Below are 72,089 nucleotides of genomic sequence, written 5' to 3'. Positions count from 1 at the left end.
CCTTGTAAAATAAAACACATTTAATTTTTGATGGTTATACACTGGAAAGATACTAATATATTATTTATTATTGCACTATTCAGAGTTCCGAGTCTCTAGACCACACCAGCTCCATGAATAAGACTCTTCTGCATCACTAACCTGAGTTTGAAGTGCTAAAGGTTTGTATGTGGTGATCATTATAGGTTTTAATAGTATAGTGCCTGTAGAAAAGTAGGATCTGCGTCTTATGGTTACCACCACTTTTTTGCTGATGTATCAATGTTTTTGACTAGTCTGACTGGGATCCTGCTAATCAGGACCCCAGTCTATCTGCTTTCTCCCTTAAATTGTTGTATGTGTACTTTAGGTATGCTACAGATTGGATACTGAGGTACCCTTATCAGTCCCTAGTATATGGTACACCATGTACCCAGGACAAAGGTACCCAAGAGGCCTCCCATGGTCTGCAGCATGTATTATGCCACCCCTGAGAGACCATTCAAAATGACACAACAGGCCTGCTACAGCAGACTGTGTAAGATGGTGCTTGCACCACTTACTGAAATATAGGTTCACTCTATCTATCGAAATCACTGCACTTAAAAACCTATAAGTCTCTCCTATGGCAGGCCTTATCAATCCTGAAGGCAGGGTGCTGGGTTTTACGAGAGAGGGTGCCCCTGCATGAGCAGAGCCCCTATGCAGCCTTCAGAGATGATTCTTCGGGGTTGTCTGTGATGCAGGCAGACATGTATGTTTAAGTGCATTATAACCTCACGATAAATGCTAACTTTAAAACAGCTGCTTAGAAACATGTCATGTTTGGTGTCAAACACCTTGGAATCATACCTCCACACCAGTAACTGGTATGGGAGGTATGATTCCACCCTTCTAGAACCACTACTGTGGGTCACCGGTCTACCCGGTACCAGCTTTCTAGACCTGGGCAGCACAAAAGGATGCTGCCAGCCACAGACACGATTCTGCTCTGCTGCTGCTGAGCCAAGCTCGAGCAGAGGAAGGCATGACAATAGGCATCCTGTCATAGGGAGGCGTGACCACCTCCCAGGCAGTATTTAGTGTCTTGGGGCTGGGTGGGCGCACTCTGATAGTGCCAGAAAGTCTGCACTGGGGGCCCTTTTGGTGTCCCTGTGCATAGCCCAGCACAAACCAGTTCTGGAAACCATTGGCTCCTGCTCTGGCATGAAACTGGACAAAGGACATGGGTTGATCCTGCCCCTGCCCTAGGAGGGTCCACAGAATCTATCCAACCCCTTCCCATGGGTATAAAGTGGGTTACTTGACCACTGGACTGTAGAGTTTACCTGGACAAGATTCTGCTAAGAAGAAACCAAGTACTTTGGCTGCCTGTACTATGATTGAACAACTGAAGAATCTCCCATGGAGTAAAGGAGTCATTCCACTGCAGCAGCAGGCACCTAAATGTATCTGACCAGTTTGCTTCTCCAGAGCTCCTGTGGTGTACAACCTGAACCCCTGTGCACCACATACATTTGCAAGTGCATATGTTTTTTGGCGATCCCTGAGCCTGTGCATTGGACACCATGTAGCCCTGACCCCAAGCAGCATTTGCACCTAAGATATCCGGCCTCCACTCACCGAGTGCTCTGTGGGCTGGTATCTTGCACACTCACTTGAGGTCTCCTCGTGATCCCTGGTCCGTTGGCCTGAGGGTCCTGGCGAAGGTCACCTTGTTTGTTCTTGGGCTTTCCTGGTTGCTCCAGATGTGCCCTGACTCTCCATTGCATGGAGAGTCCCCTGGACCTTGCTGGTCCACACCGTAACCAATTTCTTCTGCCCAAGTGGTTTGCAGCTGCCAAGGCTTGTTGGTGCTCCAGCCAGACATCGATCCCTCAGCACTCGAAATCCTTCGCGGGACAGCTCACCTCCAGATCCTGGTTGTCCTAAACATCTCCTGGTCCCCGTGGCTGCAGAGTCAAGCATCCCTTCTTCGCGCCTGAGGCACCCGACATCGGTGGGCATTCAACTACTGAGCCCCTGTTCTCTTGCCATGACCTAGACTCTGTCCCCTCTGCTTTCAGGCTCCTCTCACCTGGAATCCAGGCTTGGATTCCACTGGACACTCTTCGCCTTCCTGGCAGCAGTACTTCTTTGCAGCTCTCCTTTGAAAACAACAAAGGTTACCGACACCAATTGACCCCTATACACCCGGCTCTTCTGGGATAGGTAATACGGATAATTCGGTACTCACTTTTGGGTTGGCTCTAGAACCTCTTATCTTCCAAAGGGTTTGCTTGATGTCCTCATAGAAGTGTTCTTAATCTCTAACTTTCCAACCGCGATGTTCCCATAGAGTTGTATGGAGCACGAGGTCGTGTTTCCTCAGTGCACCCGTCCTCCGTGGGCTCCCTGTGTCACTCCTCTGGGTGGTCCTTAGGGTCCCAACGATTCTATATGCTCTAGACACTCTGTCTATTGAAGTCATGATTGTTATAACATTTTTTAAGTATAGGGTTCAGTCTCTCCCTAGAGCCTGCTGTGTATTTTGCTACATACGAATGTTCTATTGTTACAGTATTGTGTGCTTTATGTTCTAATCTCGTGTAGAGATTAGTAGAGATAGTTATATTAATAAATACATATTTTTATATAACTACTGTGTGGTTCTCCTTTCATTTAGTCAGTCAGGCACACAGCTCAAGTTATCAAAAAATTCCAACACAATATATACACATATATGCACATTTAAAATAAACAGTTCCCATGATCCAGGTAAATTCATATAAAATGTTTATGAAAAAAGCAGTTCAGAATTTAAAATTAATTAATTAGTTGGTGCAACTAAAATATCGTCCCACCTTTTTCCTCTTCCTTAGACAAGCCCACAAAAATGAGGCAACAGAACAGCACATAAATGGGTCCCGTAGAGCTTTTAAAAAGTACATGGCCACCCGACACTGCCTAAAATTGTGGTTCCTCTGGATTGGGAGTATGAAGGTTTTCCTTTCCTCTGTATAGGTCTTGCAAAATAATACAATGTGTAGATCTAACTGTACTGCGTATTTGTGAGACCAAATACGTTTTATACGTCACAAAAAATACGTCACAAAAAAAATTTGTGACCAGGGTGAGAGGTCTGCTAATTTATATTTATTTTGGGGGTATATCAGGAGTAGCGGGATCATGTTCATGCAAAAATGCAATAAGATAAATCTGTGTTGTACATTATTTATGCGGGATAAATACTGAAAACCTTCCCCCGATCTTGGTGGTACCAAATCACAAAGAATCACAAAGAATGGAGGAATGATGAATACTTTTCTTTTCTCTTCAGGCATACATTGACCTCTTAATGAATAAATCAGTTATTCTTTCCATTGAAACCCTTTTGCAGGACTCAGGGTCCTGAAATAATTCTCACATCCCTAACACTTTCAGATGGACCTCTATGTAATTTAACCATCCACTTCTTTTATAATAATCTAATTTACAACAGTCCTTGATAATGGTTTATGTCAAATCCACTGTAGACCTCTGCCATACTGATAGCCACAACAAGACTGGAGCCAGTCTTATGTTGTCGCTCAAATAAGGAAGCCCCAATTCACAGTGTAAAATAGTCATTCATGAGGTGATATTCTGGTTAAAACAAGCTGCTTTACATTGCTTCAAGATTAAGCCTGAAGGCTGCTCTCCATAGCTACCACTAGGATAGCTTTCAATAAGGTTATCTTTTACCTCATACATCATAAGGGTTGTATGGCATGGTACAAGGTGCCCACTTTCATTAGTGGACAGCGTATACCAACCCACCTTCTCACAGTGGCTTAAGGACACAAGTAGTAAAATACGTAGATTGACTAAATCATAGATAAGCGTTCTCGTTTTTTCTAAGAAGCTCCCCCCAACCAGGTCCCATATTGCGCTTCATTGTCAGGTTTCTGACTACCAAATCCTTCATTTTTCATTGGAAGTATCGGAACAAAGTGGAAATCATAGAATTATAAATGTTTGGGAATCCACCTATGCGGTAATCCTCATGGAACGTGGGACTCTTGTTAATGTGTCTGCGAAATACGCTGGTGAAACTAATGAAACATGAGAAAAAGTTGCTTGGTATATCACAAGAGGCAGGAGTTCTACCTGTTCAACAGTTCCCATTTCACAAACGTGCAGCACAAGAAGCACCTTTGTTATCAGCGACATTGCAGTCTAGGCAGGGATGCATGCGCCCTTCTCACCCTACATGCACCAGAGGCATTAGGGGATGGTGGGCATGCTAAAGAAGTGTGGGGCATATTACCAACAACTAGCGATAATTGTTGTCTCTAACTTGTTTAGAGACAAAAATTATCGCCTCACATCGGCGATTTTTATCGCAGATAAACCTTGCTATTAGCAAGGTTTATCGCAAATGCGATAAAAAACGGCCGCAATGCATGAATATCGCTGAAAAGTCAGCGATATTCATGCATTATCGAGCAAATGCTCTTAGCCATGTTATCCACCTCCCATTGGATAACATGGCTAAGAACTGCTCAGGGCAGGTGTTAGCTTTTGGAGATATTCCCGCTTAGCGCGAATATCTCCAAAAGTTGGTAATAGGAGATAGCGATGTTAGCGACTGTTTCCAGTCTCTAACATCTTGGCACGCCCACTTTGCATCTCATTAGTGATAAATATCACTGACATGCAAAGCGGGGCCCAAGATGGTCGCTATCTCCTTTTAGCTGTCACTAACTGGTGTTAGCGACAGCTTGGTAATAGGGAGATAATTTTATCTCCGCTTTCTTGGCTTTTAAAGCCAAAAAAGCGGAGATAAACCCCCTTGATAATATGCCCCTGTGTGTTGAATATCTGGTCTTTCCTTTATGTCCAGGCGCTTGAATTTAGTGGTCATGCTCTCAGCATCTCTCCTTCTCTTGCTGGGTCTCCTTCGTTTACCCTCTTCCTCTTCTTCATGCACATTCTTTCTGTAGTCCAGAAGTAAAAGGTAGAGCTAAGAGGGAGTGTGCTGTTCTTCCATGTTGAGATATACCAGGAGTATTTGTACAATGATTTTTTAGGACCTGTGGTTGTATCTGTCCATTCATGAGGAGGTAATTGTAATGGTACATTTGATCTAAAGTCTCTTCATTTACCATATTGTGCGGTAAGTATTTACAGCACCTTTTTCACCATATTAGTGGTGCAAGGAACCATCTCACTATTGTGTGCACTGAAGTGACATCACACCATGTGAGAACCCCTTCTACTTTTGGGCACCGCTTTTTACGTACATTGTTTATGTTAGTTCTACTTTCCCACGAGACCACTGCTCCCTAAATGCAATCGTCTGTATCATTGGTACTCATTTACACACCGTGTCATTATGTTTACTACTATGTGGAAGACTTAAGCCTTTTTCCAAATAAAAGGATTTACTTGAAACCCTCCTGAATCAAAGTTAAAAATAATAATAATAATATTTTAAATAGAACAAATATGACCTTGCTCTTTGGGTCACCAGGAATAATCTTTCGTGCACTCCAGTCTCTGCACTTAGCTTGATAGAATGTGTTTTGTCTGATTTTGGACCAAGCTGACCGACAGGTCCATAAGAAACTATTGCAAAATATTTATTTTTTATATTTGCCAATGCCCACGCTCACAGAAATGTTTGATCAAAAATGGAAAGAAAAATAATGGCTTCAGACACTGCATGATGGTATGAAAGGAAAACAAATAACATGTCAGCCTTTGCAGTGACAGTTTCTGTTTTTATAACAGTATCAAGTAACCTTCTATTTGAAAATGAGTTTTTTAAGTGCCTCGTGTTTAATTTCTTTAAGAAACGCTTAGAATTGTCAACATTCCGGAGTAATTTCATTTTGACCCATTTGTTGGTTTACACGTATGAATGCTCACAGTAACATGAGACTTGAAGGGAGCTCTTACAGTTTGAACAAAAACCCATTTCCACCCATTTAAAAAAATAAAAATAAACTGGTCTATGACCAGCATGTAAATGACGTTTTCTTAAAACAATGAAACGTTGGGCACCTTTCGACCAATTTGCTATGTGTGCTTGAAAGCAATAACGTTAAGAATATTTTAATGGCGCCACAATTATTTTAGCGCTATGTCACCATGACTATATGTCTGAGCTTTCGACTCTAATGACTATTGTAAAAGGAAACACGCTGACGCTACTTTACACATGGCAAATTGCCACCTGTCGAGCCTGGTAGAACTGTGTATTTTACATTTGTTTAAAACGTTTAAGAATGAATATGATTATAAAAAAAATGGCTTCCCATTGTAGCAGCCGTTTCGCCAAACCTTTTTTCATGCCTACAGATATTTTGCGATTTCAACCACTAATACTTTGTGCATGCCTGCACATGTGATTCACAGAGGTAAATTGTAGTGATGTATGTGTGGAAATGTGAATGTGACATCATATGCATGCTAGAGGGATGATTTACAAAGGCATTTGTTTGTGTAGGTTCAACATGCACATGCAATTAATTGGATTTATGAGTGCAAATTCTCTTTTGCAAGTCACAAAAGGTCAAACGTTCTCGGAAATGAATTTACTCCAAGTATATTACCGCAATATTGTACCCTTACGTGGGAGTAAATCAGCTCCAATGGATAGGGAGAGATAATTCTAGTGTAAAGTTGTTGTTCATACTCACTCTCTTGCAGCTATTCACAATTTTTTTTCTAGGCTCATGTGTACCTTGGAAACGGATAAAGATTGAAACACAAATGAGTTGTATTGAAATTTAGGGTATTGTACCTCTTTAATATTTGTTTCTGTAAGCTATATTGGTAAGGCTTCATCTAGATTGGTCAGAATGTTATCGTCATTTTTTATTTCAATTTCAGTACTGAACACATTGAAGGGAGATTCACTTCTTGCCCTGAATTCTTAATTTTTATCCTAGGTTCTAGTTGTAAATATATTTTAACTCTGGTCCACATTTTTCCCAAAGAGGTAGAGTGGTGATTCATCAAAAGACCTAACTTAGAAAAGATTGTGACATTTTTAAGAACTTTTTTTACAGAAAAGGTTTTGCTTTTTAAAATTAATATAGATATGAGACTTTTTTGCATGGTAACACCCGCCCTGCATACATTATGACTGACGCAGGTATAATGTAGCGTAGGGCTTTACAAAGTGATGCATTTACCTTGATGCTTTGCTTCGTAAATAGGGCACAGTGAGGAGCATTTTCTACACCGCACAACCGCGGCACAGGGATTCATAAATAAGGGCCAGGGTTTTCACCTGTTGAAATGTTGAAGAAACCTTCCACAATTTGATTTACTTCCCAAATGATTGAGGGAATTACATTCAAATTGCATTGATCCTAGAATATATGAAAAACCTAGTAGCAAGGTATTTGGTGATCAGATGTACAGTAAAAAGTGCTGCATGACTCATTAGGAAATCTAACTGTGTTAAAGGTGATTGGGTCAAAATCAAAAGCCCAATTGACATGCTACCAAAAAGTTATCAATGTGCTCTTCTGCTTGCAGAGTGATTTATGGAGGCACGACAGACGAAAAATTGTCCATTTGGCAACATGGCATAGTTTATAGAAAGGAAAGACGCAAATGATTTGGATTTTTCAACCAACTCTTCAGATTTAAGCAGCACCTCAGAGACTGATGTCTTCTCTATTTATTTTTATTTATTTTGAAGGTTTTATATAGCCCGAACAAGACTCTTGCAAGTATCAGAGAGATCTGTGTGAGTATGTTATACATGGATCATAAAAGAAAACAGTACTAAGCTAACGCAAAAAACACAGAAGGACGAATATGAAGCGCAGGAACACATCAAATATTAAAATACGGAAAATAGTCATAGAGTTCACGTGAATTTAGCCATGAGGATCGCTTTCACTTCTCTTTGTTAGAAGTATTAAATAGTTCTAACAAGATGAATCCTAAGGCAAGAGGATTGTTGTTGTAATACATTCCTAAGGCTAGGTGAGGGGTATATCCTGAAGAATAGTGTGAGACTGGACTAAAAAGTACCTGAACACATTTCATTCCTACTGAAACTTTTTCAAACCTTAAGGAATGGCATTTGGAAATCTTGATGATGTTGAGTAAAATGTGGGAAGTAGCATTCTGAGATTGAAAATTGAAAGGATAATTATACAACTTCAAAATGGTTGTGGCATATGATCTGACAGTGGGAAATGAAGAAAGTTATGAGAGGTATAAAGAAGTATGTTGCAGTTCGAAGAAAACTAAGCCTCCCAAACGTTTTGATAAGTGTATGTTGTAAAGGAGGTGATCTGTTGTAATTTATGGGGTCCAGATAATGTTTTAATATTGGAACAATAATCTGTGTATGGTTTGCTTAAGATATGATTTAAAAAACTAAGGAGTACACTAATTTGGCCAACTGTACCATATAAATGTTAAAAACAGTGGGACAATGAGGAGTCTGAGAGATTCCATAAGCAGATGACTGATAAGATGAGTGAACACAAGGCAAATATACCAATTACACTCTCCTGGTCAGAATGAAACAGAGACAATTTAATGGCAGTGTTGGGATGTAAAGGTTCTCTACATGGCAAAGATGTTTACCCCTGCACTGAGTGCCCAACTGTACTGTCGCCTGGATTCCTGATGCTGAATTTTTCCTCTCATAGGTGAACATGGATCATGCATGTGCGCCATGACATAGGCCTGTCTCATGGCCTGCAGGCCTGTTGGACTTAGAGGGGTGCATAAAAGGCCACCCACATAGTGGGGGAAGTCTACTGCCGTGCCTTCACCAGGAGTTAAACAGCACAGGCACAGTGTTGGCAGCATACCATGAAGTGATCAGTAGTAGTGAAAAGGACATTTTTAGGTCATGCCTAGGCAGCGCATACGCTGCTGTGAGGCATGGTGTATTGGAGCATGGACTTGACGCCCCACCCACTCTCTGCCCATATTTTTTAATTGGCTTGGGTCATTGCCCTTAGTAAATGCTGGCTTCGATTCGTTATTAGGCCACTGCGTCGTAGCACGCCACCCTCCACCCGCTTTTATTTTATTTATTAATGGCGGTCCGCTTTAACTATAGCGGCCACGTTTATTTATTTACTTTAGCAGCACGGTCTGCTTTAAGTATAGCGGCCACGCTTTCTTATTTATAAACATTTTTTTGTTTGTTTACTAGCGCCCATGCGGAAATTTCAAGGTGCACGGCCGCTTTTAAAGTGAAAGGGTGGCATGGGCACTTTTACAGTAAAAAACATCTGATTGTCAACTTGAAAAACAGATTTCTTTTCTGTCACAGCGCCCTATGACACTGTTTCACTTTAATATCAGCCACGCCCCTTTCTTTAGATGCAGCTTATTTAAAGAAAGCGGCCCAGTCTCCATGAATGTGAAAGCACTGCATGGGCACTAGTAAACAAACAAATAGTTGCAATGCAATAGGTCTTGCATTTGCGAGAGTTGAAGCTATTGCATTGCCAATAGATCAAACGCTCGTAAAAGTGAGACGTATTGTATTGAAAATGCTTGTTACCCTGTGTCATTGGAGTAAGGTCTACAGGCTCACTCTCCTTTTAAAAAGTTATGCTTCTGTGTGCTTAATTCAACCTTGCTAGTAATTCTGCGCTGGTTGTATGTGTGCATCAAAAGAGTATCATACAGGGATGGAGCAATACTGTGTAGTACATGTGAGATTAGTGCATGTGCTGAATGCATGTATGCCTGTGAGGAATGCATGAAGTGAAAGATGTAGTGCTGCACAGTGCGTATGTGTGTGCAATGAAAGCATGTGCAAGCATGTGTGAAGTACAATACATAAAGGGTTAAGTGTTGTGCACCATGCATATGGTGAGTGTGTTTGCTGGCATTGTGTGTGCGTTTGTAAATAACACACCCTAGGTAAAGATAGAAAAAGCTTCAGTGCAGAACATTGTGTGCAGACTGAGTGTGTTTACTGTATGCATGTGTACATGTAATGGTACAATGCATGGGGTTGCTAGCACTGGACAGTAAGAGTGTTTTGAATGTACACTAAGTAAGTATACCTGCAAATTAACATTATGTAGAGGACCCTGGGTTCCATTTTGGGAAGGCCAGGTCTGTCTGGTGAAAATATGAGGAGGAAAGGAATATCCCCAGACAGATTTGTGGATTGCTGCGTTCGTGTGAGCTGGAATGGACATCCACTAAGGAAAGGGAGAGACTACTTTGCACTTCAAGAGTTTGATTTTTTATTCAGTGATAGATCACAAGGAAGAAGCCTGAACACATCTCAGGAATTGCAAATGGTTGCTGTTAACGACCTTCAGCAAATGTTAGGCAGTCAACTTTATTTATGATAATACAAGTAAAACAAACACACATACAAAATTAAGTAGATAATTTGACAGACTTTGACATAAAAGATTTTTAAAAGCAATGACTTTTAAAAAGAGCTTACTGCAAAGCAGACATCATCTCCCTTTATTTGTGAAAATCACAAATCTTTTCTAAACCATGTAAAATTATATATTTTCAATAAGGGATTAAAAAACGTTTTAATATAGACAAACCGATTTACAAAAGAGTGCAAAGTGCAAATGTGACTGGATTGAGTGCCCATCGCAGGGGCAAACACCAATTTCAGAATGATAATATTGGGTCAATGGAAACAGATTTGGGAAGAAATAATCCCTGTCCGAAAGCAGTTAAGGAGTGATCTACCCCAGTTCCCAACCATTTTTAATTAGGCCCTGGTGGAAGTATATTTCCACTGGCAGAATTGGCAGAATTTGTTAACTCTGTATTACACTTGTAATGGGGAGTTCCAGCCAAATCTCACCAATCTGTGCCTGGTGGAATTATTCTGCCATTCGAGCTTCACATTGTTCACGGGAACAACACGAGGCTCCACAATGCATGCTTGCTAGCCCGAGTAACACTTGACAGCACCTGGCTTGATTTCCGGCCATCACAGGGCCATATGGCACCATTTTGTATAGCCGTAGTCACGAGCGGTCCATCGATGGGTCAACGCATGCTTGAGAGTGCAAGCGAGATTTGCTGCCCCTGGCATCACAATGACTAAGTTAAACAAACTTTTGGAGAAGGTTGTTGTTTGATAGAGGGGATACACCAGCATATATCATACCTTTTATTCAATTTTTAATTTTGATTAAGGTTGTGGTGGGTGACCTGGAGTTGCAGTAGGGGCTTATATTTTGCATTACCTTTTTTAGGTATTATAAGAAAAACATTTGCACACTCTCTACGCGCGAGTCAACAAATCTCTGCTCTGCAAGCTCCAGACAATACAGAACACTGCAGCCAGATTCGTCCTCGGCATTCCAGACATGAACATATCACCCCACACCTGCTAGACCTCCACTGGCTCCCTGTTGAGAAGAGAGCAACTGTCAAGATACTCCCCCATGCATATAGGTGCCTCCACAACATTGGACCCCAATATCTCAATGAAAGAGTCGCCTTCCACGTACCCAAGAGAAACCTCCTATCCACGACCTTGCCCATGCTGAAACCTTTTGCAACCACAGAACTAGAACAGGTGGAAGAGCCTTCTTCTACATCTCAGCAAAGACCTGGAACAAGCTCCTGATCAACATCAGGCACGCACCTACTCTGCACATCTACAGGAAGACCCTCAAGACCTGGCCCTTCAACTGACTGGAGCTGCTTCCCCCTCCAGTGCCTTGAGACCCTCACGGGTGAGTAGCATGCTTCACAATTCCCTGATTGATTGATTGAGTTAAGTAGCTTTACCCCATGTTTCTGCTCACGGGCCATTCAGCATGTACTAGTAGGCATTGGGTATTGAAACAGCTGTTTCTGAGGTTTATTTTGTTTTAAAACATTTATCATTTAGGGATTGCATTTAAATGCAAAATGTTTTTTTTGTATTTAGAGTTTTTTTCTGAAAAAAAGTGTATTTTGTTAGGGTAATATTTTGATGACTTAGGAGGATGTTGTGTTGTTAGAAAATGTTTATGACTGACTTAATTTTTGTTTTTGGCTTACTGAAGTAACAGTAGTGTTTTCATCTTTGTTTACCATGCCTCCTTTGTTTGCTTATCAATTGGCCATATTATTTGGCTAGTGTGTGTATGTGTTTGCCATTTGTCTTTGTTCTCCATGCCATGAGACCAGAAGCCATTTTGTGTGGTCAGTGTCCATAGGCCTGCATATGTTCATCATTCTGTTCCAGGCCTTCTTGCTTGTTGTTGTTTGGACATGTGGCCGGCAGTCATTTTATGTAGGCAGCCGGTGTGCTTTTTCCACAGGCCTGCTGTGTTCTTTGTTGTTCATGCCTTCCTGCTTGTTATTGTTTGAACCTGTGGTTGGATCACCCTTTGTGTAGTCAGCTTGTGTGCTTTAGCCAGAGGGCTGCATGTTTTTATTTCATTTTTTATTTTATTTTATTTAATGCGATTATACAAGATGTAAAGTCACACAAAGAAGAGACTGGTGATTATAGTTATCTCTATATACATAGGGAAGGGATAAGAATGGATATACTCTAAGAGTCACATAGGAATGGTAGCGAGTACAAAGGTCTACTGCATATACTAGTGATTAGAGTTATCTCTATATACATAGGGAAGGGATACGAATGGATCTACTCTAAGAGTCACATAGGAATGGTAGAGAGTACAAAGGTCTACTGCATATACTAGTGATTAGAGTTATCTCTATATACATAGGGAAGGGATACAAATGGATCTACTCTAAGAGTCACATAGGAATGGTAGAGAGTACAAAGGTCTACTGCATATTCTAGTCATTAGAGTTATCTCTATATACATAGGGAAGGGATATGCATGGATATACTCTAAGAGTCACATAGGAATGGTAGATAGTACAAAGGTCTACTGCCTATTCTAGGCATTAGAGTTATCTTTATATACATAGGGAAGGGATATGCATGGATATACTCTAAGAGTCACATAGGAATGGTAGAGCGTACAAAGGTCTACTGCATATACTTGTGATTAGAGTTATCTCTATATACATAAGAAAGGGATATGAATGGATATACTCTAAGAGTCACATAGGAATAGTAGAGTACAAAGGTCTACTGCATTTACTAGTGATTAGAGTTATCTCTATATACATAGGGAAGGGATATGAATGGATATACTCTAAGAGTCACATAGGAATGGTAGAGCGTACAAAGGTCTACTGCATATACTAGTGATTAGAGTTATCTCTATATACAGAAAAGCAGAGTTCCATTAAGTGGGGTCGGAGGGGGGATGCAGTCACAGCACCAAGGGAGGGACAGAGAAGGGCAGGAAAGTGAGACAAACGAGAGAGGGAAGCAGATAGTAATGAGTAAGACAGTGAGGAGTGTGTCAGAGGCAACAGGAGAGACAATAGAAAGGTCGCTAGGACAGAGGGGGAGGTCAGAGATTGCCAAAATGGCGGAGAAGAAAGGTGGAAGAAGCGAGTCATAAAAGAAAATGGCGGGGAGCATAAAGGTCCAAATCCGAAAGTCCAGGAAGAGGGCTGCCATAGCCAGCAAGTCCGGGGGGACAAAGGAAGTCATTAGCAAAGTAAAAGCCTCATCGTCCATGAGGAGCTGGGGCAGAGGAGTTCAATCCGGAGACCAGGGGTCAGGGAAGAAAGACCACAGGCGCCAAGGCAGCTGATCGCAGAACGGGAGGCAGCAAAGTCTAAAACAAAGTTTAAAGGGAAGGAGGAGGGGGCCGCTCACCAGAGCCCAGTTAAACACGCTGGGGGGGGTGGCGTTGTGTGTGGGGGGGCTCAGCGGCAGCTAAAAGCAGGCTCTTGGTGGTCTGATAGTCCCATAGTCTGCCCCCAAACTGACCTGGTGAGCTCCGGAGCTTCCGTACAGAAAATTGCACCCGCCCGAGCGCTAAGCTGTTGGTGGAGGAGGAGCACAGAGCCTGGAGAGGTACAGGAGTTCTGGGCTCTCCGTGGCGGGCCGTTGGCTCGACTGCATCATGGACACGGTGAGGCTCTGGTGCGCGCGTATATTTGATCTCCGGAGGCTCTGACGGGCGCTCGCGCTGCTATGGGGCTCCTTGAAGCTCGGCTCACACACGCGGCTGAAGGCACTCGGGGTGCCTCGCCACCATGGTGCTGCAGAAGGCGGTGATTGCCGGCAGGACTCTCAGGCTCCTCTTCAAAATCCCCTACGGTTCGCTGCACCCCGGCCTCCGGCTCCCCCCTTGGAGTTGTGGCGTTTGGCAGTGACTCTATGTGGGGCGTCTAAGTGCACCAAGCAAGTCTTTGGGGAGTGCGTGAACCTACTAAGGCACACGCCCTCAGTGTGCATGCCAGGACTGATCAGGGGAGTCGGCAGGAGCGGACACACATGTTCGCATTCTGCGGAAAGGACAACAAACCGCAGAGCACACGCTCACCTTCCGCACAACAGAAAGAGGGGTTCTGAGCAGCCGCACAGGCAAGTCGCATGAAACAATAAATGTACTATGCCATGAACTTTAAACAGGGGCGTCGGCAGGAGTGGACACACACATTCGCATTCTGTGAAAAGGACAACAAACCGTAGAGCGCACACTCACCTTCCGCACAACAGAAAGAGGGGTTCTGAGCATCCGCACAGGCAAGTCGCATGAAACAATAAATGTACTATGCCATGAACTTTTAAAAAAACTTTGCCTTGCCTATTCTAACCATTTAAGACGTTCTTTTTCGTACCCGGACAACGTCGGGACGGGCTGCTAGTCTATTATACAAGAGTTGTATACACTTTGTCAGTACCAGTGCCTACTGTGTTTTCGGGGTATTAGAAATGTTGTCTATCTGGTTATGCTTTAGCTCACAGGCCTCCCTGCGCAGGGCAGCACTTTCAGCTGCCCCCATTTTATCAGTTTGCTGTGCCATGTGTATATTGCAGGGGGTTTAGCTGATTTCCAGTGCATGGTGATAGATCTCTTGGCCACTATAAGTGCCAAATCCAGGAAGCAGAGCTGGACTTTCTGTGGCTTCCTACGCTTACGGAGCCGCAGCAAGCACTCCAGTACAGAGCCATCTATTGAAAGGTGTGTACTCTCTTCTATTATTCATTTAAACCCTTCCCAGAACTCTCCAAGATGCGGGCATGCCCATGGCATATGTATTAAATCCGCCTCTGTCATTTTTCATCCTGGACATTTAAGTTTCGTGCTTGGGTACATCCTCTGTAAATGATCTGGTGTGAGACAAGCTCTGCGTAGGACCATATATTGTATGACCTTAAACTTGGATTTACTGGACACATTCCTTGGGTGTTCCAAAATATCCGTCCATTCCCTACCTGAGAGGGTCCTTCCCACATCTGCCACCCATTGAGCCCTAAGGGCATCCAGGGGCAGTTTAACGTGCGCCTGGATGCCCAAATATAGCCATTTGATAAGGTGGCTTCCCTGCCCCATATATCATAGCAATTTAACTAATTCATGCGTCTTGGGTTCGTCCCAATGAGGAGACCAGTGTTAACATATTGTTGTAAAGCAGAGTTAACCATATATAAAGTTCTTGGTGCCCCCCTTTTCTGCACAAAATTATCATGATCCATTAGAACCTACCCGCTGAAGAGTGCCCCAATTGTCCCCACTCCTGCATCCAGCCATGGTCTAAGTTTGTGTTTTGTGAGTCTAACGCTCAAAAGTGGGATCCCTACCAACGAGATGTTACCTGCATAGGGGCTGCAGTTAGACGTGCATTTCAGAGCTTTCTTCCAGGATGTCAGTGCAGTTTGCCATAAAGGTGGTACTATCAAAGGGATTTTACATTGCGGCAATAACAGTGTGAGCAGACATCCCTGTTCGATATTTCTGGTAGTGAAACCGATCTCTAGTAAGTTACGTCCTCCATCCAATAGGACAGCCACTGTAATTGGCTTGCATAATAGTATGCTCGGAAATCCGGTGCGCCCATGCCCCTCCCTTTGTGTCTATTTGTAATTTCTTAAAGCTTACTTTACGACGGCCCGTTCCCTAGATAAGATCCAATAGTATAGTGTCTAGTGTGCTAAATTAGTAAAATAATAAAGGAGCCGTGGGAGCACCACCATCTTAGACACTGCCACTCGACCCATCGCTGTGAGAGGCAACGTGTTCCAAAAAGCTACTTGTGAACGTATTCCTCTGATGGCCTTATTGAGGTTACCCTCCAACATGTCCTCATGGGCGCGATATATGTTGATACCCCAATATTTAAATTTGTGGTGCGCAATACGTAAGGAGAGCAACCCAAGATCAGTTCTGTCAGGGCATGGTTGGTCTTGGTAAAATAAGGCATTAGATTTTGATTTGTTTATGGCTGAACAATAGATCTGCTTGAAGCTGGCGAAAATTCCTGGTATCAGGTCTAGTCCTCCCAGAAGGTCCCTTGCATAGATAATTATGTCATCCACGTACACGGAGAGCAAATGCATGGATGTGCCAATTGGTATTCCACATTGAATAGCTTCCTGTCTTAGTCAAAGGGCCAGCATCTCTAGCGGCAGTACGAACAATAACGGGGACAGGGGGAAGCCTTGTGTCATGCCCCTATGTACCCGGTATTCCCGTGAGAAGTGTTTACCAGACCTAACCCTTGTCTTTGGGGCTTCGTATAGCAAGCCTATCCTTTGTATGTAGTCGGCGGCAAATCCACATTTTCTGATTGCTTTAAACATATAATCCCAGGATAACTTGTCAAATGCCTGTCTCAAGTCCAGTGCAATACAACCAGCATGTTGGAATCGTTCTAGGAGTGTTGCCATTATAAGATCTAACCTCCTTATATTTAATGATGTGCTGCGTGCCGGTATAAATCCACATTGGTCATTGTGTATTAACCTGTTTAAATAGGGTTGTAGTCTATTTGTCAAAGTTTTGCTCAATATTTTGTACTCCGGTCCCAATAACGATAATGGGCGGTAACCCGACATATCAGTCATATCCGTTCCTGGTTTTGGCAGTGATACTACTAACGCTTGTGTAGTAGTGCAGCGGAGGTTGCCTAGTTTAAGCGACTTGTTGTCTTGTTCCTCCAGTTGAGGCAGTAATATCTCTGAGTACGTTTCAAAGAATTCCACTAGTAAGCCATCCAGACCCAGGGCTTTATTACGCAGGAGCCCGTTGATAGCTGCCTTTAATTCTGCCATGGTGATGGGGCCTGCCAAGGCATCCTCCATGTCCGCCTGGACTTGTGGGTAAGGTAATTTTGTGAGGAATGTGTCTATTAGGACAGCGTCAAGTGTCGGTGGCTTACCATACAGCATTTCATAATATGAGCTGAAGGCCTCATTAATATAATTATGCATACGTACCACGTTACCCCCAGGTCTGTTAATTTGGCTGATGACAGTGGCCGGTAGATTTTCTCTAGCTAACAGGGTCCCCGATTTGTCTGCTTCAGAGTGTTTTATTTGGGTGAAGGCCCTTTAATCAATTATTCTAACCTACCAGTATTGTGTTAAGCCCCAAGAAATATTTATTTTGATGACCAGTACAAGTACAAGAGGTACTCCATCCAGTGTGCCACGTAAAAATATGTACCTACCCTGCACATCTATCCTCTTATCTAGCGCTACAAACAGAACACCGTATCTAACACAGATTGTCACACCCCTAGCGAATGCCGAGCTATTAGTAGTAAATATCTGACCACTCCATTTCTTTTGCATCTTTGCGGTTTCCGTTTCCATCAAGTGTAACTCCTGTATGAAGACAATTTGCGCCTGCCGCAGCAGCAATTGCGCATGCACTCTGTTTTGTTCTTGTACTGAGCCCAGGCCCGAACATTCCATGTAATTAAGTTATACGTGTCTGGCTTGTCCATTGCATGTTAACTGCGGTTTGTGCATCCATGTCTGTGGATAAGGAACACAAACAGGAAATATCAGCTGTTGCTTGCCACAACCCTTAAACCCCTACTGTAACGTTAATACAGGGCCCTGCTTGGGAACGAAACAAAGCCAAACCAAAAACAGAACACATTGGACTTTGTTATAGTAAACTGTGGCATTCACAAATAGGGGACTGGCTTTCACACCAACCATGTACAAGCAATAACATCCAATAGCTCATCTGAGTCCGAGCTAATACATTTGTCATTATCATGTCATATTTTCATATACTAAAGAGGATGTACGTGCCCATGAGTTCTCATGCCAGAGCCATCGTGCTTCTGTGCCATTGGTACGTGCTGGATAGTCTATTGCTTGTTTATAGGCCCAGAAGATCATCTGAAGTTTGTGGGGTCACCATGGGGAATAATGCCAGGCTGTTCTCCGAGTCGGATTGCACTGTGTTGCCCTCCGAGGATTCCGAGTCCCGTCGGGTCTCTTTGTATCTGTACATGGTCGCAGCCGCCAGTGCTATGTCCTTGCTTCTTTGTAACTGTTCCTCGGCTGGGCCAGGGAGTGATGGATTACTGGTAGTCCTTGCATTGTGATACACTTTCGAACAGATGGCTGGGTGACAATTGCGCTGAGTTGCAGTTAGTAAATTAAGCCACAATCACAAAGCTCAAAGGATAAGGTGATGGCCATCCGCCATCAACCAAATAGTATGGAATGATCCACTACTATAAACACCAATACTTGAGTATATCCTGAGCTAAATTTCACAAGAGTAATTGTCCTTAGTAAATCAAAGTCGGGACGATCTTCTTTTATTCTCTATTTATTTTTCACTGTTGTTCTTCACACATGATCCTAGCCAACACGTGTTTCGTCTTTCGTGGTGTAAACCAGGGACTTCATCAGGGCTAGAATGTTATAAAACACATAATTAATATACCACAACATGAACCCAAATGGGTTTTAACATAAATTAAACTATTTACCAAGTCCAAATCAAAAAAACAAAGTGCTTTAAGAAAAACCACAGCAAACCACCAACGATAATCTCTAAAAAACCAACGGTGAGGCAAATAAGTTCAGGCAGATTCGAAACCAAGTTATTGTTCCATGCGTCATAGCCATGCGTGAGAGACTTAGAAAACAGATTTTTATCAAGAGGATATGGACCTGATATTGTCACTAGAGCCAGAGAAAGAGTACTGAAACTGGACAGAAAGGTCACTTTACAGTCAAATAAAAGAACCAGCAAAGAATGTAGAAACCCAGTTAGGATGGTTACCAACTATCATCCATGGTCAGCCAAGATATATTATATCTTGAAGAAATATTGGTTCATGCTTACATCAGATCCCATGTTGCGAACGACTGTGGAAAATCACCCTTCGATTACATACCGAAGGGGTCTAACAATCATAAACATGATTAGCCCTAGCTACCCGAGAGAGCAGAAACAAATGCCAACATGGTTACACACACTCAATAAGGGCTCTTTTAAGTGTGGTGAATGTAGCTTGTGCAAGCTAATACAACACGGTATACGGAATTTTAGCTATATTGGGTCCAGTAATTTTCAAATTAAGACACACATAGATTGCTATACAACTTATGTGGTGTATGCATTGATCTGTAAATGTAATAAAATTTTCATAGGGAGCACAATTAGGAAATTAAAAGAGCGCGTTGCTGAACACTTTAGGGCCCTGAAGAACTGGGACATGAGATATCCGATAGCGGTACATGCATCAGAATGCGAATCACAGGGGACACATTTGTCTTTCTCTTTCCATGGGATCGAAACTGTCTTACCAGATGCCAGAGGCTGAAGCCGGGAATTGAGATTAAGACAGAAAGAAGCACGATGGATCATGCAAGTCATTGCGGTTGACAGGGGCCTCAACATTGATAATGAACTTCAATACTTTTTAGGTAATTGATTTTCTAATGAATGGATCCCCTTTTTGATTTCTTATAACTTGTTGCTGAACTGACTATTGATACATTGATATGATGATATAACAGCTTTTTGGATGCTCAAAATGATTTTATGATGATCAGTGACAGATGTCATTGGTCAGAGTGATGCCCATATACACTTTAGATATCAATAGGGTTGAAGTATATATTGAAATTATGTCATTGATCAAATTTCTCTGTATGGACACAACTAGGTATCAATCTATAATAGGACACACAGTTACTGTTTTGTCCCTTCTGCTTACAGCTCATGCAAAGCCAGCCCCTTGGTTTCAAATGAGATTGCATTCTCTTATACTCTTGATGACCGATGAAAATTGGTATTCTTGAAGGCATCACAACCTATAACATATTTGTTGTGTTTATGAATGTACGCAACAGACTGATGTTGTTATATGTACTCTGATCTCTTTTGGAACATTATTGTACTTTTAATGATGTCGGTTCTTAATGACACTTTTAGAGTGATAATTGTGCAATTGTAATTTCTTGACACGTGGTATTATCGATATTATGTAAACCAAATCCAAATGGCATAGGTCAGTGGTTCCCAAACTTTTGACTCCTGAGGACCCCCATTGAGTCACCACTAGAAGCCGGGGACCCCCAAGCAATTTGTATGAAATTTCAAAATTAAAACAGTAATTCGAAAAAAATACACACGTGCACACAAAACAAATACTCAAAGTACTAAGGATTTTGGGGCCAGATGTACGACCATTTAATTTAGCGGCTCACAAATGGCGACACATTGCGAGTCGCAAATTAGTCGCTAAATGAAGTGTAGAACAGTGTGTTTAACACTGTTTGGGATTCCCAATGGGGTCGCAAATTGCGAGGTTCATTAATATTAATGAGCCTCTCGCAATTTTCAAGCACATTGGGAATGCCAGCTCTCCCAGGGATGGTGGCCGGCTGGGCCCAGCAGGCCACCATGACTCGGACTGCTTTTAAATAAAGCAGTTTAAAAAAAAAATGCACCCTGTTTACCATGCATTTAAAAAAAAAAAGAAAATGAAACGTTTTCGTTTCATTTTCTAAGGGCAGGCAGAGGTCCCTGGAACCACAGCCTGCCCTTAAAAAATAATTTTGCATGCATTTGCAAAGGGGAAATGGTCCCCTGGGGACCCCTTTCCATTTGCGAGTGCATTACCATCTACTTGAAGTAGATGGTAATTGCGACTGGTTTGCAACCGCAAAACATTTGTACATGATTTTGAGACTCCCTATTTGGAAGGGAATGCCCCTTCCAAATATCAAGTTGCAAAACCTATTTAGCGAGTCTCAAACAAATTGTGACTCGTGAAATAGGCTGTGTACATGGCTCAATAGGTTTTTGCATGTATAAACGGGTTCGCGAACCCGTTCGCGCATATATAAAAACAGATTGTACATCTGGCGCTAAGTATTTTATATTGAAGTAATAGCCCCTCTGTCACATGTATTTCATTTGTTTTATAGCATCTCTCATACCATTGTAGGACGCCAGAGCACTTTACATCACACACATATAGAGACATTGAATCATACATATAAATCAGTGTGTATATAAAATGTTTAAAGAGTGCCCGGTCTGGAAAAGCACAAACTCAGGATTCAGAACATAACACAGTGGCTAGTACTGACTTTAACATTAAAAATGTATTTCCACCCAAATAAATCTTTTTTTTTTTTTTTTGTCCTCATTACGCAACAGTTAAAGTCAGGAGTTTTCAGGGACCTTTCTCAACTTCGTGGCGCCCCTAGAGAAAGAGACCCCTTACGTCCATATACTTATAAGGGGGAGGCTTGATTAAGTATGGTAGGTTGAGCTAGCCATCATTGCTACTCTTACAAGCCTTCCTCGACGTTGTTGCGATAGCGTAATCATTGGACAGTTCAAAGAGGAAGTAAAGGGAAAACCAGGAATGTTACCATCATGTTACATGCACTTTTTATCTATACCACTTCACTTAATTCACCTCTTATGGTGTTCTTCCCACAAGTCCCAGAATTTATATTTTTTTAGAGGCATATTTCTTATTTTTATCTAGATTAAACACTCTCAAGACTGAGGCCAACCATTCGTTATGAGTAGGGGGAACAGGAGTTATCCATTTTACACAAATCTCCCTCCTTGCCAGAAGGATCAGAAGGATCAGAATGAAAAGTAAGTTCTCTTGAGCTTTAGAAAAAGGTCTTCCTACATTAGTTCTTGAAATTTAGACCCCAAAAATAACTAGGTCCATACTAGAATTGCATGGCGTAAATTAAGAAGATCTAAAGAGCAAGGGGGAATAGCAAGCCCAGACCTATTAGAATACTGCAGGGCCTTCCAATTTAAAAGTAGTAGAGTGTTGTTGGGTCCTTATGAAAATTATCCACTATTCTTACGCATTTTAACAAACAATACCAGTCACTTTCTCTACAAATTTGGTCATCCGAAGTTCTTTAAAAAAATTAAACTAAAGGTCCTCAAATCAGCCGCTAGAATATGGTACTGTATTAGATCTACAATGGATATTCCCTTTTATAGTGATAAGGCCCCGATCTGGGATTCTCAGACCACACCAGACTGCCTTAAGGACAGATTAGCAACACCGCTAAGATCAGCAGGAATAACGGAATGGGGTCAGCTTCTGTTTCAAAATAAACTGCTCGATTGGGATATATTATCTCAATGCACGAACTCCACTCTTTTGAAATTTAAATATTATCAACTACTGAGTTGGAGTAAATCCCTCAAAGAAACTAGAAAAGGAAACACCGCCCTGGAGATAAAGATGCAGACGCCTAAACCATTCCGGAAAGAAACTTCCTTCTGGTACTGGGCCTTAATCTCAGCTGGGGAGGACGACTTCCGAATTCCAGAAAGTATCTGGGGAAAAGACCTGCCGACGCTGGATACAAGCAACGCATGGCAAGTATCTATGAGCAAATGCTGGTCAATTGTAACTTCTGCTGCTCTTAAAAGAAATCATTTGCTCACTTTACACAGAGCCTACTGGACACCGAAAAGATTATCCAAATTTAACGGGGCCACAGTGAAGAGCTGCCCAAAGTGTCATTTACAGATGGCTGATGACCTACAGATGTTCTGGCATTGTCCCAGCCTGGACGCCTTCTGGAAAGAAGTGGGTACTACTTTAGAAGGGGTATTTGGAAGACAACTTTCTGTAAGTATGGACCAAATAAATCTTTTTAGCAGCATCAGGATAATGAATACCTGGGAAAAAATATAAGTTACTAACTGGCACCATGCAGTTTGCAAGCAGCTCTTTGATGACAGTTTATAGGTCCCTCTGCTAGATTACGATTGTCACTTATGAAGCACACAGTAACGAAAGAATCTCTGACAAAAGCAGTAACCACGAACCTATGCACAAAAAGTACGGCTTTTTAAGATGCATGATACACGTTCTTTGCAGTAGGCACATTAACCCTCTGTGCTACAGTAGTTCAATCAAAGCTGCAACTGAACAAAACTCTCCTCAGCTCCAGCAGGTACATTAAACACTGGCATTCTCTTGACACTTTTATTGTTGCTGGAAAGCTGCTAATTATACAAGAAATGTTTCTGTGCTTTTAAAACTGTTGCCTACGGACCCCCTGGGAATGTGTCACGGACCCCTGGGGGTCCGAGGACCACAGTTTGGGAAACACTGGCATAGGCTACTAACACTATGGAAACTTTATCATTCTAACAGACGGCGCTTCGGTGATCTTTTCCTTTGATACTTCCACCTCGCTTTTTTCTTAAATATTCTTTTCATTTCCTGTGAATGAGAGATATAACCTTAGCTCATAAACACATCTCTCACTCTCCAATTGTGATAAATATATAACTATCACAAGTCTGCTATGTTTTAATGTAATTGTTGTTGATAGCCTGTTCCAAGATGGCGGCTGTTTTTGATGAAAGCGTGAGTCCTCTTTCTAAGTGGTAAAGATTCACTAGTATAAATACTTCATGTGTAAGATGGCGCGGTTGCTAGATGCCAACTAACACGGACATGCGGAGCACATTGCTGATATTGGTAAGCGTGTGACTTAGTTTTATGTTAAATGGGCGATCCTCTTTTTGAATATGACGGTAGTTCTTAGGACTCCAATCCGATATCACGGGGCAATAATGTTTTGCACAGTTAGTGGATGTTATAGTGGCGACACCATTTGTGTAAAAAACAACGGGATTCCATATGACTCCAACCCGATTACGAGGGGAAATAATGTGAAGTAAAGATAGTGGATGTTATAGTGGTGATTCCGCTAAAGAATGTTGATACTAATTTTTTTGACTTATTTCTAATGTCACGTTACGAAATGTAGTGACATTGACTGCTACGCATTTACAGGACTATAGTCCCTATTTTACGATGATCTCCCTGCTCTGCTTTTAATTTATGTAAGGATTGATGCTTGGCTCGATACTCATTTGTATGTACTTTATTGCGAAGTGCGGATTGGGCACCAGGTACAAGACATTATGTATTAAACCTGTAGATAGGGATATTGAGATTTTGGTTTTATATTTACTAGGTCCTATGTTGATAAAGTGATTGGGACAAGTCCACTAGGAGAGGTCACACACCTTACCTTATAGTACATCGTAGCACAAGTGAGTTTTACTGTTATTATTATTTTTATCTGTATAAAAGAGGGCACGCTTTGGTTTTTGTTACTTTTTGATACAAATGTGATTTGTTCCACAGATACGTGATAACTTGGAGTTCCCCCTTTTAACAATTACAACGATTGATTACGGGCCAAAACTACATTCTTTTGTTAGAATTAGGTGAGTCTGCAGGAATGACAACCTTTCTCTTTTTACTGTGTATGCTCGCAGCACACACTTTGCTCATTTCTTCCACTATCGCTACAACCCAGTTAATAATGTGTGGTAGGTTGTGATATTTATCTCTTCACTTTTTTCATTTACAGGATTCTTTCTTCATTTTAACCATGAGAAAACTATCTGGTGGCGTTTTTTTTCTATTATGATGCATGGAATAATAACTTGCTTTCGAATCTGCCTGACCTTATTTGCCTCACCGTTGGTGTTTTAGAGATTATCATTGGTGGTTTGCTGTGGTTTTTCTTAAAGCACTTTGGTTTTTTTATTTGGACTTGGTGAATAGATTAATTTATGTTAAAACCCATTTGGGTTCATGTTGTGTATATTAATTATGTGTATTATAACATTCTAGCCCTGATGAAGTCTTTGGTGTACACCACAAAAGACGAAACACGTGTTGGCTAGGATCATGTGTGAAGAACAACAGTGAAAAATAAATGGAGAATAAAAGAAGATCGTCCCGACTTTGATTTACTAAGTACAATTACTCTTGTGAAATTTAGCTCAGGATATACTCAAGTATTGGTCCTTGCGTTGTGACGTGATCGTCACATTGTGACTGTTTGGAACTGTTCAGCAGCTTCCAGGGGGTCTGTCCAGACAATGCAGCCGGGTCCATGACTTCGATTCACTCCTCCGCATCTTCCGGACTTTCAAAGAAGTATGTTTTTTGGTCATAAATTATTTTCAGGCATGCAGGGAACAGCAGTGCATATTTTAGGTTCAAGACTCATAACTTCCTTTCAACCGCCTGATAGGAGGATCTACGGCGTTGGACCATCAGTGTGTAGTCAGGATACAGTGATACCTGACTATTTTCTAATTGGATTTGGGACTGCTCTCGTGCCTTCTGAAGGAGGGTAACGATCCCTGTAATTTAGGATCTTGACTATGAGGGGTCCTGGCGGCGGTCCCACCTTCGGTCATCCAGTAGGAATTCTGTGGGCTCTTTCAAAACAGAAGAAGTCCGATAGTCTATCAGGGGCCACATGTGTCCGGAACCACTGTTCCATAAAGGTGGTGACGTCTGACCCCTCGCTTCATTTTGGGAGCCCAATCACGCATATATTATTCTGTCTAGCTCTACCCTCTGCATCTTCAACCCTATCTAGAAGGCCTGTGACTTACCTGTAGCGCCTGGATTTGCAACGCATGTTTTTTGTGTTGAGGCAGTATTTTTTTCCAGGGCTAAGCTGTAATCTTTCACTGTAGTTGCTAGTTTAGCGTGATCTGCCTTGAGCAAGGTGAAGCCAGTTTTGTGGGTACCAATCGCCCATCTGGATTCCCTAACCTCACTCACTATCAAGTCCAATTTGACCTGGGCTTCCATTTCATTTGTGGGTGGTACACATGTAAGTGACTGTTGATTTGTATTGAGTTCCTGGTCATCTGTGGTTTGTAAGTTTCTGGCCGCCACCTCCTGCAGCTTGCCTTTTGGGCGTCCATGACATCAAGCGAATATCCGCAATGGTCTACTGTCACCCAATGCAGTGAATTCCTCGTATCTTAGGTGGAGTTCGCACAGCAGCAGTTTTTGTACTGGAATGGTATATATGATAAGGCCACCACTTAGTTAATTGCCCAAGTATTAATCTTACAGTTCCTCAGGTGAGTGTGTTGCTAGGAGTCGCACCAGGTACATGCGCCATAAAAAATGGACTCTGATCGACGACCAGTAAGACTCGGGCACTCCCAGGTCTGTTAAAATGGCAGTAAGGTTTCACGCAGCATGAGCCAAGCACTGTCAATAGTTGTTTTGGGGGATTTTCCCCATGCCTCCAATGTTTAGTAGGCATGCCCCCACCAGGCCGCCAGGGGGGGGGGGGAAGAAAAGGGAAGAAGAATCTGTCTGTTGGTCCTGTCGTGTCTGGGGTAGCTCACACAGATGGGCACAATTATCCCCACACTCTGAGAAGACCGTTCGAGCTTAGGGCCTACATCGCAACCTGTGTACACCCTGTGAAGGATCTAGGGACAGCAGGGGTTTACACACGGTTTAGGTACCTCTTCTTTATGTGTCCCCGGTGCGCAGCTTGGGACTCATGGGGCAATCACGATGCTGTGTGTTCACGGCCTCAATTCACTCCTCCTTCTTCTGCTGCCGTCGCTCAGGCTGCAGCTTGATCACCACTGTGCACACTGTCAGGTGTAGCCTCACTCATGTGCCACCGGATTTGTTGGAGTTCTTGGCTCAGGCGCGCCCCCACCAGCCCATCAGGGGAAACAGGGCGGAAAGAGGAATCGGCCTCCTGATCCCTCTGTGATTACAGAGGTTCACAGGAATGTTCACCGGTACTCCCGCTCTTGAAGGGGTTCGTCTGGGCTCGGGGTCTACAGTGCGCTCCTCACCCCCTCTGCAGTGTAACTGGGGACAGTAGGGGCTTTAGCAGGGGGCAAGCACTACATCCTCTCATCACCTTGGAGCGCAGTTCGTGACTGGTCACAGTGCTTCGTAGGGCCTGCCGCATGCACTCCGTCCGCGGAGGTTGTTGCCCAGGTCGCAGCTCCGCTTCCTCTGCTCGTGTTGGTAGATGCGGTCTCTCCCACACACTACCGGAATCCACAGCACCCAGGGCCCCCGGCACCTCCCCGAACACACCTCCGGCTAGTGCAGGGATTACAGGGGCCTATGCACGAGAGAGATACAGCTTCCAGATGGCTACTCAGATCACAGCGCAGGCAGGAATGGGCAGCTGCAGCACTGCGTAGGTCTTGGTCTTGCCTTCCCTGCAGCAGGCAGCCGGCTTGAAGGCCGCATTACAATTTTTGCTGTGTGCTGTGGGCGCCACCGCCTCTAGGCGCCGGGAGGAGTTGCTCACTATCCGTCCTCTGCCCTTTGCGTTCGGCAGGGCACGATGCACTCGGCACGCGACCATTTGCCAGGATAACTGTGCACGGGCTCAGGAGCTCCTCTAATCTGCAGCCGGCATGATCGACGGCTAGCCACGACCCAGCCAGCCAGTGAGTTAAATGCTTTTTTTCCAGTTTTCAAAACCATTTTCTACGGACATTGATAGCAGAGGGCAATTCCTTTTTGTTTTTTGGCAATTATTTTAACTTTCTTCTTTGATATCAGTTTAAAGTGCTTGAGGATGATTGTAGTATGTACAGTGTTTACATAAGATTATATGTATTATTTTTTATTTTCCCCTACACCTCCTTGCCTCACAAAGGATTTCTCATAGTCCCTAGTGAGACACTAGCAATTATATTTTTTACATTTTCGATTTTTACTTGCATCTCCAGCCTGGCATAGGTCTCTTAGGCCATAGAGGCAAACCAGCATTAATTTTTTAAGGATCATTCCATTTTCCCCTGCAACTCCTGCCTGCCATTGGTGCACACCAGCATAATTTTAAGGATGATTAAATTTTTCCCTGCACCCCTGCCTGGCATAGGTCTCTTCGGCCATGCCACACCAGCATACATTTTTGAAGGTTTTTTTTAATATTCCCCTGCACCCCCTGTCTGTCATAGGTGCATACCAGCATTCATGTTTTTATAAGAAATATTCCATTATCCCCTGCACCTCCTGCCTGCCATCGGCGCTCATCACCAACATTAATTGTTTTGAAGAATTATTCCATCTTCCCCTATACCCCTGCCTGCCATAGGCACACACCAGCATTCATGTTTTAATGAATTTTGCATTTTCACCTGTGCCCCCTCCTGCCTGCCACAGGTTTCTCATAGGCCTTTGATGCACACAAAGTACACTGTATGTTGTTATTGAAATATTATGTTATGGTTTGAAATAGATACAGTATTGCACATTATTTGGGATATCCTCACTAAATTATATTGTCTCTATAAATAATTCAAACTAAAAAAATGCTATATTTCACTGAATGTTGTTTATGCTTGTTTGCTTTAAGATGCACATTACCCCCACTACTACCAGACAGAAGGCCAGCACAAAGTGACACCACACCATCCGAGTCTTCACCTGCTTCTGCAGCTAAATGCCAACTGACACAGCTTGAAGATGGCCTCAAACAAAGGTGTTCCTGCCAAGAAAGTGACCAATGAGGAGGAGAAGAAGCAGATTGCCCCCACTGACATGTCGCTATCCATCTTTTTTTAGGAAACAGGGTGTGTCTGTTCCTCTGAGCAGTAAGCTGGAAGCAGCACTCCTGCATCAACAACAGAACCATCCCAACCTAAGCACAGGCATATGTCTCTCAGCAAGGCCGTCACTGAAGTCATGGTGATGAGCAGCGAGTCTGAATTGGATTTGTCTCAGTCTCAAAATACCTAATCGTCACAGGAAACTGAGCAAGTTGGACAACAGGAGGCACAGTCAGCAGCAATTCTTCCTGAAGTAGGAGCAGAGATGTATCTCTTGAACCATTGGCTTCATGAACTCCAGCAAGAAAAAAAGTTACTCCACATTCTTCTCTAAGTACCCCTTCTGATGATCTGGACATGCACTGGATCCCAGCTGAGTCTGAGACCTGCCACAAGAGGCAAGGGAAAAGAAAAGTTCATGAAATCCTTAGAATTATGGAAAGTGACAGTGATGAGGACAAGCCAGTGATTGTCAGTATGGAGGGCAGCTCAGAGGACATTGAGATGACTTCTCCTATTCAATTTGCTCAGAGGGATGTGACATTGACTCCACCACCACCACTACTGCCAGCTTTCACATTGTAAGGCCCCCGCTCAGACCTGCATCCCCCACTATGTCAGTCAAAGTGCGCACTGCAGAGATGCAAATGGCACATCCACCTACCTCCAGTTTATTCAGGCATTTGCAGTGGCACACTAAAAAGTTCCCCTCCTCAGTTTGGGACTTCTTAAGGATAGCAAGCAGGAGGATAACATTGCAGTAATCTCCATTTGGCATTTGAGTGTTTGTTGAGGTAAGTCAGGTTCACACTATGGTATTGGGGGCCAAACGTTGAATATGAAAAATATCATGCAGTTCAGAGGAAGGAGCTCTCTAACCAGATGGTGGTAGTGATGAAAGAGGCGAAGCAACTCTGATCCCAGTGACAGAAAGAGGTGATGAGGAAGAAGAGGATGGCAGCTTTACACAAACCAGCCCTGTCCCAGCAGTGTGCCAGATGAATGAGACTCAGATACAGACACCACCACATAAAGTGATTCCCCAAGGCATACAGTAAGTCTATCACTTTCTGGTTTTCTCTGGAAGTTGCCTGTGTCAGTGGCACCACAAAAAGAAATCCAAGCTACTAATATGGACATGCTTAGGCGGGAGGGGCCCTACAAACACATCAACTCAATGGCACATTGGTACAATGGAAAGCTGGCTAAAATGTAAGCGCTGGACCTTCTCCCTATTTCTTTTGTGAAAAGAGTGGGATTTTTTGCATTTGTGGCAGCCATTTGCCCCAAAATGGAAGTTTCCGAGCCAGACTTATTTTGCCGGTGTTGCTGTTTCAGAGCTCCATCATCATGTGCTAAAGTTGGTTTGTCTAGCTATGCAGAAGAGTGCTGTGTTGACACTATCCACCTAACCACAGACAGGTGGACTAGTTGTCAAGCAACTGATTACATTTGTACACTGTATCTATTTTGTGGGGGTTAAGTAACAGCTATCTGCAGGTCTCAGTGCTGAAGAAAGTTTTAAGGGCATTTGTCGGCATGCAATAGTAGCAATGTTCACCATGGAGAAATTTCATGCAGCTGCAAACATCTTGGAAGACTTTAACAGCAAGGTATTTGAATGGTTTTGACTTTGAAATTTCAGAACTGGATTTTTTTGCCACGAAAAATGGCAGAAATATAGTCAAGGCGATGGCAAATGGTGGGTAGTTTAGGGCCCTGTGTTTGCCCCATTGCATCAACATGATTGTGCAGGACTTTAAAAAAAATAGAAGACAGTAGCACACTGGCTACATGCAAAGGAATCTGCACTCATTTCAGTCATTCCTTTAAAGCCCAGAAGCAATTGAGGATCATTCTGCATGCTAATAGAGTACCAGTTAAAGCCCTCATACAGGAGGTGCCAACATATTGGAACTCGACCCACTACATGTTGCAACATCTTTACGCAGTACAGACCAATGACCGACTATGTCCTTCAAAGAGGAGGGAATGCAAGTGGGAAAAGCTTGACCATGGAGATGGACAAATATGGGCTAGTCAAATGCCTTACACAAATGCTACCTCCTTTTGACATTTTCATACAGGAAGTCATCAAGAAGGAGAATACGATGAGCCAAGCAATCCCATTGTTTAATTTGCTACAGGGCCAGTTAAAAATTTTTGTTGCAAATGTTTACTGATGTGAACGAAGAAGCATATGAGTTGGTACAGAGCTTAATCCTTTCCTTGTCTATTAATACAAGGCTGGAAAAAGAGATTGTTCCTCCATAGAGTACATCTGTGCCACAATACATGATCAACAGTGAAAAAAGATACTACTCACTGTCATTCCTTTTTCGGAAGGGGGTGTTTCACAACACAAGACGTGGATTGTTGGCCAAGTGACAGACCTGAAAGAAGAACAGCTGGAAGATAGAGGCCCAGGCGGAAGTTCTTCATTACAGCCCTAAACCACCATAGACTTCTGTACTGTTGTCTCACAGCAGTCAAAACCAACAACACTAGCAACAACACCAACAACAGAAGAATAGGACAAAGAGGGGAAATCTTTATATTCTAAAGGGGGCAGAGTGAGATAGGGCTTGGGCGAGACACTGGAGTTGGGCAAGAAGAAATGGGTAATGCGGGGTAGACCCTGGGAGACAGGATCCCTCCATAAGTGTGTTGCTTACTACCCTCACTTTAGACATTTGAAACAGATTTGTGACTACAGAGTTAAACCAGAAAGAAATCAGGACTGCATGTGAAGTTTTAGAGAAAAATATTGATTATTTGAGTGGGAGAACACAGGCAGTAGAATCTGAAGTTAGAGACCTCAAGGAGGATGTGCAGGTTAACAGGAAAGAGAGTGAAGGGAGAGGGAGCAATATGAAAGAGTGGAATGGTTGGTGAATTTCCAAAGGAGGAACAATTTAAAGATTCTAAAAGCCCTGAGGGCAAGGAAGGAGGAGATAATAAAAGTTATGCTGTTCAGATGTTTAAAAGAGAGCTAACTTCCTCACTAATACCCTGAAGGAGAAGATTTTAGCTAAGGCCCTGAAGAATAAAACATTAGAACTGGATGGAGCAAGAATTGACATAGGATCGGACTTATCAGCAGTAATATCCAACAGGTAATGGGAGTTAGGGAAAAGAATGGAGCTGCTAAGGAAGTTAGGTGCGTCGGTCCAGCTAAAATTCCCAGGTCTACTCAAAGTGATGGTAAATAACAAAATGCACTCTTTTCGCTTTGTCGAGGATGTGAATACGTTTATTGAGGAGCTAGAATCTGGGGCTCACTAAAAGCTTGCCTTTGGATGAAGGTGGAATGGTTTATGCTTTAGTGTTAGCCTAACAGCAAAGCTAATTATTGTTTTGTTTATTGATTAATTTGCACTGGTTGTATTTGGGTTTTTTCTGTTGCACGTTAAGGGGTCACTCACAGGGCTTTTGCCATGGGAAGTTGGTCAGGGTTTTCCAAGGATGGGGTCTGGGGTGTAGGGAGCACAGGGTGGGGAGCTTAATTGAGAAAAATATAAAAAATACCTCAAAATGTCTTGTTGTTTACCAAGCTAATGAGTAATGTGAGATTTTTTAGGGGATGACTGGGAATAGAGCAAATGAGATAAAAGTCTTACCATGGAATGTGATTGGTCTCCAGGTGAAGGGAAGGAGAGATAAGATAATGCAGTATTTAAAGGACTGTCCTGCACAAATTATTATTCTACAAGAGACACATCTTACGCAGGAGGAAAGTAGGAAGATATTTATAGCACAGAGATGGGTTTTGCATGTAATAAATAGGAGGCATACAGTAGTCACAAAGGGGGTAGCATTACTCGTTAAACAGGGCACAAATATTTCAGTAGAAGGCAGTGTTGCAAATATTGAAGGAAGATGGCTTCAAGCAAAATGGACAATTTTTGGACAGAATTTTACATTGGTGGGCTATTATGGTCCAAACCAGAACGATAGAGGTCCTCTGGATGAATTAGTTAACAAGCTTTTGGGTTTCTCGGATCAGATTATTATGGCAGGAGACTTTAATACAGTTTTGGACCATAAACTGGATAGATCCCTGAACAGCAGAGCAGCAGTAAATCCCAAGATGTCAGATAGGGTGTGACTGTTGATGGTTCAGTGTGGACTCTGTGCTATATGGAGATGTAAGGCTGGGTCCCAAACAGGTTTTACATAGTATAACAAAAAACATAAACATAAGTCACAGATTGACTATTTTCTGGTAGACAGGGTTCTAAAAGATTCTGTTTTGGAGGTTGAACACATAGGTGTACACCTGTCAGATCACTCAGCTATCTTCCTTCATATGAGGTTAGGAGAGGGACTTTTAAGTTCAAGATTGATGTTAGATCATACAATTTTATTGGAAACTGAGATTGTTGAGATCTTAAGAGAGGAAACCAAGGAATTGTTTGACAGGAACTAGGCCTTATCTATGATTGGGACCATCTGGGATGCATACAAGTCCTATTTAAGTGGGAGACTAGGTGCTTTAGAGGCAGAGAAAAGGCAAGCATATTATAGAAAGGTTTTGGATATAGAAGAGCAGATTCGGAAGTTGGAAGGGGTTTTGAGTAAATCAGGAAGCCTTGAAGGTTGTGAAAAGGAGCTGGCTGAACTAATAAACTTAAAGGTGAGTCTGTCAGGAATTTTAAGTGATAGAGTTAAGGAGAAGTGGGAGTCTAGCCAGTTGGCCCATTTTGAATATGGTGAAGGCTGTAGTAAATTACTAGTGTAGAAGGCGAAGAGTGATCAAGCCAGAAATCTGATTAAAGAGATTTGTTGTGAAGACTCAGGTGCGGTTCTCAGTGACAGTCGGGGGATCGGACTAGCGTTTCATAGACATTTTGGGAAAGTCTATAAGGAAGATTTGGCCATTACAGAGGATGATGTGTTGACCTGGTTGGACCATATGGAGCCTTTACCAGATGAGGTAATGGTGGTATTGAACAAGGAGATCACTGTTGAGGAGTTAAAGGAAGTTATTGGAGGAGGTAAAAGGGGGCAAGCCACCAGGGCCAGATGGCCTACTGCATGAGGTTTATGAAGCTCTGGCTAGTACTATAACACCTATTTTGAGGCAGCTCTTTAATGCACTATTTACGTCAGATTTTGCTCTGGTGAAATCTTGGAAAGAGGACATCTAACTTTAATTCCTAAGCCTGGGAAATCTCCAAAAAATGTTGACCCTTACAGGTCTATTCATCATTTAAATGATGATTATAAGCTCTTTGCAAAGGGTATGGCAGGGAGGCTAAATGGGCTCATGTTGGTGCATGAAGAACAAAAGGGGTTTATTAGGGGAAGAGCTTTGAAATAGCTAATGTATTTGCTTATAGATATGGCCACTGCTTACGACCTTCCTTTGGCAATAATAGCGGTAGACGCTGCCAAAGCTGTTGATCGCGTAAACTGAGTTTATTTGCAGACAGTGGCCAAATATCTTAATCTGGGTACAAATTTCTGTAGAATATTGAGAAGTATTTACTCTTCACCAGAAGCCAGAGTGCTAATCAATGGAATTTTGACACAGCCAGTACAGATAATGCAGAGTACTAGACTGAACTGCCCCCTGTCCCCACTTTTGTTTGACCTTTATATTGAGCCACTAGCCAGAAAAATAAGGAGCAGTATTGATATATCGCCTTTTGAATTTAATGGCTGGATTAAGAAAATTGGGCTCTAAGCGGACAATATCTTAATTTTTACAACTAATTTACCACAGACTTTGAGATGTGTCCTGGAAATAACAGCTGATTTTGGGAAAGTCTCAGGCTATGATATCAATAAGGAAAAAACAGAAGTCATGGCTGGAATATGGGGACAGAGGGGATAGAGTGCAAGAAAGAAATGAGATACCTCGGAGTCAGGATCACCCAGAATATTGCAGACCTCACTAAGGCAAGAAGGAAATAAGTGCCAGTTACTAACATTATTTGGCAGAGTAAACTTAGTAAAGATGATTGTTCTTCCAAAGTTAATGTTCCTGTTTGAAACAATCCCTTTAACGTTTATGAAAGAATGGTTCATAAAATTGCAGAGTGAAATTATCGTTTATTTGGGCATCTAAAGGGCCGCGGATTGCGTGGAAAAAACTTAGGAGTAGGTTGGTGAAGGGGGGGTTTATCTCTGCCTGATATGTTGCTGTATTCCTGGGCGTTTTTATTAAAAAAAGAAAGAATGCTATTGGACACCTCCACAAATTCAGAGATAGGTAGGATGTTTAAAGAAATGTTGAGAAAAGAAAAGGGAGAAGAATGGGGGTTTATGTATAAATACGGTGATCCAAAATATTTTAAGAAATTTAGGTTAAAGATTTTAAAGGACATGGCGGAAATGTGGTACAAAATTAGAAAGGCCCAAAAATTCCTTACTTTAGCCATTTGGCCCTGATATGGGATGCACCAGGCTCTCCGGAATGGACTAAGGACATATTGGCTTTACCTTAAAAAAAGAGGAGGGTATATTAAAGTGGAAGCAGTTATTGCCAGATGGTCAGTTGAATTCGTGGGGTTGGTGCGAGCAGGTGATAGGTTCTACGTTTTCGAGATTTAAACTCCTCCAGATCGAAAGTTAGCACTTGGCGTTGGGCAAAAAAATAGGAGATCCTAACGAACTTGAGGAAAAAATTCTGTCCAGCGTGGTGTTCAAAAAGAAAATTGCAATGTGGTATTGGCTGATGCTTGAGACGAAAGACAGCTCTTTTACGTAGTCGGAGGATCTGTAGGGAGGATGCTTGGCAAGGACCACGCTGGAAGACCAATGGCAAGTATCAATGTCTATGCTTTATAAAGCAGTTAAACCTGCATATCTGAGGAGGAACCATCTGTTTACCATGCATAGGGCTTACTTGACTCCACAAAGGCTATCCAAATTTGGGTCAGGAGGAGTGGTGGCTTGTCTTAAGTAGGACAGTGCGAATGCAGATGATCTACATATGTTTATATACTGCCCGAGGATTCAGACCTTTTGGGAGGCCATGAGTAGTTGCCTGTCCAGTGTACTAAATCTGTAGATCAAGGTAAGCGCTGCACTGGCTATATTTGGAGGATTGAAATTGCAACGTACTGTGATAAGCGTGGCTCAAAGCCACCTGAGCAAACTTACCTCACTCAGATATCATTCCCATAAAATAAACCATCCAGACAGTGGAGAAGAATTAGAAAACATTTATTAGGCCATTAGTATCTCTATAGAGATGCCCCGGCAGGACTGCACCCCAAGAAGTGCACCGAGAGGACTGCCGTTTCTCAAAACGACAATACATTATAACACGTTAAAGCAACATTAGCCAAGCCCCTAATGGAACAGTACAGGACTGGACATATGGTGAACAATGGGCGCACACATGAAGCGGCATGAGAACATTACTGATAGCAAAGAAACATATTTCGTTGTTAGTTTTCTGCAAATACCAACTCAAGGCGAGAAATGCTGAGACCAGGGATTTTCTGCTCATAAGGGAGGGGGCATTGCAGTCTGGCCACAGAAACATGTTCCCAAGATGGCGGCACAGGAGCTAAGCTAAGAAATTGCTAACTGGAACACGAAAATAACCAATCAGTCCTAAATACATATGCAACACATCATTCGGTTAGACACACTATGCTAACTTATACATCATCATGTTAAGTGAATTGAGGGGCGGGAAATGCAAAACCTAGCATAATGTCACCAAGGGCAGCGCTAAGTAGCTTTTCCCCTGCTGTGCTCTTGGAGCGCAGGGAGATCTGTAAACTATGGGTATCTCCGGCTCCCCCCAACGTAGGATGGTTGGTTGAAATCTATGAGATATATTGCTAAGTTGGATATTTTGGATCAGGGGCAAAAGAGGTATGAATTTTGGACTCCCTTTCTGTCCCGGTGTAGTTAATGATCAGGGAAATGTAACAATGGTCCATTAATTAAGCCTTCACCTGCCTCAGCTGGATTTAGTCTTCTCTGTGAGAGCAGAAAGACATGGGAAAATGGTCTGGGGTCGAATGAAGGAGGAGGTTTATCAGTATAATACAAGGGAGCGGTTTTGGGAGCCTTCACCTTGTTTCCCTTTTTCCAGCTTATGAGGTTTTAAAACCCAGGGTTGGCATCTTTAGAAGAAGGGTAGAAATTAGGCAAATGAGGACAAAAATAAAAAAAGAAGAATTGGTCCCAACTGTTATATGGCCGGCCATATTACACAACCCCTGCAATGGTTTGGTTTCAAGTGACAGGGCTTAAGTCAAGTTTAGAGGGGAAGGCAACAGATGTCAAGCAAGTTGTAGCACCAATGACGATTTAGAGGATGGTCCAAGACTATCTGGATAACCCAAAAGAGGTCAACCTGGATTGAAGCCCATTTCTCTATTGATGTTTGAAGATGCACTAATGGCCAGAGCACAGCAGGCTGGCAATAAAGTAGGGGTGAGCAGAATTTGCGAAATTTACTTTTGCAAATTATTGCAAAATTGCTCAAAATCTCTGCGAGCATGCAGAACTTTCGCTAAGATGCGGAGATTGCTTTTCCTGCCCGTTTGCGATGTTTTTTTGCGTGCTCGCTGGGATATGTATCTCTAACTTGCCCATGCGGTCGCTAATGGGCGTGGCAATCTTGCTCTCGATCCTTATTTCCTTTTCTAGGTCGAATGACGTGTTCAGGATCGCAGACTCGTGCGGGATAGCATGACCGGCTACCAACAATCGAACACCTCGTGGCGCACGCGAACGGATAGGAAAACTCGTTGGCGAACGCAGGGACCTGGTAAGTCGCTGCAGCGCGCAAGAGAATGCATTTTTAAAGGGGGAACAAGAGAATACTTCCGTTTCGCGGCCGATTGCGAAAGTTTTGACATTTTCTCGCTCTCCGCGGAATGTAAAAATGTCAAAATACCGCAAATTCCGCGAGCGGAATGAAATTTACGCCCAGGCCTACAATAACGTACCTGGCTTGTCCGGTTATCCAGTGCATCTTCTGAGTGTGTGTTCAGTGCAGCTGGTGCTGTATGCTCAGGCAGAAGGACCAGTCTCTCACCTCAAAAGGTGTAGAGATTGGCCATGATTAAAATGAACCAACACTTCATACTACAATATTATATTGTCCCTGAAACAGCACAGGAGGAGGAAGAGGGCCATTGGTCAGACTCTAGTTTGTTAGATGATGAACTTGTGGGCGAGCCATTTGAGTTTGAACTACCCTGACTGAGTAGGCTGCAATAGAATTTTCATTGTTGAACTGCTTGCAAAAAAAGGTTATGGGAGAACATTTATATGTTTGGTGTCTGGCTTATGCAGCCCGCATTTATTTACATGTATGGCCTAGAGTGGAGTTAGACAAGTGTGCACAGAAGAAGCCTCCCCATTCACTTAAAGGACATGAAGACAATGCCTCACATTCCTATCCTTCTTTTCTTCTTTCCCCCTACTTGGGCTGCCAGAAAAGTTCATTAATTGACAACACTGTCATTGTTTGTTGCTTCCATGGGAAAAGAGGAGATACACTAGACAAATGTGTACCACCATGCTTGTTGAAACAGATGACTAACTATTGAACATCAATAACTGAAATATTGAGTGAGTGATGGAGATTTGTGTGGTGGCAGTGAGGGTGCTGTTCGACTAATTTGCAAACTTGATTTGCAATGTATGCAGCCTGATGGATCATTCAGCCTGATTGAATGCCCCTTTCACACTTTGCTAGAATTACTTACATGACCGACACCTTGCTCTCCTTTTTTCTGAGTTATTTAGAGACCAGTTCAGTCACTTTAGTTAACAAAACTGCACAAAAATGTTCAAATTATGTATTTCTTTTGCTCTTTTTGTTCATCAATAGCCCTACAGGTCTATCTCTTTCATTCTCATTCAGGACTGCGGGACTGCTTCAACAGCCAGAAGAAGGAAGTTATGAACATTATCTATCCACTTCAGTGGGAAACAACATGACTATAAGAGGCCTACTCTGCCGTGTGAACTGAGAGAGGTGCGCTGATATGGGAAATGGTGAGTAGTGTCCTGGATCAATCGTATCAAACTCCTCTAATTAAGTGGTTGCGGTTTGTTGAAGGTGAGGACTGTAACTGTAGACATGTCATGTGATGGACACACTTGGCTGTTATGACATTTGACAGTTGTGAGATTGACCAGCGAGTTACATGCAGCTATTTCTTTGGGATTGGTTGTAACATTTTCACATATCAATTAAGTGCACATGACTGACTTTTTTTGTATGTTGTTGGCAGACTCCATCTGTGGTCCATAATAGTTACAGAGAGTAGGACAAGGGTTGTAAATACACTCACTAATATATATTAACGCTGAAAGGTGGTTGGGTGCTGCAAAATCTCATTAAGCAATAAAGTAAAAGAGAATTAACCAGTTTTCTGTTCCTAGATAGTGCCACTCTGGTGGTGGGGTATAATTTATCTATGGGACTTACTGAAAATTACATACATGGCAAGGGAGATTTCAGGTAGGGAAAGCCTGGGGGTAATAGTCAGATTATAATGTGTGATAATTGTAGAGGTCAGCTTCTCGTCAAGCTGTCATGGTAAAATCCCAATGCTATACTACATCTTCTAGCAATGGAAAGACAGATAATGACAAAGAAAAAACAGGAAAGCCCATTTGTGATTTTATTTACATTTCAAACCCACTCCCACCACCCACAGCAGGCTCACCCCCCTCCCCTAGCAAAAAAAAAACATTCCACCCTTTATCCAAATTCCCTTCCTGTTCATCTTCTCCAACCACAACATTCCCTCCCACCAAAAGAAATGTTCAATAAAAAAGAGGGATGAGAGCACCTAGTTCTGTGGAGATTTCAGCCATCTCCTGGGCCATATTTTGCTGCCCACGCTGGACTAGTGCCAGTGAACGCCTCAGCTGTGCCAGCTCATGCATAACATTCACCAGCTCTCGTAGGGTACGGTGGAGGAGGCGGTTGGATGTTGAGGATGCCAAGGAGGCAAGGCTAGTAATACGGGCAGCAGTGGACCCTGGCTGCAACTGGTGATGGTGGTGGGGTGGCCAGGTTAGAGTCTAGATTGGATGGCAGTCCAAGGAACTAGAGGCCTTTGCCACCTCCTTTTCTTCATCTAGCAGGCGATATTTGGCAGCCACATCCGCCAACTTTTGCTGCCTCAGCCAGGTGGCTATCTCCTGCCAAGATGGCAGTTGCGCTTGCCAGCTCCAGCAGAAGGAATAGCTATATCAAGAAAGTAAGAAGAACAAAAACACTGAATGTTTACACTCTCTACAGTGGCCAGTAGCAGAACATTGTTGGTCCCCTAGGGCCATTTGAATTTAATTTTGATATGATGATTGATTGTTCACAGCTTGGGCCAAGTTTTTCCCGCCCATGCATCACATCATAGCACTGGTTTGAAGAAATGAATCCAGAACACCAACAGAATCAAAACCGCTTCTTGAACACTGGAGCACTATATGCTTCTTACAGAGCTGGGAAAGCACAGCCTTTCTTACAAGAAACCTTAGCAGCTCATACCAGCAGGAAAATCTAATATATGCGGCTACTCGCCCTACCAATTATGTATTTCAGCCCCTCCTGGGCAAGGCAATAACATGCAGACTGTGCAATTACCACAAAGAATTCTGGCTTCACTTATTGTGTTGATTCCCTAAACTTGTCAGCGATCGTCATTGCCTGTTAGTTCCCTTGTTTTTTGAATCATGGAAAAAGAACCTGCAGAACGGCCTCAGCATTTTGCTTCTCTAACAACACCCCCAATGATCCTAGCAAGGCTGGGGACATTTACTGATGTTATTTGATCATCATGCCAATCATCACAGATGGGTGCTACTGGACAAAAAGCTATCCGTGCCACACACAGTGCCCACTGGATCAAAGACTCTAACTGTTTTGAGCCTGCAAACGGTGATGGATTAAACCCAGATCTTTTGACTGGGTGTGAGTGTTTGATTGATTCAGATGCTCCGTCCATCACCACCCCCTTTTGTACCGCTTTTGGCTGCCATAAGTGTGGCAGGGTATGCTCAGACATGAGCCCCTTGCTCACTTTGCCACTGGATTCAAGCAAGCCGGGCTGAAGACGGCTGGAATGCCAGAAACCGGTCCTCGGAAGCTTGTTTCCGGTCCAGGGAAGACATGGCTTGGCAGTTCGGGCGGACTGCTCCCATGAGGCACAGGGTCAGACTGATTTGCATATAGCCATGTCTGAACTGGGGTGGTGGAGTGGGCTAAAGAACGGTGATGGATTAAACCCAGATCTTTTGACTGGGTGTGAGTATTTGATTGATTCAGATGCTCCGTCCATCACCACCCCCTTTTGTACCGCGTCCACTGGGGTAAGCAGCAGGCCCAGGGAAGTGATATTTTAATCTAGGATCACAGTTGTTTCAGGATACAGTGGGATAGGTGGCTCAGTGCTGTGGAGTAGGGTACCATGGAAAAGGGCTAGTCTGCTCTAAATCTTTTTTGGTCTTTTGTAAAGTCTCTGCTGGTTCTAGAGCCGCAGGGTGGTATGGTACATATGCTTCTGCAATACAGCTCTCATGTAAGTCTTGGGTTCTGTACACTTCTAAGGAGATAAATAATGCATATTCTGAAACGCAAAATCTTGATGTCTGCATCCATTTTTAATTTGTTTTATAAAACTTGCACTCAACCCAAAGGTATCAGAGCGCTTTACATGAGCACCAGTTGTGTTACAGATGGGCACATTCATTCTGTTATGCACGTGGAGATTAAGTGATTTGCCCAGAATCACAGGATGTTGAGCGTTCCTGCTGAGACTCAAACCCAGTTCCCCAGGTTTGAGGTTGACTGCCCTAGCCATCAGGCCACATCCTCTTCCCATATATGTGAAGTCCTACTTGGAGTGGGCCACTCCAATTTGGACTTCACCCATTATGGATAGAAGGAATGTGGGTGCCCCCACACAGTTTGCATCATTTCTATAACCATTTCATAACCGGCAGTCAATGCAAGTGTGGAGATGGTCCAGTATTCACAGGAGTAGCCCAACTTTAACTCATTGTTTTGTGGTGGCATTAATTTATTTATTTTTTTCAAATGAAAACACTCTTTGGGGCTTATGATTCATAGCATTTGGCCAAAAGGCATGCCATACACAATTTGTTTTGTTTTGTTTTTGGGTCTAAGGTTGTGATTGTGAGCCCATGCATTCATGTTTCATCCTTTTTAGGTTTTGGACTAAGCAGTGCATGCGCTGTCTCGTCAGAGAGATGCTGTATACAGTATAGTGGGGAAAGCTTCGCCCACTTTCCGTCCATGTTTTCTATTGGCTTTAATCAGAAATGCTGCATTCTGATTAGTTTCTGACTTGTTTGTCCCTCCTCCTGATGGCCATGCCGTCATTTTAATCCTTACATAGCTATCAGCCCCTTTACTCTGCAAACTCTTTTGTTTCTCCACCTCCTTCCCTCCAGCAGTCTGTAACTTCTTTGCCCACCCCACCCCCCACTCCCGATCATGCCGTCTTGGAGTCACACACTTTTGTTTATAATGCAATAGGGCTCGCGTAATACGAGTTCTATTGCATTTAGAATTGCTTGTTTAATCATCTGATTGGCTGCCTGAGTCGTGCACTTTGTTTTGCCTGACCTGTCCAGCCGGCTATATTGCGCATGCCTCGTCCTGCAGACACTGAACAGATGCTCCTGCGCATGAGGCATTACTTTTTCTCGCTCCCCGGTGCAAGACGGAACACCCAGGCTGGTAAGTTTTCAGTCACTTCATCTTCGTGCTTGCACTAAGAGGAGGTGGTTGACTTGCGAAAAACATCAAAGTCTGCCTGTTGCTCTGTCTTCTTCATATGAAGGCCTATTATGTAGCCTTCAGTCTGTTTTGTAATCAGAAGCAATCGAAAATGTATCTTCTGTGTGTTTCCACACAAGTTCAGGCTTTGTTATCAGCGCATTCCCACAGAAAGTTCCATAAAATGACATAACGCAACGTAAAGGCGTATAACAAACAGCACTCCATTCCATGGCCCCTGCACAGCAACACATAGCAACCAAGTCTGACTTCAGTCTGGCGGTAGGGATGGGCCCTTTAGCTCCCATTGTAAAAGCAACGTGAAGATCGATGCAGTGCTTAATTCGTGAAAATAAATAAGTGTCAGGGCCCTCCTCAGGAGGCCACCACTGCTCGCACCACCCATTGCCCCTGCCTGCCTGCTCTGTCAATGACAGTATCAGCACAGCTACTAACCATCGCATTACTTCAAGTGTGACATTTCAGACTGTACCTGGCCAAAGCTATAATAATTGGGTAGCTGGTATTAATTGTTTTAATGAGTATTTAATTAATAAACAACTGTTCTTCTGCTCATCTTTTAATTGCACACACAGCGCCACCATGTGGCAGCTTTCACAAATGCCTGTGTTGACAATTAAGTTCAGGTGTTGACAATTAAGTTCTGGTGCACAGAATCGGAAACCATTGGCTCAATTTAACTCCGTGGCTGCTAAGGGTTTCCCCCCCCGGTGCTGGGATCCCAGATTTTCCATTGTTCATGACGAGCTCCGCACAGGTGGTGTGATTTCGAGCTATATATCTTGAGAAGTAAGTTGTATTGAAGCATACATATCGTTTAAGCTAATGGATTTGTTTTAGGCAGTAACCTAACACGTTATTTTCGTTAATCAGAACGTCCGAAGTACTGATTCACAGAGGGATTTTATTGGAAGTTTGTTGTTCTTCTTCCTTAGTTACTGAGTAAGTGCATTTCATTTAGGTATTGTTTTCTCACTGTGGTGATGGTTTCTTTTCATTTTCTTTACTCTCAATTTAAATAATACTGCTTTTGTGTTTTATTCACACTGTTTATTGATCAGAAACAGCTATTAAGTACTATTTTTAGAAAGCTGCATTGCTGAAAACATTGAATTTTCTGTAAACAAAGGACTGGTGTTTACGTTTATACTGTTTGTTTTATTCACAGTGTTTCCCCTGACGAAGGGACAAGTATAAGTCCCGAAATGCATTGGGCCATCAACATCTGCATCACTTAAAATGAGAATAAAACTTACATAATTGATTGTACTGTTATAGAATTGTTTTGGGTTGTTTATTGAATATCATTGCAAAATTGTATTGTTTTTTTGATTGTTGTAAGAACTCAAAAGAAATTGATCTAAGAGTTATTTGCAAAAATAAATTGAAGCCATTGAAAATTAAGTCATAAGTTTTACGTTTAAACCTGTGTAAAGATCAGTAAATTACTTAAAGTTGTGTGTGCCTCAGTCTAGTCGGCTAGTGTGCCATCTAGCCCTTATTTGTACTTTAATTAGAGTGTTTAGGTACACTCATTCAGACACAACACACTGATCAAAAGATTGAATCATAATTAGGGATTAAGCTTCAAAAATAAGGAGTGCATAGACCAACACCAGTCATTTTTCATTAGTTACCTAAATTTGATCTAAAGCACCCAGTGATTAAACAAGGAACAAGCATGTCATTTGAATCGATAGCATCATTACCAGACAACAGAGCAAATACAAAATCATATACAACAGAACAAGCTTTGGAAATATATGGGTTAATTCAAGAAATCAGCAATCTACAAGTACAGTGTGGTTCTATAAGCCACCAACTTAAACAACTGGAGGTTAGTGCAAGGAGAGAATTGAACCAGAGGCTTCATGCAGTAGTATTAATACAATACCATAAGTTCAAGAGGATCCAGCGCTGTCTGAGGTTATCCATCAAACCCATGCTATACCGATTACAGCATAATCAACAATTTATGGAAAAATGGTATCAAATCTTAAACAAGTGCTCTTTGGATTTGATCCTTCTGATCATAGAAGAATTAGCTAAAACAATCGAGGAATTGAACATAGAGATACAAAGTATTCGCATGGATGTATCAAACAGAATGCCGGAAGATGATTGAAAAAAACTACCTAGAAGATCTCAATCTAAAACTTGAAGAGTACGGCAAAGAGCTTCAGGAAACAAAGCTTCGCAAATTCAAACGCGACACAATTGACTATAAATTAAATGAGACATACACCTGGGCAGAGCTGTATGCCCAAAGATGATTTACGAGAAGACAAAACACTTCATCTGAAGAAATATAGCCACTGAAAAGGATTCTGATCCATCTAGAGCTCCAATCTTATCACAACAAACACTAATAGTGGAAAAAACAACTGAAAAGCCCGGCACCCCAGGTCAACAAGTGTCTTTTTTGTTTCCGGCCACGGAATTAGATCATCCACCAGATATAACAGTTCAAAAAGACAAAAAACAAGGAGAGGAAAAGTAAAAGGAAAAAGAGAAAAGCAAGAAAGGATTGAGGAGCCAAGGTAAACTCTCATAATTAATATTTTTTCGTATAAATTAACCAAAAAAGGAACATATATCTTGAATAAAGGCATCACATTTGTACCAACTTATTTGGGGTCGAGCTTTGAAGATGATATCTCATTCTATAAATTCATGAGAATTATAAGATTAAGGAATTTATTTGAAAATGTAATTCCTCCACAAGAACCTGAAGATCAGCACGTGATCGCTTTAGACCAAACAGTACTTTTGATGCTCCCGTTTCACATAAAACCCTGGATTTATTTGAATCACTTGTAACTAATGATCTGAAAAAGTTGAAGTACAAGAGCCACAGCAGATTGCCCAAAAACATGAACAGAGTTGACAGAAGCATTTTGACATAACTTGCACACAGAGAAGAAATTACTTTCCAAAAGGCAGACAAGGTCGGTGCCCTTGTTCTGATGGATACATCATTCTATAATTCCAAAGTCAATTCACATGTGGAAGACACGGACACCTACATGCTATTACAGCAAGACCCTACTATGGAATTACTGAGACATTTACAACAACTAATTGACACAGCTTTGGATGTGGAGTTGATCTCAGAAGACTGCACAAAATTTCTTACAACAAAGTTCCCAAGACAACCAGAACTTTACATGCTACCTAAAGTTCATAAAAATTTGGAAGACCCTCCCTTTCGACCTATCGTGTCAGGCTGCAGTTCACTTTTTGAACCAGCAGGACAAGTCATAGATCACTACCTTCAACTGTTGATTCAAGAGTGGGATACATATATTCAAGACACATCAGACTTCATTCTTAAACTAGAGAAAATAATGCTTTCAACTGACAAGGAATATTTACTGTGCAAGATAGACGTGACATCGCTATAGACGTCTATAGCTCATGCTGAAGGTCTAGAAGCACTTGAATGGCTATTACTGAGACATCATGAATTCACAATCAACCCAATTTTCCTACGTGACTTGACTACTTTATGTCTTCATCATAGTTACGTCAAATGGTCTAATAAATTCTTTGCTCAACTGAATGGAACTTCCATGGGTTTCGATGGAGCACCGGTTTATGCGAATACATTTAGGGCCAAATATGAAGACAAACACATTTTTCAAAATAATGATTGGATTGAAGACCTCAAGTTTTTCTGTAGATATATCGACGATATATTTATTATTTGGTCTGGTACAGCAACAAAATTGACCCAAAATATCGACACTTTGAACACTAGGAATCCGAGAATCAGGTTTACACATTCTATCCAGAAAAAACAGATAGCATTTCTGGATGTTTTGGTTGAAATCAACAATCACCAAATAACTACGACCCTGTATCAGAAAGAAATGGACAAAAACAGGCTTCTACATTACCAAAGTGTCCACCTGCAAAATCTTTTGAACAATTTGCCCTATTCTCAATTCTTAAGAGTAAGGCGTATGATTTCAAATGAAGAAGAATGTCATTGAAAGATTTAAGAACTCAAAATAAAATATGAGAAACGTGGGTACCCCGCAAAACTTTTGGATGAATTAGCAACTCGAGTATCCCAATTAAACCGACGAACACTACTAATGCAAAAAGATAAAACAGACACTAAAAGGAATGTTTTTGTGTCAAAATTTTCAGTGAATTCGAAAAAAGTCAAGAACATCATCAACAAAAGATGGGAACTTTTACAATTGAAACTCGACTTTAAGAAAATGTTTAAGGAAAAATACCTATATGCCTACACAAGAGCGAAGAACATAAAAGAGTTACTACGTTCAAAACAGCTATTCCCCAAAAGAGACAGCATTGAAATGAAACGTTGTACGAATTGTGTACACTTCAATAATGTCAACTTGGGCAACAGTATTTCTCATTCTCACACTGGAGAAAAAATTAAACTTTGGTACAAAGGAGACTGCAATACGAACAATGTAGTTTATGCAATAAAATGCCACTGTGGCTTTCTTTATGTAGGCAAAACAGAAATAAAACTCTAGATACGTATTTCAGAACACAAAAGCAGAATAGGCAACAAAAGGTTTTCTTCACCATTAGCAACACATTGGACAGAGAAATAACACACCATAGCACAATTGAGATTTCAGATTATTGAGGTAGTACCAATAAGAGTAGACTCAGATATCCGTAAAAGATTGCTCCAGAGAGAGACTTACTGGATTAAACGTTTGGGTACAATGACCCCACGGGGTCTTAATGACCGAATGGAAATGAGCTGTTTTCTTTAAACAAACAATTGGTGTGAATAATTAATATGCATAATTTTTTAGGGAGGAAGATTATGTCCTGTGTATCTTTTCTCTTTTTCTTATTGGGCACTTTCATTCTTCATTATTATTTTCATTAAGAACCGATCTAATTAGATTGTACATTTCTGGATATAGTTTGTGCTCTTACTGAAAGTATTTTCAACTATACACTCAATTAATGTATATCAGAATATCAGAAACATAGAACTCACCGTGGGTTGACCTGTATTGCAGTGTCTTAAGAGCAGCGATATTTTCGCTGATGTATGAGTTTTTGCACACTGGGGTTCATGTTTGCATTTTGCATCAAGCGGTTGTCACAGAGGTTATTCATAGGATTTCGAACGTTTGTTCCACATTTTGAATCAATAAAGTTTTGACTTTATTGTTGTGAGTATGGTAACCAGGACGATCGTGCAGACTTGTGGGCTAATAAATGGCAAGCACTGAGGAACACGTAAACACGTTACGTTGGAACACGTGATCGGATTTTCCTGTACGTTAATGGCGGCAGCTTAGAAGGCGTTTTTGTTGTAAGGTATGTAGCGAATGGATTTATGCGGAACGCGTCTTTGATAACATAAGAATATTATGTGGAATAGTGATGATAGCGGTGTGTTCCGTTTGTTGTTTTGTTTAAGGCATCAATATTGCCAACTCAAGGAGACACACAGGATATCGTATACTTCATGGTGGTGATCAGGGAGGTGTTTTTTTTTGTTTTTTTTTTTAATCCTCATTTGCCTGGCCCTCCTCTTATTTAGCCTCCAACTGCCATCATTAGATCAGAGTGCAAAATTAACGCTGCATCTGAGAATGCGATTTGTGAAAGTCGGCAGGAGAAGGCCCGAAGAGGAAACGGGGATGACTCCAAACTAGGTATTAAAACCTGTTGAACCAGCCATTGAACCGAGAGGAGGGGCCTAGTTCTTGGAGCTTTAAGGCATAATCATAGGACCGGGGAAAAAAAAAAAAAAAAAAAAAAAACCCCGGTTACTGTCTCCACTGAACCAAAAAGTTCCAAAAAGCCAGGTTTCGTGAGCCGCAAGATCTCATCATGTCTGTTTTAGAAGTTGCATACAGAGATGACAGCCAGTTTGCATGTGTTGGTGCCGAGTTTTCTGTCCAAACCTTGCATATCTCTCTTCTTGCAAGCAATATTGCATAGAACAAAAATTTCCTTGCATGACCCTTTATGCTGTTATTCCATCCGAATATAATCAGGGGTAGTGTGATAGGTACCGAGATGTTAAGAATGGAATCCAAGGTCGCTTTCACTTCATTCCAGAACTGTAATATATTAGGACATTCTTTAAACATGTGGATGTCCGAAGCCGCAATGTAATTGCATTTATTACATTTCTTCCCTGAGATGAATTTAGACAGTTTTAAAGGGGTAAAATAGGCTTGATGTATCGTAAAGAAGTGGTTACGCCTAAGCCATGCAGGTTTAACGCACTTATATAACAAGGTACAGGATTTCTGCCAGATTTCGATACTTTGGACCCCGAGTTCTGTTCCCCACAATTGTTCCGGCAGGGTAAATTCTCCATCGATCTCTTCTAACAGATTCCAGTACCACTGCGAAACTTCTTTACCCCCTCCTGGTTGTTCTACCAATTTTTCTTCAATGGTGCTGCTCTTCCCAAGTGTTACCCCTGACCTAGCCAATGCTTTGACCCAACTGTCTAGTTGTATAAACTTGAACCTCGAAAACTCTGAGCCCAGTTGTTCCCGTAGCTCTACCCAGGGCCTGAGTGATTCACCTGCCAACAACTCTCCCCATGTTAATAATCCTCCTTCTCTCAGCGGGATTGCCAGCCTATCTTTCAGACAAAGCGGCAACCCCAGAGATTCCCAGATGGGAGCAAAATTTGAAAAATATGGCAGACCGAGTTTTTTCCTTATCTGTGACCAGGCCTTTGCCTGGGATGTAAGAATTTTTAATTTTACTTTTTTAAAGTACTTCTGATCCCCGTATTTAAACATAAAACCATTAGTTGGTAAACCAGCACCAATCAGCATAGCTTTAAACATGAGACCAATAGATGTGTTAGATGAAACTTTTAAAAGCATTCTGGAGTGGGACAGCTGAAAAGCCCAGGCATAGTACTGCAAGTCAGGCAAAGACAGTCCCCCCTTTTCCCTCCTCCTCCTCAATTTCTTCCATGCCACTCTCGCTGATTTATAGTTCCAGACAAAGGAGTTAAGCTCTCTCTGACACTTCTCCAAGATTGCCTTGTCGAAAGCGAGAGGGATGGTATTAAAAATAAAAGTCAATTTAGGGAGGATAGACATCTTTATCAGATTTATTCTACCGAGGATAGTCAGTGGAAGATTGGACCAAGATTTTAACAGTTTCCTACTCTCTTTGAACACTCTCTCAAGATTAACTTGGGCAATTTTGCCGACATCATGTACTACTCGAATACCCAGGTATCGCATTGAGTTGGTTGCATCCAGCTGTAGATCCGGGATGTTCCATGCCATGATGTCGGTTTTGCTTGGGTTGATCTCATATCCTGAAATGCGACCAAACTCTTCGGCTCTCTTGATTACCTCTGGGAATGTAGTCTCCGGCTCTGAAGTGAAAATTAAAATGTCGTCTGCATAGAGAGCTACCCGCCTTTCCCACTCCCCAAATCTGAAAGATGGAATAAGTGCATTCCGTCTTAGGACTTCTGCAAACGGTTCGATGTACAGATTGAAGAGGAGGGGGGAAAGCGGACCACCCTGTCTAGTGCCTCTCGTGATTTTAAATGAGTCAGACAATGTACCATTTATTAAGAGCTGTGCAGATGGTGAGTTATACATAAGTACTACAGTGCGACAAAACTTCTCCCCAAAGTTAAACTTCTTCAAGACGTCGCAAAGATAGGGCCAGTTCACCCTATCAAAGGCTTTAGCCGCATCTAAAGTGAGTGTTGCCAACGGAAGGGAAAAGGATGTGGCAATATCAATTGCCCCCACAAGATCATACGTTAGATCGGATAGCTGGCGACCTTTAATGAATCCCTTCTGGTCCTGATGTATAATTTCCCCCACTACCGAACCCAGTCTAGATGAAATGATGGACGCAAAAATCTTATAATCGCTGTTCAATAGTGATATTGGGCGATATGACCCACATAAAGTTGGGTCTTTGCCAGGTTTGGGGATCAGTACTATGGTGGCCTCACTCCAAGATCGAGGAGGGTCATGGCCCTCCCTCAAGATACCATTAAAGAGGGCTGTTAAAGTTGGGACAATTACATCTATCAAGGCGCGGTATAATTCCCCTGGAAGCCCATCGGGACCTGCAGCTTTGCCATGTTTTAGAGACCTAATGACCTTCCTCACTTCTGCTTCGGAGATATCCATCTCGATCCCTTCACGTTGTGCAAATGAAAGGGATGGTAGAGATATCTGGTTTAACCATAGGTCCCTAGTATGTTGATCGTCGAGGATATCTTCCCTGTATATCTCCTCGAAGAATTCCCTAAAGGCTGTACTAATTTCTTGGTTAGATGTCCTAACCCCGCTTTCTCCCTCTACATTGATTTCTCTTATATAGCTTTTGGCCTGATCAGCCTTAACCTTCCAGGCCAAAATCTTGCCCGCTGTTTCTCCAAATTCAAAGTTAGAAGGAGATAGCGACAAGGGGTCCACTAATACTGAGTCCGCATTGGAAGCCCTGGTAGCCTCAATAGCATCAATGAGAGAAGAGATTCGAAATGACTTTTTGATCTCTAAGGCAAATCAGAACGATATTCGGACATCCTGTAAAGTATTGGAGAGGAAGGTGGACGGGCTGGGGGGAAAGAACAGATGTACTGGAGAGCTCGGTCGGAGCGATGAAAGCCAATCTAGAGGCAGCTCAGTCAAAAATACAAAGTTTACGGAGGGAAGGGGATGCTATGAAAGAAAGAGTGGAATCCTTAGAGAACTATTCACGCCGAAATAACTTGCGTCTTCTGAAGATACCGGAGGGAAAAGAAGGCGGAGACCTTAAGAGCTATACAATAAAACTACTGAAGGAATCCCTAAACCTCGAGGAGTCAGCAGAGGAGCTAGATAAAGATATACAAAGAATTCATCGTGACCCCTTTCGATTAAACCCCGCTAGAACTAAACCCAGGAAAATCTTGATAAATTTCTTGACGTATGCCTTGAAAGAAAAAATCCTTAACGTTGCGCTTAAATTAAAATCTACAAAAGGTCCTGATTTCCCTTTTGAAATTCGCTCTGATCTCTCTAAGACCACGCTGGATAGGCAGTGGGAGTTGGGCCAGAGGATGGACAAGTTTAGAGCGGCTGGTGCAACAGTTCAGATGAGGTTCCCGGCATTTGTGCGCATTATGTATAATAATAAAATGCATAATGTCAGATCACCTTTCGAGGCTGATGAGCTTCTGGAATCCATCCATAATCACTCCCAGGGCAAACTCTAATTGATTAGAACCATTAGAACCCCCCCCCGCTCTTTTTATTTATTTATTTATTTATTTTTTTTGGGCAAACCCTCTAAGTAATATCACATACTCTACTTCAGGCTCAGGGACCTATAGCTAAGTTCCTTAGCATGATCGGCATGGTTAGCCAGAAGTTATAAGTAGATACAATTTTTTTTTTTTTTTTTAGGGGAAAAAAAAAAAAGAAAAAAAAGAAAAAAAAGGGGGGAAGAAAGGAAGAAGGAAAAAATGAGGACATTAATATGGGGGGGAGGTACAGGGTCTCATAAGAAAAGAAGGTGAGAAGAGGAGGGAAGAGAAAAAAAAGGAAAAAAAGGGGAAAGAGGGAAAAAAAGGAAAAAAAGAGAGAAAAATAAAATAAATAAATAAATAAAAGGGAAGGCGAATAAATGCAAAAGTCTCTTCACAGGTTATGCTCAGGTTTTTGTTTTTAGTTCACGTAAGGTGAGCACTTCGTGGTGTGGGAGGAGAAGGCGTTGTAAGACGCGAATCCGGCCCTACATCTGGTCGGAGTAAGTATGGGAGGGTTCTCCAAGGGGGGGGTGGAGGGGGGGTGGGAGGGGGGGTGCACTAAAATACAAAAAAATCCTCAGGAGTCAGGCCCTTCAACACAAATTCTACCATTAAATAGACCAAATTGCCATTATTGGGTAATCAACACATTAGTGAGAGGCAGGGGAGTGCAAATTGGGGTAGATGTTGAAAGATGACATCTGTTCAGTTTTTATCTTGGAATGTCAATGGTCTGCGCGTGCAAGGGAGAAGAGAACGTATTTTACAATACTTACGAGACTCCCCAGCGCAGATCATTGTCATCCAAGAATCACATCTTTTAAAAAGTGAGGCCAACATAATACTAAATAAACAGAGATGGATAGACAAATTCATCAGTACCGACCACAACGCTAACATAAGAGGAATTCTCCTAATTTGCAAAAAATCAGCAAAGGTTCAGATACTACATTATAAGGAAGACCATAGTGGAAGATGGCTTTTAGTCAAAATGTCTATCAATGCTTGCCCCCCGGATTTTCCTTGGCCAGATTGGATAGGAATGGCAGGGGGGGGGGGGATTGCTATCGCTACCAGACTGCCTCTCCAATGCTCCTTAACATCCCTCACCATTAAAAACTCTGAAGCTGGTGCTTTTAATATTAACCTGGGACCTCAAACCTCTCTCTCAGGCATCCTTGTATATAGACCACCTGGTAGGATGTTTGATTTTAGCTCCAGCCTCATGGAGGTTTCTGCTCATCAAGCTATTAGGAAAAGGAGCTTCCTTGTGCTCGGTGACATGAACGCTCATTTCAACGATCCACTGGACATGGATGCAAAGGATATTTGCTCCAATCTCCGCTCCCTACAGCTTGAGCTTATCAATCAGGACCCTACGCATAGATTAGGGAACCTTTTAGACCCCATCTTTGGTCATCGCTCTGGGGTACAACCTCTTACTCCGATTCCGGTCCCCTGGTCGGATCACTTTGTGATTCCGTTCCTGATTCAGATTGCAGAGGCGGAGTCTAGGAGAGATTTTGAGCAGAGGTATCAGCGACGGAAGTGGAAAAGTTTTTCGCAGTCCACCTTCAATGAACTAATTACAGTAGGCGGCCCTTTAGGAGGAATGGACTGTGAAATGGCCCATCATGAGCTACATAATCGCATTTTAGGTGCACTTGATAAAACGTCCCCAATGCGTACTGAGAGAAACACGAAGAATGTGAGGAAAACCTCCCCTTGGTTCACTCCGGAACTTCAGCTTGCAAAATCTGCCTGCAAGCAGTTGGAACGTGAGTGGCGAGTCAGATTCTGCCCAGAGATTAAAACAGACTATAAGAAAAAGCAAAAAGAGTATTATAAGGCTATAAGGGTCTCTAAAGCCACACATTATAAAAATCGCATTGTGGAGGCTGAAAACTCTTCGAAGGAACTTTTTAAAATTTTTAAAGAGATCTCGGTAATCTCGAATAATAGCGGGCCGTCCGCAGACTCTGTGGAAACCTGCAACAATATTGCTCATTATTTTGCAGGCAAAATTTCGAACATCTATGCCAACTTTACGGGGAATCTGATCAATGGCCCTGATCTCGACAGTAGCAGGGAGGTATGTTCATTAGATTCTGAATTACCCAGCTTTCATGTCCCTGCTGCGGAAACACTAGTTACTGTATGCAAGAAAGTTAAATCAGGCTCCCCCCGTGATCCGGCCCCCCCCAAAATACTCAATGCCAGTCTGGATGTGCTAGAGCCGCTGTTCAGACATGTTATCCAGCTGTCTTTCTCTTCGGCCACCCTGCCAGGTGACTGGAAGAAAGCCATAGTTTTACCGATAAAAAAAAAACCTAATGTAAGTCAGGATATAATGGAAAATCTCCGCCCAATATCTCTTTTACCTTACTTAGCTAAAGTGACGGAAAAATTGGTAAACACTCAGCTCATGGAATATTTAGAGTCAAACAATATGTTTCATGGCTCTCAGTCTGGCTTTCGTAAGAACTACTCCACTGAGACTGCCCTGCTGAGAGCAATTGAAACTTTACGGATTGGCGCTGATGAGGGGAACACTATGGCACTTATCATGCTAGACCTCAGCGCCGCTTTCGACACCGTGGCACACTCCACCTTGCTACGGTGTCTGAGCAGAGCTGGGGTTACAAAGGCAGCTTGGGGATGGCTCAAGGACTTTCTCTCTGACCGTAGTTTCCAGGTTCAGAGAGGTATGTTCCTCTCCGACAGCGTGGCCTTAGAACAGGGGGTTTAAATGAGTTTAATGGAAGGAAGGCACTCCTTACTTTTATAATATTTACTTTTGTTCCTCTTATTTTTCACATGCGTGCTGCAGCGGTGGCACGTTTGTCCTACTTACGTGCCTGCTCAACTACCATTGAATTGCTGCATTTCTGCCTTTACCATAGCTATTTCCAATGGGACAAAAATTTTTTCTTACAACAGAATGGAACATCAATGGGATTTGCGGGGGCTCCCGCATATGCCAATACGTATATGGCTAAATTTGAAGCAGACCATATTTTTTCGGATAAAGAATGGCAGGATCATAGCTTGATATATCAAAGGTTCATCGATGATATTTTTGTATTATGGTCAGGTAACAGAGAAATGCTGGAAGAAAAAATCTTGATTTTAAACACTCACGTAGATCAAATCAAGTTCACTCATACTATCAGTGACCATGAAATAGCATTTCTGGACGTTTTACTGTCATTGAAAAATGGAACATTACAAACTGAAGTGTTTTGGAAAGATACCGATGTTAACAATTCTCTATTGTTTCAGAGTTTTCATCCTCAGAATTTAAAAATGAATTTGCCCATGTCACAATACATGAGGATAAAACGGATATGCTCAGAATCTGAGACCTTGGAAAAACATTTAGAAATACAAGAAGGAAAATATGCATCCAGAGGTTACCCGGAGAGTGTATTAAAGCAAACCAAGGATAAGGTAGCCAGGTTCAGCAGGGAGAATCTTTTGGAAAAGAAACCTAAGAAGACGTTGGACAGACAGGTGTTTGTTTCAAAATACTCCACAAGCTCATCCAAAATCAAAAACATAATAATAAGACACTGGGAACTTTTGTTACACGAACCAGACTTTGGAGGCATTTTCCAGCAAAAACCGATGTTTGCATACAACAGATCGAAAAACTTAAAGGAGTTGCTTAAATCACCCATAATCAAAAGAAGTCCAAACTATAAAGGAATGAGAAGGTGCATGAACTGTGTGCATTGCCACAATGTAATTGTTGGGAACACTTTGCATCATCCTCAGACAGGCAAAACCATCGATTTACATCACGACAGTGATTGTAATTCCAAAAGTGTGATTTATTTCATCAAATGTCCATGCGGCAAATTGTACGTGGGGAAAACGGAAAGAAAACTAAAAACAAGAATATCGGAACACAAAAGTACGATCAGGAATGTTAACATCAAGAGCAATTTAGCTAAACACTGGACAGAAAACAGGCACAACATATCCCAGCTACAGTTTTCAGTTTTGGAGAAAACTGAATTACGAGAAGGAGTGGATCTGACTAGATCCCTCCTACAAAGAGAGATATTTTGGATTCGGTACCTAGGGACCCAGGAACCAAAAGGTTTAAATGAAAAGATAGATTACACATGTTTTTTGTAAAACAAATACTGCATGCCAGGCTAGATACATGTAGAGGTTTTGGCCAAGCCTCTCTTTAGCATATGAATGTTTTTGATTTTATTCGCTATACATGTACTTTTGAAAGGTTTAATTGCATTAGATAGCACTATATTTCATTGTAAAAAAACCCTATGTGATGTTAATTTGTGAGCACTTATTATTTTTCTCTTTATTTTTCCCGCTTATTTATTTTTCACCGGTTTTTATTATTTTCCACTATTCATTATTTCGCCTCGATATTAATTGGTAGTGTATGATTTGTGAGGTCAGTATGTCAGGGTTTCCATGTAGCCCGAGGTGTTGAGTACATTTCCCCGAGCGTTGATGGCTTCGTTTTTTGATAGACTTTACTAAAATGGCGCGTCCGAGAGTTTGTAATAAGTCCGTTTTTAGTGTTGTTTGAGGAAGAGCGGATTTTAACCCGGCGAGTCCGGTGTTGGGTTTAGAACTGTTAACGAGTGGAGTCGGGAGTTGGTGTTTAGCGTCAAGGTAAGAATGGGTGCCCGGGGGTTGGCGGAAAACATCACCGTAGTGCGTAATACGTAGCTAAGGTTTGCAACACTTTCGTTGTAGGTGGCGATTTTGAACTAAGACGGAAACGAGGTGTTTTCACACTCAGAGATTCGAGGTAAGCGGAGGCTTGACGAGGCAGTTTTTAGATTCAGTGCTTCGGTAGAACGGTTTCAGCAAGTATTCATAGTCAGTATTCTCGTTTACAGGTTTCACAACCCCGTGGTTCGGTTGTGAGTATACATTTTTTCAACACAGTCACGTTTTAAGGTGCAATGGTGGTGGTCCTTTTTAAAAAAAAATTTTCAAAAATGTTGAAGTGCATGATGCAGCCATTATTACTTTTTGTACATGACATTACGTTGCAGTGAGCATCTGTGGGTTTTTGAAACTTGAATCTGTTAAAACTGGGATTATATTCCATTTGCTGACATAAGATTTTCATATTTTTAGGCCCCTGAGGAAGAGTCCATCTAGGACTCGAAATGCATCGGGCTACATCAACTATAAGTTGCAAAGAAAAGATTGTATTTTGCTGATACAGTGAAATTATGAACTGTTGTTTTATGAATTTTTGAATTTATTGCAAAAGAATTTATGATTAAATATCACACTTTCAAAGGAGAAATGTGAATTTGGTTATGTTGAAAAGGATTGTGAAAGAATTGAAATGTAATTGAAAATGATGATTTTTCTAGTGTGATTCACTAGCAGCAACAGTGCGCAGAGGGAGAGAGGTTGATCCTCTCAAGTTAGGTTCTTAGAACAGGGGGTGCCTCAGGGCTCTGCCCTGAGTCCCACCCTGTTCAACCTGTATATGGCTCCATTGGCAGCGGTTGTTCAGTCATACGGCATAGATCTTGTATCTTATGCCGATGACACGCAGCTGCTCATCTCCCTGTCACAGTCACCTAAGCTAGCAGCGGCCAATTTTAAAACCTGCATGCAGGAGCTTGCTGGCTGGATGAATCAACACTGCCTTAAGCTCAATGGGGCTAAAACGGAGGTGCTAGTGATAGGGGGAGATGGGGCGAGCTGGACTCAGGAATGGTGGCCGCCCTGCCTTGGCTCTCTGCCCATCCCATGCAGTGAGGCCAAGAACCTGGGGGTCTGGGTAGATCCTAAACTCTCGTTTGAGAGTCATGTGGACAAAGTGGTGGGGAAATGCTTTGGGGTTATGAAGACCCTAAATCGCACTCTGGACCTACTGCCACTGGAGGCCAGACGTATTATGATCCAAGCTCTGGTCACTTCTCGCATGGACTATGCGAATGTGCTGCTATTAGGTACTACGGAGAAGAACCTGAGGAGACTGCAAGTGCTGCAAAATACGGCGGCCCGGTTAGCCCTCAGACTCCCTAAAAGAACAGCATCCAAGCCTACTTTGGCTGCCCTTCATTGGCTGCCTGTAAAGAAAAGAATCCTTTTTAAAGCCCTCCTCTTTTGCTACAGGATAGCCTCTGCAGAAGCGCCAGGGTATTTGAAGGATCTGGCCATCCCCTATCTACCCCAAAGAGCACTTCGCTCGGCGGGTATGGGTCTCCTGACAGTTCCTCGTGTTAGAAAGGCCAGGATGGGAGGCCGCTCCTTTCGGGTGCTGGCTACCACCCAGTGGAACAGCCTTCCACTTGGGATCAGACTAGCCAACAATGAAACCATGTTCCGGAAACTCTTGAAAACACATCTGTTTGCCCTGTAGGGATAGTTGCCCCTCCTCCTTTCTGACTCTTACTCCACAGCGCGGGGACACGCCGTGATGGCGTCACCAGGCGCTTTAGAAATTCCTTTATTATTATTATTATTATTAATGGTTGGGCGTGTAACCTAGTTGGATACTATGGTCCCAACATAGATGACCGGTCCTTTTTAGAAACAATCAGGAATAACTTAACGACCACTTCGGATCCCATAATATGGACAGGGGACTTTAATGTTATACTTAATCCAAAACTAGACAAATCGACCCACCACGGCGGATACAGAGGCCACGCTCCTTCTAAATCTAGACAGTCTCTTAAGGGGATAATGGAGCAAATAGGCCTGGCAGATCTATGGAGAGAAAAAGCGGGCACTAAACAAGGGATATCCTATAGAAATGTAAAATACAAACATACCTCAAGAATTGATTTTGCTTTATTTTAGTTCCTGCCTCCAAAACTCTATAACCAGTATTAATTATATCCCCTCTCACTTATCGGATCACTCGGCTCTCTTATTTACTCTAAAACTTCCAGCTCAAATCAAACACCCCTCTTGGTCATTTGATCGTACCATTTTATTAGAACCAGAGGAAGTGACATTCTTGAAGAGCGAAACAAGTATGTTCTTGGATATTAATTTGTGCTCAGCTTCCCTTGGTACAGTCTGGGAGGCTTTAAAAGCATACTTGAGAGGTTGTATAACAAACAGAGCCTCCCACCTGGGTAAAATCTACAGATTGAAAATTCAAAATCTTGAACAAGAGCTAGGAAAAATTGAGCAGAGGCTTGAAGCCTCAGTTGGTTCTCTTCAAGACCAAAAGAATATGTCTGATTTAAAAATCCAACTAGAAAATATCTTACAAGAGAGAGTAACGAAGAGATGAGAGGCGAGCAAAATTTCTAACTTTGAATTTGGAGAATCAGCGAGGTGTTTTGTAACAAGTTTGCAAGGTATGTGTTGAATACACATAAGTTAACTGTTTTTATAAAAAAAGTAACAAGGGTATATTTGATTACAGAATTTTCTTCGTTTTTTTGTCAAAGGCATCGGCATTCATTGACCAATATTTATGACTCAAGGTGCCATACAGGAGACACTCTCGGCTAAGGTACGCTCTGACGTAGAACTAGGTTGATCTTGGTATAAGAATGATGTTATGATGTGAAATCTCAGTGACTTACGTGCCGTTTTTACATACAGGTTGTGTGATTTCGAGCTATATATCTTGAGAAGTAAGTTGTATTGAAGCATAGATATCGTTTAAGCTAATGGATTGGTTTTAGGCAGTAACCTAACACGTTATTTTTTTTAATCAGAACGTCCGAAGAACTGATTCACAGAGTGATTTTATTGGAAGTTTGTTCTTTTTCTTCCTTAGTTACTGAGTAAGTGCATTTCATTTACGTATTGTTTTCTCACTGTGGTGATGGTTTCTTTCATTTTCTTTACTCTCAATTAAAATAATACTGCTTTTGTGTTTTATTCACACTGTTTATTGATCAGAAACAGCTATTAAGTACTATTTTTAGAATGCTGCATTGCTGAAATCATTGAATATTCTGTAAACAAAGGACTGGTGTTTACGTTTGTACTGTTTGTTTAATTCACAGTGTTGCCCCTGACGAAGGGACAAGTATAAGTCCCGGAATGCATTGGGCCATCAACATCTGCATCACTTAAAATGAGATAAAAAATTATATGATTGATAGTACTGTTATAGAATTATTTTGGGATGTTTATTGAATATCATTGCAAAATTGTTTTTTTTGATTGTTGTAAGAACTAAAAAGAAATTGATCTAGGAGTTATTTGCAAAAATAAATTGAAACCATGAAAATTAATCATAAGGTTTACTTTTAACCTGAGTAAAGATAAGTAAATCAATTAAAGTTGTGCGTGCCTGAGTCTAGTCGGCCAGTGTGCCATTTAGCCCTTATTTGTACTTTCATTAGAGAGTTTAGGTAGACTCATTTAGACACAGTACGCTGATCAAAAGATTGAATCATAATTAGGGATTAAGCTTCAAAAATAAGGAGTGCATAGACCACCACCAGTCAGTCTTCATATTATGGCCTATTATGTAGCCTTCAGTCTGTTTTGTATTCACAAGCAATAGAAAATGTATCTTCTGTGTGTTTCCACACAAGTTCAGGAATCTTGAAGGCATAGTTGGTCATTTCTTTTGTGTAAAAGCATTCAGTGCGCAATTTATCTGAAGACTTAAAAATATTTTTTCATGGTGGGCATGCTGCTACATTTTGTCATCAAAATGCGCGGAATACAAATGTTAGTATCTTTCCTCCTTAAAGCACAATACCTTTTCTTCTCATTGTTTGCTTCCCTTCCATACTTATAAGGTCCCAAAGGCGACGCTGGCACAAAACACATGATGACCCTTAGGCAGGAACTTTACACATTTCACTCCTTATATTAAAACTCCGTTGTCAACACGTTGCATGATATGCTTTCGTGCAACATTCAATGTGCCATGCATGCTTTTACTTTCCAATCAGCCTGGGAAAATGGTGGCCGCTTCATTGAAAGGAAATAGGTCTCGAATTTACAAGAGTTTGGTCTATCAGCATTGTAAATGAAAATGCTTTTTATTTATGTGTTAATTAAAAGAAAACATAAATAAAAGGCATTGTAATTTATAAAGCAAATAGCTTAAACTCTGATAAATCCGAGACCTATTGCATTGCAAATGCGTGTTACATCTTGAGTTCTGATGCATCCACTGTATTCTTATTTAAACTGTAATTCTCTTTTTTACCCAATAGCTCGAATTGTTGAGGTTTTTTTTGTTTTTCTCAGTGGATTGCTCTGCTTTATATGTGCATTGGTGGTCTGTTCCCAACAGTTTCATGTTTTTCCTTCCTTGGTGCCACTAGCATTGCATTGCGCCTGGGTTTTAGTGTTTATTTTTTTTTGCTGTTGAGGGTGGTTTGGAGCAAGCATTGGATTTTCCATACACACCTTTACTCTGACTTTTCCCTTATCATGTTAGATTACTCTGCAGCAATTATTCCTTCCTGTCCACATTGTTGCCTGGTCTTATTCTCCCACCCTCCCAACGAGACTAAAAGAAAGGCAGTGCTTATGTGCTCGTTCCTATATTTAAACTATGCTTGTAAAAATTTGTTTGAAAAGGTTTTAGGTTTTGCTTTATTTGCAGGCAGCTCATCCAGCCCTTTTTGCACTTTTTGCACCTTCCTTGCAACCTCATATGAAAAAATGCAAAGTGTTTTCATTGTGCTTCTGTTTCCGTTTCCTTTGTCAATTTATTTTTTAGTTGCAGATACTTCAGAGCAGGCTTGGTTGTTTTTTAAAATGATTTTTGCATTATGATTTTTATGTTGGCCCAACCCATCTCCCAGCCCTACCATCCTCCAGAGATGAAACAAACTTACCTAGAGGGAATAAATAAGAGTGCCATTGATGGAGCAAGGATTCGCACGTAATGCGACTTGCTTGAATTGAAGAACCTGGCATAATCAATAACGTTATTAAATCAACCTGTTCTGTTATTAATATCGCACTTTCACACTACACGCGGGTGTCCCAGAGACGCTTGCTTATGTGTTTTCTAATCCTAACAAAGCTTGCACACTGACTGGTCGCTGCTATGCGGATTTCAGTCTGCGCATGCGTCGGTCATACCCATGTGATGTGACGCACTCGTAGTTCTGGAGGGATTTTTTCGCACATGCGCATTATTGGAAACATGGCCGCTTTGTTTTTAACATGCATCTTGCTTGCTATCGCTGCTATTGCAAAAATTTCTATTTCTGCCTAACTCTTAACGCTATAGATATTGTAAAGTAAGGGATGTAATATAGCCAATCACGGTATACAGTGTAATCATTTTTTCTGTCTTTCTAATTTGTTTTCGCTTACTTTTCATGTACCGCGTATCTGCGGGCCTGGGAGTGGGGAGCTGAAATGAAGGTGAATCCAAGGATGGTTAAGGTAGAAGCTTGTTTAATCGAAGAGCACAGTACAATTAATCCAGCATAGATCAGCATCAATGGATAACTGACACTTACAAGGGATGCACATCAAGATGACATATGCAAGGTTCTACATTCAGCAATGACATAGGAAAGAATGTGTGTGGTTAAAGGAGCAGTACAGAAGTAAGCAACACAACACATCCCCCTATCTATAATAAAAAGAAAAAAAGAAAAGAAAAGAAAGAAACATATAATGAATAAAAACAACTACAGCAAACACTAACAAAATTTGTGATAAGACTTTAACAGTTACTAGTGATATAATCTTTTAACTGTTACTAGTGATATAATCTTTAACTGTTACTAGTGATATAATCTTTAAGCCACGAAGGAACCACCCTCTTCCTTGAGGAATGGCGGAGAGAAGAATCCTCACCAGAAACCAAACAATCCTCCCTAGGAGTGACAACTGACTCCTCAGAAATACCGCTAGGAGAATCTGAGTTATTGCTTCCAGTGACAACCAAACTATGATCTGGAACTTCACACGAACTTGGGCAACTAACAACTCCAGAACCATGGGAAGAATCCAAATCACTATTAGAGCCATCAACCTCCAAATCTTCAGGTTTCCACACTCGATTGGGAACATCAACCTTAAAAGAAGAACCAGGATTGCATCTGGCAACTCTACTTAAGTTCCAAACTTTCCCATTACTAAGTTTAACAGAATTTTTCAAAACTTCCAAAACTTGGAAGGGTTCAGAAAAGGAAGACTCACCTTTCTGTACCTTGAAGGGTTTTTTAATTCTAACCCAGTCACCAACATTTATTGTCACCTCCTTTGATCCATGCCTCGAATCATGATATCTTTTACTTTTATCGTGGACTTGAACTAACCGTGCCTTAACTAAATCTTTTGAGTAGGGATCAATTTCACCAGAAAATAACCAAGTGGGAATGGTTTTAGAACGTGGGTTCCTACCCTTCATCAAAACAAAAGGAGAAATACCTGTAGAGTCATTCACAGTAATGCGATAGTTCCAAACAACTTTTCCAACCTGAGTTTGCCAATCCAGATTGTTACTAATAGAAAGTTGAATAGTGTTCTTCAAAACCCTGTTAAAACGCTCCACAACACCATTGCCACCAGGATTGTAAAGGGACGTAGTCCTATGTCTAATACCAAGTTTGCTAAAATACCTTTTTGCCTTAACAGATAAAAATTGAACACCATTATCGGTGAGAATGCAAGAAGGAATGCCTTCAGTGACAAAAGTTTCATCCAGAAAACTTAAAACGGAATCAGTATCTGCTCTTTCTACAACTTTGACCACAGGCCATTTAGAAAACAAATCAATGATCACAATTAAATACCTCTGAGAACCATCCTGATCCTGAACAGGACCCATAATGTCTACGGAAACCGATTCCCAAGTAGATTCTGGAGGAGAACACTCCAACATAGGAGGACGGCAGGTACGCAAAGTTTTGTCAGCAGAAGCACAAATGGTACAGTCTCTAACAATTTTTTCTATATGAGAATCACAACCCGGCCACCAGAATAAATTCTTTACTAAGGATTTGGATCTAACAATTCCAGGGTGACCTTCATGGCAAAGTTCAATGATTCCTTCCCGCAACCCACCAGGGGTAACGATTCTTTCACCCCTTAATAAGGTGTCATGAGAAACAGAGAGTTCGGACCTAATCTCCCAAAAAGGCTTTAAATTATCATCAAGAACATCTTTTTTATCTGGCCAACCCTCAATGGTGAAAGAGATAACTTTCTGTAAGCATTCATCAGCGAGATAGTCCTTGTTCCACTCTTCCTTGCTAAAGGCTGAAAGTCCTTCATCATGAACATATGCTATTTGTAATTCATTCCACTCATTATTATCAACTTCCTCTAACATTACGGGCATTCTTGACAGAAAATCGGCAAGAACGTTGCTTTTACCTGGTACATAAATAATTTTGTATATGAAATTCTGTAACCTCATAGAAATCCTAGCCAGGCGAGCAGAAGCGTTGATAACTCCTTCGGTAGTCAAAATCTTTACTAATGGTTTGTGGTCACTTCGTAACAAACACATTTTGCCCCATACAAAAGACTTGAAATGATCAAGTGCCCAGGCACAAGCTAAGGCCTCCCTTTCTATTATAGGGTACTTCTCTTCACAAGGAGAAAGGGATCTAGAGGCATAGGCTATTATATTTTCCTTCCCTTTCTCATCAATCTGCACCAAAACCGCTCCCAAACCCTTGTTACTTGCATCTGTGGTAATTACATTCTCAAAAGATGGATCAAAGCTGTGCAAGGCAGTGGTCTGGGCAATAGCATTCTTAATATTCAAGAAATCTTCATCACAAGACTTTGACCATTCGAACTTCACACCTTTTTTTAAAAGTTGCCGAATGTTGTATGAGACACTCGCAAAATTAGGAACATATTTTGAGCAAAACTCAGCCATTCCTAAGAACGACTTGATGTCATCTTTACTTGCAGGAATAGGAGCCTCGGAGATTGCTGAAACCAAAGAGGGTTTGGGTTTAACCCCTTCAGCGTCAATGATATGTCCTAAATAAGTTACACTTTTCTGAGCAAATTTACATTTGGAATGTTCAACTGTAAGACCCTTGCTTTCAAGAATATTCAAAACTTTATGTAGCCTCGATAAATGCTCATTCTCATCGTCTCCAAAGACCAGAATATCGTCTTGAAAATATCTGACACCTTTTTCTCCCTTGAATAATTGGTACATAAGCCGTTGAAAAACAGCAGCCGCTGAGGCTAAGCCAAACGGCATGCGTTTATAACGAAAGCACCCAAAAGGCGTCACAAAAGACGTAAACTTCATTGAATCAGGGCACAGAGAGATCTGGTGGTATGCAGATGACAGGTCTATGGTAGAAAACCACTGGGCATTACCGACACTAGAGACCATCTCATTGATTTTGGGAAGTGGGAATTTATCAACCACAATGTTGTTGTTTAAATACCTTAGGTCTACACACAACCTGATTTTGCCGTTGCTCCGTCTTGCGACGACAATTGGCGAAACCCATTCACTCGCCTCAATAGGTTCTATGATGTCAGTAGACACAAGTTTATCCAGTTCTTTACTGACTTCATCTCTCACTAAGATAGGCACATTTCTACACTTGTGCACTTTTGGACAAGCATCATCCTTTAGTATGATTTTATGTTCAAAACCAACTAAATTCCCCAAGGTTTTACTAAAAACCTTTGGAAATTTCTTTAAAATGCTATCTGTAACTATAGAACAGTCATCAACTACTAAGACTTGTTCTTTACTATTAGGATCCAATATAATGTGGAGTTGTTTTTGGTCGAACCACCCTAAAACAGGTGGTCCTTTCTTTGAAATGTACAATTTCCCTCTACATTCCCTGTCTTTGAACCTGAAAACAAACCAACGAAAACCCAGGATGGAAATAGGGTCTCCTAAATAACCTTCAGGGTGGATATCTGATGGTAATAATTTCTCCCCCACCTGTTGAATAAATGAGGATTTCCACATATCTTCATTAACAATGGTATAAGGTGAGCCCGAATCGGCATAAATTTTTACAACTACACCACCAATACTCATTGTACAAATAGGCTTGTTAACCATGTCCTCGTCTCTTATTCTTAGAACCAACTTATCATGGACATTCATCACTAGATTATCTTCAACATCATTTTCAAAATTCTCTTCCTCATCAATGTCATTCACGAAATTTACTTTGCTTCTCTTTTTTCTATTACATGCTTTCGTCAAATGACCTTTCAACCCACAACTAGAACATTTGGTTTTCAACCCAGGACATCCTTTAAAGTCAGCCAAATGGTCTAAACTGTTGCATCTATAACATTTAAGTTTAACATTTGAGGAAGACTGAGGATGTTTAGAAAATTTGTTGTTAGAACCAAAAGACTGCCTAGAACTATAGTTATACTTTTTCCTGTCCGTAGCGTTAATTTTGCAAACTACATCATTAGACATTGCACTATTATCATTCTTTATCACATTAGCGCATCTGCCAGACATTTCTGCCTTGCGTGCGATGGCAAGAATATCATCAAGAGGAGAGTCCCCATTTATCCATAACCTATCCTGTATGGAGGTATTGTAAGAATGCATAACGATTTGGTCTCTAATTAACTCTTCTTGTATAACACCAAATTTGCAATCCAAGGATAATTTCTTCAAATCAGCTAAAAAATGATCAATATTTTCTTCTTTAGTCTGTTTCCTAGAGAAAAATTTATACCTTGTTACGCCAATACACACCTTAGGAGCGAAATAAGTGTCTAAATGTAAAAGTGCTAACATATAAACATTTAAATCACCAGGAAAGGAGGGTTTAGTCATAGTTTCATAAACTTTTAGTCCAACAGGACCTAAAGAATGAAGAAGAAGTCTCTTTTTTTGAGCATGAGACATTTTTCCATCCTCATCTAATGCATCAATGTAATTACAAAAATAAGGCTTCCATTCCAACCACTTAAGTGGTGGTTCATTACCAGAAACCCAAAATGCCTGAGGAGGACTAATATTGTAGTTAGGTTGAGTCATCCTAAATTAACCTACTGCTACAATAATTAAAAGAAACTAGATGGAGAAAAATGCTGGATTAGATGCTTAAATCTATCACTAACTGTGCTAAAACACAATTAAAATGAAAATTATGCAAATAAAAATGTACTGTAAATCAGCAGATTAAGATGTACTGTAAATCAATAAAAAAATACTCAAAATAACAAGGTGTGCGAATCACCGTGGATGGTAACTCGCTTGAAAGTAGGGAAAGTGTGCGAATCACTGTTACTTGTGACACGCTGTTGAAATTGCTTTAATCCTTTTCTTCTCTTTTGCGAGTAGCACGCTGATCCGGTAGACAAGGTGTGCGAATCACCGTAAGGGTAAACCGCTGTTAAAATAATTAAATTAGTCACTCCGTTTCTGAGATAGAACTGTTTGTTTGACGTTGTTGTTTGACGTTGTAAGGGAAACTTGAAACAGCGGTGTTCGCGCCTTCAAGTTTTACTAAAATGGCCGCCGTTACGCTGTAACGTGTGACGTCACACGTAAACTCCCAGAATTCACAGCGGCACGTTGTTGCAGCTTCAATGAGGGAACGCCGTGGAACAACAAGGTTCGTTGATCAGAATTGTTTACCTTCGGGATTATTATGAGCGCTGGAGCAAATTCGTCGTTCAGAATTGTTTACATTCAGAATTGGTGCGAGCGCTGGAGCGAGCTGAATGCGCGTTGGAAAGCGTATAGCATAACGGTAACGCTTATACAAGTTAAGACACTTCTCAATAACAATGGTAAAAGTATTTTCTTTAAGTTACCAATTCCATTAACACAATGTTATTCCAGTTAACGAAAGGCTGATTTTTAAAGAGAAGTTAAAGTCAAAGTTCTTGTTTTTCTATTCGCAAAAACGCTCGTATTTAAAGTTAAACGCTCAAAGTTTATGATATGCAAGAGCATAAGATTAATCCAAAGGTAAATGGAGTCTACAGTATAATTACCAAGTCCAAAGTTGAATAATGTCCTTCTTAGAGAAATGAGGAACTCAGATAAAATTCCCAAATTAGATCAGGTATCCACGTGGGTTCTGCTCTTCGAATCCCGTCGCCAGTGAAATGAAGGTGAATCCAAGGATGGTTAAGGTAGAAGCTTGTTTAATCGAAGAGCACAGTACAATTAATCCAGCATAGATCAGCATCAATGGATAACTGACACTTACAAGGAATGCACATCAAGATGACATATGCAAGGTTCTACATTCAGCAATGACATAGGAAAGAATGTGTGTGGTTAAAGGAGCAGTACAGAAGTAAGCAACACAACAGGAGCCTCTCCATCTTGGAAGTCTGAGTGGAACTGACCACGTGATAAGAGAACCTAGTCTTGCAGCAGTGGAACTCAGCCAGCTGGCTGCCGAAGCTGAGATGCTCCTCGGAACCTGCACTCTGACCCAGCGAGTAGAAGCTGTACTACACCTAAAAATGATACAAAATTATTAGTCCACTGTGTGTCCTATTGTTCTCTTTTACACGTATGCCATGGGAACTGGAATGTAAGGGGTGGGTACGAAAAATGAATATTAATTGTGGGAACACTAAATTCTAGGTAGTAACAATGACCTAACCACCTCACTTGTCCAATCCAAAGTTGGGGATCCTGTCACTTGCAACATTTGTGGGTGGTCCACTGACCCGAAAACAGTATAACTAGCCTAGGTTTAGCTAGAGAAATTGCCCGACTTGTCCGAGTAGCTGACCTGCCACCGACCCTACGAACTCTATAGGTGATTGATACAGAGAGCTGCAGAGCACTCTGTCCGTAATTTCCACAAACTCACTGGGGTGGAATAGTTTAAGTGCTGGCGAAGCACTTTGCTGGGAGATTCGAAAACCCAATCGGGGTTATTGGCAGATTCCATGCAGAGAGGGAGTAGCGCAGGCGTTGCATCCAAAGCTGCAGGTGTTGGTCCTACCCTCTGATGAGCCCAATCCTGATCCAAATCCTGAGGGGTATCCTGTCCTGATGGTTCATGAGCTGTACCTGGTCGCATACTGGCATCCTAAGTCCTTGAGGGTCCTTGTGATCGCCTTTTTCCCAACTGACCCGTGGCCAGGTTAGTCCTCATTCCCGTCCTAGGTAAATATATAACTGTGGGTGTCAGTCTATCTATACTCTTTCCTCTCCTCCTTTTAAATAAAGCATCATTGCCTATGTTATTTTCCCTGTCTTTTCCAAAAGATTTTACATGCAAACTGTTTTATTAGTTATGTTCCATTTTTCCCCTTACCTGTAGGATATTATTGAACTGTTTACTTATTCAGTGTGATTTATTTTTACCCTCCTTTAGAATCTATGCTTTAAATAGTAGATAGAATAAGGTCTGTTTTAAATCTCTGATGAATTTTAGAACTCTGCTGAATAGTATGTTCTTTCCCACTTTACCTGCCTTAGTATAAGCCTGTAAACTGAATAGCATGTTCCCTGTTACCCTTTTCCTTTAGTCTGCTCGCACTCAATGGTGCTCACTCTCATTCATAGTTACATTATAGTCCTGATTCTAGTTATTGATATTCTAATCTGTGTAAACTTTATTCTCATGGCATATGAAATCTAACTTTTACTATATAAAGTCTTGAAAACCCTTCAGGTGTCTGTGATTATTACAAAAGTATAAATCGTTATTCAAATGTACAAGGTATTCTGGTTAGCCTTATCTCCTACCCCTGCTAGCTCCTGATTCATCAGGAACATAGGTACCAGTGACAAGGATTGGTAAGTCAGATACACAGGAAATAATAGTAGAGAAAACACAAGAATTACTGATAGTGATGTGTAAGCTCACCCGATTCACAAGAATATAGTGTTTAACGCGTTATGGGCCCAAGTGCGTACAATTTGGTGAAATAAAGAGTCGGGCGACCTGCGCGCTCTATCAGTAATTTTCTGGTAGCAGTAGTATGGTTAGGACTAGTTAAGATAGGTAGATAAGATATTTTCAAATGAACTGTGAAAAATAAAATGTGCTGCTAAAAATAATTTTTCTGTACAGTTATCGATCGATTTTAAATGCAAATGTTTTGAAATTATATTTTATGAAATGCTGCTATATTATTGCATGTGATTAACAAATTGCTAGTGATTGTTCTATGTTGTCTGGAATCCCCGAGGAATAGTATAGCGGGTGGTGAGCAGAATCCATCTAGCTGTGAGGTCACTGGCTGCGAGGAAGATTAGTGCATGGTTAGGTAGAACCGGAAGCGCTAATTAGGACCTTTTCTGAGTGAGTAATTGAATAAATGATAGCAATGAGTCCACTAATGAAACTTTAGTTGTGATATTACCTAGTAAGGGTCACACAAGGAAGGAGTAGTAGGTTCATTGGAGCTTGAATGATAGCAAAGGAGTGCCTTGGCGAAACTTTTGACTTAGCATATATCCCGGAAAGAGTGGATGAGTCGAAGAAGTTAGGTAAAACAAAGTTTTCCTTTTGGGAGGTAAAAGTAATTACCAATTCAAACACTCACTTCACTCAGTCAAGGCCTCTCACTAAATTATATATTGTCAACTAGTTTTGGAAATGCTCAACAACGAAAAAAACAATTATCATACAAAATATACAATTTTATTTTCCATAAAAAACATAAATCGATATACAATTTTCATTAAAACCTTACACAATACATGTTAAAACCACCTATTGTGGACTGGGAGAAATATAAGCCAAAACAGTAAACTTTGTCTTGGTATCTGTTAATTCGGACACTTTGTTGGCAACATTAGGAAGTTTTCCATTTCTTATACCCAACTATTGGTTGACAACTCCAAATTTAAACCTTTTTTAATGCGTCGACGCGTTTCGGAGACCCTTGATGATTGTGGCCTCCTTCTTCTGTGGGAGAAACCCGAATGGATATAGTTAAATAAGCCTAACTGAACCGTGACTGAGACGGGTGATTTTAATGAATACCAAAAAACATTTTTTCAAAAATAATGTTTAGTCCATTGAAGCAACTTAACAATAACTTTGGGAAAACTTGTCTCTTTGTATTTTATGAACATGCAGCCGTGAGCGCTAAATACCCGGATGCAAGAGAATCATAAATGAATTAAAGTCCCACCTAACAGGTGAGAGCTCGCACAATTTCATAATATCTCATCCGCTGGTACAAACCGAAATAAGAGTAAAACAGTTACTGTTTCCCTTTCTGTAGAATAACATGGTGAAATCGTAATGCATAAAAAACAGAAGGGACTTTGAAAAGATATCGGAGAGAAGAGAGTATTAAGGTAATTATCTATAATCCGGGCGCGAGATGAAGCCACGAAAGTTCGCACTAAGAACAGATAATAAGATACTGTTATTTTCTCTAAATAGGAGCAGAACAAGGGCACCTCAATAAAGATACAAATACATTGTTATGAAACAGCGCGTTCTGAGCCGACAATAACCGTTTTTCAGGTAACAGCCAATGACCTAAATGTATGAGATGTTAAACCGTTCATATCAATACGAAAGGACGATTTACTAACAGGCTGTATTTATTTATTTATATCCACTAATAGTTTGGGAGTTTAAAAATGAAGATAAATTTGACCCCAAATAGGATACAATTTGAATATATCCTCGTTCACCCAGATGCTTTTGCATAGGTGAGTTATGTTTAAATCTAACGATCCGTCATTTAATGATGTATAAAAGTTGCCTGTGAGTTGAATGTAAGGTTACCATCAAGTTGGGAAATGCTGTAACCAATGAAAAAGAAAAAAACAGTATTGTTGAAGATAATAACAATATACGGCTTTGTGTATGGCTGTTTACAGAATATCATAAATGTTAGGTAAATGTCCGAATTGATATGAGAAAAATATCAATATAACTGTGATGGCGCTACCTGAGAATATATATATTTTTTTAACAGAATACAGTAAAATGATTGTTTTTAGCTCTAAACTGTTCAGATATGGTGTACAAGCTTTTTAACAAAGGTTTTAGTTAAGATATGTTTGCTAATAGTACTATTTTATATACATTAGGTGAAACATCGCAATTTGGAGAAATTAAAAAATACTGTCCTGAATTGTAAATTGTTGTGTCTTGTAAAGCGCACTGCTACCCGGAGGCCTCGTAGCGCTATAGACCGCTGGGGAACCCGTCCTGGCTTTCCCTGTGAGATAGTCCCTCCTGGGGGTCTCCAAGGTGAAACCAGGCATCCCCGGCGTTTGTGTGGGGCCGTTGTGGAGATGTGGCAAGCTAATGCCCAGAGTTGCTGAGTGTGATCCCTGGTCGGAGTAGGCACCGATGCGAGAATTATCAGTCCGCTGATCCTGGTCCAAGACCCTGCCGCATCGGGAATCGAACCCTGGTCCCGGGCCGTTCTCTGCACTCGGGTCTGCCGCCTCTAACCAGTGAGCCACACCTCTCCACCTGAAGAAGGATGCCACAATCATCAAGGGTCTCTGAAACGCGTTGACGCATTAAAAAAGGTTTAAATTTGGAGTTGTCAACCAATAGTTGGGTATAAGAAATGGAAAACTCCCCAATGTTGCCAACAAAGT

Source organism: Lissotriton vulgaris, chromosome 10 (assembly GCF_964263255.1).
Source record: "Lissotriton vulgaris chromosome 10, aLisVul1.2, whole genome shotgun sequence".
NCBI classification, from domain to species: domain Eukaryota; kingdom Metazoa; phylum Chordata; class Amphibia; order Caudata; family Salamandridae; genus Lissotriton; species Lissotriton vulgaris.
This window is presented reverse-complemented; position numbering follows the sequence as displayed.